This window comes from Cannabis sativa, chromosome 1 (genome assembly GCF_029168945.1).
Source record: "Cannabis sativa cultivar Pink pepper isolate KNU-18-1 chromosome 1, ASM2916894v1, whole genome shotgun sequence".
In the NCBI taxonomy this organism is placed as follows: Eukaryota; Viridiplantae; Streptophyta; class Magnoliopsida; order Rosales; family Cannabaceae; genus Cannabis; species Cannabis sativa.
The window spans coordinates 997,222-1,069,310 of record NC_083601.1 but is presented as its reverse complement, the minus strand read 5'-3'; the positions used below and the strand labels follow the sequence as shown (position 1 = coordinate 1,069,310).

Below are 72,089 nucleotides of genomic sequence, written 5' to 3'. Positions count from 1 at the left end.
TGAGCTCGTCAAATGTATTTATAGGAGAATCAAAGTAAAAAAAACTACAAAAATAGCCATAGAGAAGGAAGAGGAAATGTATTTATAGCTTTCATCTTCCACACCCACGGACCGAACCACTACAACAATATGAGAACACCCAATAATAACTATTAATTCCGGTGAGAGAGAGAGTAAGAACAGTGAAATCAGCGTCATATAAATAAATCATGACAAAATAACCGTAAAATAACACTTAAACAAATAAAAAACAAAAGAAAAGAAAAAAAAAGGATTAATAAAATAAATAATCTTCTGCACATACTCAACACCAAATGCAATAAAGGCTATATTTACAAGCCCGGTTTCAAAAAATTAGAAAGAAAAAAAAACTACACTCCTATCTTTCCCAAAAATGTGACTGAAAATTTTAAAAACTAAAAAAAATAAAAAGAAGATGGAAGAACTAAACAAAAAATAAAATAAAAAATATATATGTGTTATGGAGAGAAAGAACTTGAAGAATAAGAGAGTGAAAAAAAAAAAAAAAAACCTAAAGATTTTAAAATAAAAAAGAAAAAAAAACTCACAAAGAAGAAGATGAGCAGAGAAAGAGAATAATGAGAAGCAATGGAAAGTAAAATAATGGGAAGTAGTGTACATAATGGGTCTTATATATTTCATCTTCAAATTAAATTAAAAGAAGAAAAAAAAATACAATCACAAATGTGACAAACAAACATTACATCAAACTTTTACTAATTTTTTTATTTTAAAAAAATAACAGATCTTAAATAGGGCCTATTAAATATGAGACAAGTGTCAATATAAGATATTACAAATTTTATACTACTTACACAAAAAAAAGAGTATATAAAGTAATAATAAAAATATTAAAAAATACGTGTTACAATATAAAAGTAATTAATATATAAAAAGATAATATATGTAAAAACCCTCAATAATAAAGGGATTATTTTACAAATATATAAAAACAATAAAAAAAATTATAAAATACGGTTTCACGAAATTTTAAATATTTTTATGATTTTTAAAATTTTATTTACAGAAAATATAATCATTTAGAATAAATAGTTGTATTTTTGAGCTAAAATGTAAGTATGCTGGTGTAATTAGCAATGAGATCAAGTTGGCTGTTAAACTTAGAATCCTAAGTTGTAGCAGCAGGTGAAAAAGGGATTTAGACAATTATATAATTAATGTAATAAAAAGTTGGTAGTGTGGAGTGGCTGTGTGAGCTCGGGTTGTGTTTGTATTTGTTTTCTTGCTTGTTTTGAATAAAGATCTTTTTTCTTGTTCAAAAAAAAAAAAAAAATACAGTCATTTTATGTTGTACATTTATTAGTTTGTTGTTGTTTTGATGTTATTTAGATGTTATTTTCATGTTACTTTTATGTAGTTTTCTTATTGTTTCTATAAAAAAAAACTGTAAAAATATATATAAAAAATTCTTTAAATGTAAAAATGTAATTTTTTTACAAAAAAATAATACGTTATGTAATTATGCTAATAATAAAACCATTCATCAAACTGAGCGGGCTAAGCTTTTTCAAATGAGAATTTTTCATAAATAACACTATAGGTTTATGAGTTTTTTTTTTTTTTCATTTATATGGGTCTTTTTATGCTATATTTTTGTAAGAAAAAAAAAGTGGAAATCCTATATTTGTAAAACAACAATAAGTTTTGGCGAAAAAGTTGCCGGCACTGAAAAAGTTAGTGTCGCCAAAAAAGTTAACGGCGCCAGAAAAATCGTTATAAAAGTTACCATCGACGGAAAAATCACTATAAGTAAATATCTCAGATATAACTAAAAATATAACCGATTATATGAATAAAAATTAATAACTTAAATCGGATATAATTGAAATATTACCGGTTCTGTAACATAATAAATAAAAATAAATAACATAAAATAACTCAAATCAGTTATAATTAAAATAGACCCGGTTCTATAACAGTGTTATAATGAATAAAAACTAATAATACGAAATAACTTAAAACTGGTTATAACTAAAATAGAACCGGCCGGTTATATATATAACATAATGAATACAAACAAGTAACACCCAATAATTCAAACCGATTACAATTAAACAATAAAGGAAAAATCAGTTCCTAAAACACTGAAACATAAAAACAAAACTATTTCTACAATAAAAAATCTCATAACACATAATATCTCGTAAAATCGATTATAATTTTTTTTAAAAAAATAGAGATCGATTTCAAAAAATATTGACGCATAAATATGAAAAGAACTATTTCTATAACAAAATAAATAAATACAAATAATAACACACTATAACTCAAATATAATATAAAGAAACGAGTTATATTTATCAATTAGTTAAAAATTTAAGACAAAAAAATAGTTCCGTAAAGCAACTAATATAGAAACTCACACATAAAAACAGTTAACTAAAATAACTCAAACAAAAATATTCATTCAACATGCTCCAACCCACCAAATAATTACATCCATACCATATATATCTACCTCGAAAATACTCATTTATTATGTCATATAACCGGTTCTATTTTAGTTATAACCGGTTTGAGTTATTTCGTCATGTTATTTGTTTTTATTCATTATAACATTGTTATAGAACCAGTTCTAATTTAATTATAATTAGTTTGAGTTATTTTGTTTTATTTGTTTTTATTCATTTTGTTACAGAACCGGTTATATTTTAATTATAACTGATTTGAGTTACTTTGTGTTATTTATTTTCATTCATTATATTATAGAACCAGTTCTATTTTAGTTTATATTTGAGACATCTACTTCTTGTGACTTTTCCAGTAATTTTTTTCGGCGATGGTGACTTTTCCAGCAACACTAACTTTCTGGTGACTTTTCCGACACTGGTGGCTTTTCCAGTGACTAACCCGACGCCAGTGACTTTTCCGACGACTTTTTTGGCGCCAGTTTCTTTTCAGTAAAACTTATTATTGTTTACAAATATGGGATTTCCATATTTTTTTTTACAAAAATATGCATAAAAAAAAGCTTATATAAATGTAAAAAAATAAAAAATCACATAATTACTTAGCATTATATATGCCATAAAGTAAGCTCTTATAATTTTCCCATATAGTGTAATTTCTACTTTCCAAATAGACTTTATTTTCAATCTCAGTACGCACATTCTCAATGCGCCCAATACGTTGGAAAATGACATTTCTTTAGAAGTGTTGAAGATTAGTAGGTCCGAGTGGACTTTTTCTTTCAAGTACTAGCTACGTTACTGGCCTGTACTAATTAGGTCCCTTCCCACTTTTATTTCGCCAAACTCTCTTTATATTTTCTTTCTTTGGAAATATAAATTCTAACTTGCAAGAAAAAATCACTTCACGAGGACATAATGGTATATTAAAAAATTGTCAAAAATAAATTTATGAGAAATACCACAAATTTTATTTTTGGTCAAATATTGAATTTGTGAGCGAGAATGAAAATGAATTTGTGGCTTGAGCTTTTTAAACTGAGAAAAAAATCTAAACCTAAAATATGTAAAACATCCAGCTATTTTTGCGCCTGTAAAAGTAATTTTTACTGGTGCATTACACTAATATTGGTGAAAGTGATTTTTTTTTCCAAATTATTATATAAATGCACTGATAAAAGTTACTTTTACCAAGATACTTTTGTGCTGGTAAAAAATATCAAGGGAATGATGTTTACACGGCTTGCTATGCCAACGCAAATATGAGTTGTACTGGTAAAAATATGATTTCTAACGTAAATCTTTTTTATCAGTACAATTTGCAAGATGCGTTGAGAAAAATGACTTTTGCCAGTACAATTATGAATTGCGCTAATAAAAATAATATTTTTTGTAGTAAAATAAAAAATGCTAAGAGGCATTTATGGTGCTTAATACTGTTGTGATATATAATATATTGTTATTGGTGTAAACATAATGATAAACAAACTGAGGCTCTTGCCTATGCTCATCTTTTCTTCTTAATGTATAGAAAAAATTAAAATAAATATTAATTATATAGAATAAAATAAGTGTCTGTACTAAATAAACATATATAGTTACATTTATATATTGTATTATTTTAAAGTTTTATTCTGTCCCCACAAATCTTACATGAGTAAAAATTAATATTAGGTTTCACTTATTTCACATTAATAAAAATTATAAAAAAAAGGAAAAATATCAATCACATTATTAAGTCAATAACTTTTCTCAATGTAGTTTGGTTTGTAAACACTCAGGTCTACGAAGCTCGCTACTTGACCCCAACTAATTGCCAATCAAAATTTGGTCGCTAGTTAGTTCGGAGAAACTCATTGAGAACGCTATTAAATATTCATTGACGTTAAACTTGATTAGTAACAGTGAAAGTCTCCCATAGGTAGAACACCACTTTTGAAAAACAAATACATTGAAAGTGGCCTATTGGAATAAATACAAAAACCTATCTATCAAATTGATCTAGAAGAAAACAAGCACGTAATGCTCAGACACCAATTAATTAATCCAAGAGAATCTTGATGATGTTGTGGATGTAAAATGATGAGTAGACTAAAGACCCCATTAATAATGAACACACAAAAGATTGAAATAAGTGTGAATGGATCTCATGCACTGACTTGACTAATAACAGTTGTCCATTAAAAAACAAAATGAATGTTCCACTGAACTTTCCTATATAGCTATAGCTTACATTACTATATCTATATATATACTAAGCGAGTTGGCCAGAGTTAATATAGCCACTTACTTATATCTCTACTTAATAATATTGAAGTTTTGAGTAATATATATATTATTAAAGTTAGAAATTGAGATGATGATGATGAAGATTTCATCGGTAGTGTTGGTGGTGATGGTGGCATTATTGGTGGTTACAGCGCCAATGGTGAAAGCAGTGACTACAAATCAGTGCAAAAATGAGAGGACTCAGTTGGTGAACGAGTGCAGGCCAGTGATATTTGGGCAAGACCCCTCCAACAACTGCTGCCAACGTGTGAGGGTCATCCACGTGGAGTGCATCTGCCCCTATCTCACTCCAAAGTTTGCTAATCTCATTAATCTTGCACGAACAGCCAAACAAATCCGAAGTTGTGGAAGAAACATTCCTCACAACTTCAAATGTGGCAGTCAGTATATATACACTTATTAATTTTATTATATATATGTATTTATTCTACTCTTTATTCGATCGCTTGTCTTTATTTATATATTTAATTGATATATTAATGGTGTTTATATAATTTTTCCTGCTGCAGGTGCTACTTTTCCATGATGTGATCAGAGAAAATGCCCCAAATCGAACCTCTTAAGCTTTGCTTTCAAATTTATGTCTGATACCAATGATCATGTTATTGGGTTTTGTACGTCTGTACTCTGTTGTCATAAGAATTGGACAATTTCGCTCTCTTAATAGTATATTTATAAATTAAAGTGAGATATGCATGGTATATGTATGTTGCAAGACGGGAAACACCTGGTTGAGAATAAAAGAAAGAGCAATTTGCGGCGAAACCCCTTTATGTTTTGATTTTTATACACTTAACCCCCTTATCTTTATTTTTGGTGGCAAAACCCCCTTATGTTTTAATTTTTATACACTTAACCCCCTTATCTTTCTTTTTGGTGGCAAAACTACCGTATGTTTTAATTTTTATACACTTAACCCCTCTATCTTTTGTTTTGGTGGCAAAACCCTTCAGTTTACTTTTCTTTGCAAATTTAAAGTTTTAGTTAAATATTACCGTTAAATACTAACTGGATTACTACTGTATCGACTTCGAGGTTTTACCGTTACATATACAAAGGTGTATACAGTGGTCATCCAGTTGATATTTAACGGTAATATTTAACTGGCGTGTCAAATTTGCAAAAAAAAATAAACATAAGGGGGTTTTGCTACCAAAAAAAAAAGATAAGGGGGTTAAGTGTATAAAAATTAAAACATAAGGGGGTTTTGCCACAAAAAAAAAAAATAAGGGGGTTAAGTGTATAAAAATTAAAACATAAGGGGGTTTTGCCACCAAAAATAAAAATAAGGGGGTTAAGTGTATAAAAATCAAAACATAAGGGGGTTTCGCCGCAAATTGCTCTAAAAGAAAACACCAAAAGAGTTTGAGAAATTTCCAGAACAAAAATTTTACCAGTAATTTTTTCTAATAAGTTCTACATATAAGAACTTCAATCCCCAATATATATATATATGTAACTAAAACGAAATGCTTATATATATATTATATTTATATAGTGTCTGAGAGAGGTCTTCCAATATTGCCTAAATTATGGAGAAAGCCTTATAGCCCAATCAAAACACCAGTTCAAATCCTTTCACGCCTAGGATTTTCAAGTGGGAACACTCTTAAATCTAACAAATTAGAGAGAAAGATTAATGATATATCTAAAGACAGTGAGAGAGAGCCTATTACTATAGTACATATGATGACTAGCTAAAATACCAAATGTGCATACATACTTGACCATGTCATCTTTCTCCATGTTATCATTTTATTATTCAAAGATCTTCATAACTTCATTTTTTTTTTTTGAAATTAAACATTGTGGATTAGCATGAAAGTCCAATACAGAAGGGAAATTTGACATGATATGCTTAAAAATAATTGGTACACTAAAAATATGCTAGGATATTTTGCATCATGCAAAATATACTTATACCATTTTTGCATTCTAATTTTACCCCTAAACAAATAAAAACCGAAAATTCCCATCTCTCTCTCTCTCTCTCTCTCACTCTCTCTCTCTCTCTCTCTCTCTCTCTCTAGGATACTCACAACAGATACACACACATTGTACCAATCGGGCGTCCCACTAGAGATAGTGTTCGGCCGCCTTACGTAGAAGAAACTTGAAACCAACCAAACTCTAAGAAAGACATTCCTTTAGAAAATAATGGGTATGTAATTTCTTCAGTAAATATTGTTTAATTTAGTTGTATTTATGTTGATATTAATAGATCTACACATATCCTTGTTTTTATGTACCATTTTTGTCAATGAAACACGAAATGCAACAAGTTTGCATTTTTCTGGTTTTTTGCAATTTTAGCGATATTTTACGATTTGATTAGTGACATCTAGCGATTAAAGGGCTAGCGTAAGGTTAGGGATGAAATTTATCGATATGTATCGATATGTCGCGACACATTGCATTCTTGTGTTATGTTGACGATATTTTTTCAATTTTCTCGATAATTTTGCGACGTTTGTCGATATATGCTGTTATTGATCATTTCCACGATAATTTGCTATTACTTTCGCGATATTTTGCGACATATAAGTTTGTCATAATTTTTGGTAATTTTTGTTTACAGATTCAAATGTGTTTGTAGTTGTACTGTATGATGGGGCTTGGGCAGTTGAAGGTTTCAACTGGATATCCAATAACCCAAAAAGTAATTAGATGTTAATGTTTGAGGTTGACACAACTTTACAGAAGATGAATGAAATTTTGTATGAAGAGTTGGATATAGACCCTCTTGTGTATGAACTGAAAATAGAGGTGTGTTATATGTACATGAAAGACAATATGATACTGTCAGAAGTTTTAGTCAAAGATAGTCAAGTAAGATTATTCTTAAGAATGAAGGCAAAAATGAGTGTGGAGAACTTGCTGTCACTGTTTGTGACTAAGGTTAAAAGGCATGGGATTTTGGGGCTTACTCCGCCAACTGTCCCCCCAAGAAGTGTTGTTGGGAGTTTTGTCTCAAAAACAGATCCAGCCGTAGGGATGAATGAGCAGGCCCCTACTAATATAGATGAGGATAGGGTTGACAATGGATTTGACCAGTTTAATGAGTTTGATGGTACCTTTTACAATAATGATCCTATAGTAGATTTGAACGAGGATAGTGATGCGGAGTTGCAAGTTGATGAAGTTATAGAGGTACCTTCTTTGAGGTTAGAGCTACCTCTACCATCTCCACCACGTCCAAGGGAGTAGAGGAAAGACCAACAAAGAAGAACCCCTCGTAGTGAAAATCACCAAACACCAGGCACCAGTAGCAGCCGGCCAGGTCCTCCTCGTAGTACTGTACCATCTAATTTTGAAGTTTGTACAAAATTCAAACCTATTGTGTGGACAAGGGAAGACATAGAGGAAAATAATGTTTATACAACTTCTCTTACTGGTACACATTCAGGGGAAATACACGTTGGCAAGTTGTACACAAATAAGACTGAATTAAAAAATGTAGTGGGAAGGTTTGCATTGAAAATGAATTTTGAGTTCATGGTGAAAAAGTCTGGGACTGATGTCTTTTATGCAACTTTCAGAAATTCAAATTGCAAATGGAGAGTGAGGGGGAGGATCAGGGCACGTTGTGACATGTTTGAGGTGACTGTATTCCACAACGAACACACATATAGCTTGGATCCTAGACATGATGATAACCGTCAAGCAGCACCGTGGGTTGTTGGCCACCTTATTAAGAACAAGTTTATATCAGATGAAACTAAGTACAAAGCTAAAGACATACAAAGGGATATGTTTCAGGACTATGGGATCAAGATGAGTTATGAGAAGGCTTAGAGGTGCCGAGAGAAGGCGCTTATGTATGCGAGGGGTACGCTAGTAGCAGCTTATAGTCAGCTACCTGATTACTTTTACGTGCTTGAACAAAAGAATCTAGGTACTATTATAGACATCGTCATAGAGGACAACAGGTTCAAGTACTGTTTCAGGTCACTGGATGCTTGTAGGAGGGGATTTAAGTTTTGTCATCCTGTGATTAGTATCGACAGCATGTTCTTGAAGACAAGGTTTGGGGGCACAATGCTAGTTGTTGTAGCGTACGATGCAAATAACCAATTGTTTTCGATTGCCTTTGCAATTGTTGATAGTGAGAATCATGACTCTTGGAAGTATTTCTTGTAGAAGTTAAGGGAAGCGATTGGGGAGGCTGTAAACTTAGTGTTTATATCGGATAGGCATCAAAGCATTGAACATGTTGTCGAGGTTATTTTCCCCAAAGCATGTCACTGTGCATGCTACAAACATATTTCTATGATTGTCACCCACAAGTTCAAGAGTGATGTATGTAACACGCAAATATGGCCGGCCTCTTACGCATGGTCGAAGAGGGATTGTGATAGACATTTGCAGGTGCTTCGACATGGATCCTGCCATCGCTGCTTATGTTGAGAGTATATGATTAGAAAAGTGGGTTCGTCCTTATTATCTAGGAGACAGGTACAACATCATGACAAACAACGCTGCAGAAAGCCTCAAGAACGTGACAGAAGAATTTCGGGCATACCCACTACTCTAGTTGAGTTCATAAGGTTCACACTACAAAATTGGTCTGCTAACCGTCTCAAAAAGGCAAGTAAGTGCGTTACCCCTTTCGCAACTCATTTTGAGGAAGATTTGATAAAGCAACACGAGGATGGTAGACGTAGAAGTGTCCTACGTACGGTGCACAATTGTTTAACGTTGAAAGAGGTTATGACGGTTCTGACTTTGAGAAAGGTGGTGATGTAAACTTAGTTGAGAGAACATGCACATGCGGCATTATCAATATCTGAACCTGGATCTCTTTCTCTGAATCCTTGATGCTGAATCTCCTTTGCTGATGATCTTTCTTCACGATCTTCCTCACTATGATTGAGGTATCACTTGATGTGTGTGGGCACTACTCTAATCACTAAGAGAGGTTCGAAATATTGAGGAAGAAAAGAGAGAGAGAGTGGCGGCTAGAGAAGAGAGTGGAGGCTCAGGTTTTTCTGATTCAGAAAGTGTGTTTTTCCTGAAGCCTTCACTATCTATTTATAGCATTCCTCTAGGGCTTGATTTGAATTATATGGCATTAAAATAATGAAAAAATCATTTAAAAAAGATGACATAAGTGGCCGGCCCTAGGCTAGGTGGACTGGGCCTTATTTTTGCAATTTTGCAATTTTACCACTTTTTGTATCTGATTTTCTCAAAAATGCCAATTTCCTAATTCAATCATTTAAATGCCAATTCTAACTATTTAATAACTATAAATAATTATTAAATAATATTGTCATTTATCATATTTATTAATTGAACCATACAAAGTATCATAATTAACAAATATGCCCCTATAAACTCTTTCTTTACAATTTCGCCCTTACTTAGTGAAAATTTCACAAATAGACATAGTCTAATTCGTGAATTATAATTGATTAATCAAAACCAATTACATGAGTCTTACAAGCAATATTATCTCAACTAGTGGGGGGACCATGGGTCTATATAACCGAGCTTCCAATAAGTAGATCAAGAATTTAGCACTAAAATTCACTAACTTATTAATTCTTCGTTGAATCCACGCATAGAACTCAGAATTGCACTCTCAGTATATAGAATGCTCTATATGTTCCACCATATAGACACATCATTAGTTATCCATTGTTATAATCCTAATGTGATCAATGATCCTCTATATGAATGATCTACACTGTAAAGGGATTAAATTACCGTTACACCCTACAATGTATTTATTCCTTAAAACACTTGACCCCGTATAAATGATATTTCAACTTATGTGAAATGAGTACTCCACCATTTATATTCGTTTGGTCAAGCTCGAAGGAGATCATCCTTTGCTTACTATTTGCCAGATAGAAGCTATAGATTCCATGTTTATGCTAGCGCTCCCACTCAATTGCACTACCGTGTTCCCAAAATGTACGTATCACCCTGACCTAAAAGTAGGCTTAACTAACAAATCAAAGAACACGAATAGCCTTTCAAGATTGAGCCTAATCATATCAGGATTAAGATCATTTGATCTAGGATCAACTAGGCGATATTGACTTGAATAGATATTACGGTAAGTTTAATAAATCTAAGTCAAAGTTCAATATCGGTCCCTTCCGATGCATACTCCATGCATCCAACTCGAGCTTTACTTTAACCAATGTTACGGAAAGAACATAGTATTTCTCCAAATACAAGTAAACTCTGTTGTAGATTATCATATCAGTAAAACCCTGTGTCTGATAAATCTAGGAAACTTTATTCACATAGTCATGTTTACTTTCCAATGTGTTGACGGCACAATAAACAGGATCAAGTATGTGAAAAGGGTTTCAGATGAATTTATACATTATGTACATATAATCATGAAATAAATCATGTGAACCATGCAACATTAAATGTTATTTCTGATCTATATTAATAAGTAAATCTGATTATATTGAAATGAGTTTTATTTAGGGCATAAAACCCAACAAACTCCCACTTGCACTAATATAAAACAAAAAGTGCGTTTCAAATAATCTCAACACCTTGATATACAAATCAAGTGTAGTAGTAGTAAACTCCTCGTAATAGGATCTGAAAGGTTGAATTAACCACAACCTTTTCTCCACCATTACTCTTCCTTTAATCACAAAATCATTGATAATGTGAAATTCCTCTCTATATGTTTACTCTCTTGGGATACTGGATTCTATACCTTTGGCAACTACTTTTGGTTAATCGGGAAATTAACACTAGTAGTTTAAGGCAATTTGGAATGGTGCCAAAGATGTATAGAACTTTCCTTAGGCCGAATAAGTAACTTTCCTGCAGGCTTTAACATTCGGTCCCTTTCGGTAGACCTAGAGACTTCAGATAGGTTTTTACACTTCTCCAAAATCACTATTCCACCCCCATAGTAACCACCATCTTATCAGAAAGATTTACTAGCACATAGGCAAATTTCGAAATCTGATATGGTGTAGTCTAAGAGTTTTAAACACACCCTTATAGACTAACATATAGTTCCTCTTCTTTATCTTAAGATTTACTTGATTGTCTTCCAATGTTCTTCTCTGGATTAATGCGATACCTACTCATTACTCCCACTCAACGGCAGTGTCCGGTCTAAGGCATACAAAAGCATATCTAAGACCTCTCACTTTGTTGATATAAGAAATTTTTCCATGGCTTTATCTTTTACGGAATAGTTGAGACTTTTCCTTAGATAAATAAAATCTATGCCTAAGAAGTTGTGAAGCTTCTATAGATTGCCATTAGAAAGAAAATGCTTGACATCTTACTAAAGTAAGTTGCTTGCATTAGAGTAAGTAATTACCGGGTATACCACAAGCCATAGGTTTAGATAAACTCAAACCTATAATACTAGGAACAGGAAGTTTTGTTAAGTCCATTGAATGGACTTATAAACGAAAATTTCCTTTTATGTCCTTGTAATAGAAAACTTTAGGTTACTCCATGTGAATGGATTAAACCATAGTTCTATTGGCTTTCTTCTTAGTTTCTTATCTTGACAATCCATTACTTGTTTAAACTCACAATGGATTTTAATCACTAGTGTCTCCCAAGTCATAAGAAGGTGAGTTCCTAGAAACTCTCCCACTACGACAAGGTACCGTGAATTATGTCTAAGAAAACTAAATGGTATTGATCTCTTCGGTTGTGACAAGACAACAGAGGCAGTGGGATCATCATATGTCATATAAGATGATAGAACACTTTTGGAATCAAGAATTAAGTATCTCCTTTATTTGCTACTTGTTTTTCGGACTTAGTCATTTTCTTAGAAAAGTAGTATTTGTTTGAACAAACACTTTCTTATCTATTGACAATGGGATGGTCCACCCCTAATCACTTAGAATAGCTAAGAAAACATGGTTAACAGTTCTAGCTTTTCTTAAGATTTTGATTAGGTCATCCATGAATCTAGTAATGATTTACATTAAGTATACAACCATTACATCATTCTGAAATTGTATTACCATAGAAGGATTTAGGCAACGACTAGTAACTAATCATCAACATGCAACTCGAAATTTCTGGGGAGGTAAGTTTGGATATAATTCAAAAATCAATGTAATGATCTTTGAACTGCATATCTACTAACTATTTCTCCACCCCTATCAGTTCGCAAGATCTTTAACCACATACCTTAATGGTGTTTAACCATTGCTAGAAATTAATGAAATATTTAAACATTTCAAATTTCTTTGCATAAGGTATAATCTAGAGTTATCGTTTTAAGAATGCAACGAAAAACTCATATCCATCCCTGAATGTACATCCATCTTCGAATGAGATGAACTACTTTCAGTGGATATAGGCATATTAACTCTTTGCAGAGATTGATCTTGTCAAAACCACTATGAACAAGATACAAATGCCATAGATTAAGAAAATGTGGTAGTGTCTATGATGACATAGGTTTAGTTACATCAAAGAGTTCTTAGAATACTTCAAGTGGATCCTGGTCACAGAATACTTAACTCACATTCCATACAGTTTTAATCCATTAATAGAAGATGGATATTAAACACTTGAAAAAGTGTAACTGTATTGTATTCTGGAATTAGAAATATAAGAAAATTTCTATTTGGAATCTAAAATTAAAGTCAAAGACTTAAATTTATACCAAATATTATGAGTAATTCTATCTTGGACCAGCACTACTAATACAAACTCTAAGTCAGATTTGCCCATACAAGTAGGAGATTTCTAAGATTGAGGATTTATATCAATTGGGAATAGAATTTCGGGATTATAATCATATGCGTCATATAAAATGACATGAAATGATTTATAGACCATTCATCCAATGATATGTTTTGAAAGCTAATTCGAAATGAATAAGCTAAGAGGAATTAGGATAATTTCGTTTAAAATAAGAATCCAACGATGCTTCGATTAGCGAAAGTCAAAGTAATCTTATTTATATAATCTTCTTGTTTCATATCATAAAAATACTAGTCTAAGGTGTCATCAATGGATGAACAGCTAGATGTCGCATATACAATATTTATCTTTCGAGATCTAACACTATTATGTATGTCTAATGGTGAAAATCCACTAGGGATTTATCTCATTAGATAAACAAGCCAAGTTAGACCAACAATGAAGATTCGAAATTAAACTACAACTTAATAACAGAAAATAACATGGTTCAATATAAATTCATACACAATTCAGAAATTATAAACATATAGTAAGTAGGAATGACAAGTGAAAATACTAAAACTTACAATCCTAAATAATTTCCAAGGTTTTCAACAAACTGATACAGTGTCCCGGTAGGCGAGAGTCAAAGCATCATTTATTGAATAGAGTTGTCAGCTCATCTAAAATAGAAACCATTCTAGCAACCTTTTATTCGATCAAGATTGGAATTCAGCGTTGTCCCGTTTAGGCGAGAGTCAAGGCAATTCTATCTTATGAGCTTCCACCATTGTTTCATAATTTGCAAGTCAAGTATGGTCGCCACCATTAGGGTGATCCATACCATACAAAACACTTACAAACTACTTATCATGCGAGGTTAAACGGTGCGAAATTGCTAATGAACGTTCCTCCATTAGGGAGGATTACTCACTAAAACAAACGCGGTGTAAAACCCACAATGGAGATCGAATGTCTCTATAATAAAGCTCAATATTTGAAAAGAGTTGTATTTTCTTTTATTCTCTTTATTTATTCTATTTATTTTAAATATATATTTATTTAATTAAAATTTCCAATTTAGAATGAAAAATTCTAAATATAAATTTTAATTTAATATTTATAAATTTTACTTAGATGGATATGAAAATAACATGAATTATTTCCATCTTAGTAATAATTTCCAATAAATATTTAGAAAAAAAATATTTAAGTTGTTACAAAATTAATTTAAATTAATTTACAACTCAAATTTAATTTTTCTATAAATATATATTGCATTTCGAAAAATTAAAGTATATAAGAATACAATTTTCGAAAAATGCATATTAAAATAAAAAATAAATCCTGGAAAAAATTATTCTAATTTAATGTTGGCCCAAAATTAATTAATAAAATTAATTTATAACAAAAAATATAATTTTCCTATTTAATTAAATATATAAGAAAAATTACAAATATTTAAGTATGATGATGAAAATCAACTTAAATATTAATTTTCTATTTAATTAAATACACTAGAAAAATACTTCAAGCAAAAATATCACCTATCTAGATTTTCCTTTGACTAATTAATTCTATTTCTAATAATATACTTTAATTCAATTTATTTTAAATTAATCAATAAATGAAAAAATCATTGATTTAAGTTGATCCAAGAATTAATTAAAATAATTAATTTACAACTTAATCTATTTTTCAAGATAAAATTCGAAATTCTAGCATTTAAGAAATGCAATTTCGAAAATTGATTAATAAAATAAAGAAAAAATATATTTTGAAAATTATTTAAATTTAGTTGAAAAAATAAATTTCAACTAAAAATAATTTTCTATTTAATTAAATGTCATGAAAAAGAAATATTTAAGTATGATGATAAAAATCAACTTAGATATTTAATTTTCAAATTAATTAAATGTATTAAATTCAAGAAATAAATAATTAAGTGTAGAGAAGGCTTAATTATTAATCTCTAGTTTAATACTAGGAAAAAATATACTTAAAATAAATTGTACCAAAATTAATTATTTAAATAATTAATTTCACAATGTATAATATTTTCCTATTTAATATTAGAAATAATAAGTAGTCTAGAAATAACTATCTAGAAAATATCTTATTTGACTAAGTATCTTTTCCACAAAATTTGAAAAAATATCTAATTTAAGTTGTATTAGAAAAAAATCTAGAACTTAAATATTTTTCAAATTTAAATTTAATTAAATATCAAAAATTAAGTTGTAACCACTTAATTTGAAAATATTCCATTTTAAGTTAATATTCGAAAAGATATTAACTTAAAAAATATCTAAAGAATCTTAATAACCAATGCCTAAAATTCCTCAACTTAATTTTGAAATTTTGAATTCAAAAGATATTCAGATTTAAGTTGGTTAGTTGAAGATAACTAAATATCAACTTAAATAGGAATATTTAATGAAAAATTTAAATTAAGTTCCAGAAAGAATCTAGATGGTTATAATTCTATATTTAATTAAATACAAGAAAATACATATAGTTTAGCTTAGAATATAAAATTCCTTAAACTATATTTTTCTTAAATTAATTTCAAAATAAATGAAATTAATTATGTTGCTAATCAATTTTATTAGGTTAAACTAGTTTAATTAACCTAGTACGATCATTCAAATCGAGCAAATGGGCCTTCACAATTGGGGTGGTTTGTGTGAGGGGGAGTCTTTGGGTTCAGTATGTCGTACCCACTTCTATGGCTCCCAACTCTCACACAAGGCCCAAAAGAGAGGAATTTAACCTTAATAAGAACAACTGTTATTAATTGAATAGGCCCAAAAACTAAATGGGCCTAAATAAATCCTATCAAGAACTATGATATTTTATTTAGCAACATTAACCTATATGCATCTATAATAAAATTAAACACATAGGCTCACACAGGCACACTTTGGATGGGTCCTATCATGTTCTTTAGGTCATACACGGATGAAAGAAGATTGTAAATATACCATTTACAAATTATTATCTTGACCAAGGGAGCCATCGTATCATTAGATACGGCAAAAAGTAACCATGGCTATTTGCAATCAAGTAATAATAGGTTTTAAAAACTTACACATAAGCTAAAACACATACTCCTGCAACAAGGTTAGTTGGATAGTTGGATGTAGGATTTATTTAATTTTAAATTAAATATTTAATTTCGAAAATAATTAATTAAATAAAAAAAAATAATTATTGAAAAAATAATTATTAAATATTTATTAAATTTTTCGAAAAATTTAAAAAAAATTTGAAAAATTCGAAATTTTTAAAAAAAATCTAAATTTAAAATTAAACCTACAATTTTTGAAAAATTAGGTTTCAACCAACCTAAATATCATTTCAAAAAAAATTGCTAACTACTTTTAAATTTTAAATGTTATTTTATAAATAAAAATTAAATAAAAAATTAGAAAAGATAAATAAATATCTTTTTCAAATTTTAAATGTAATTTAAATAAATAAAATAACAAAATTTAAAAAAAATAGCAAAATATCTTATATCATTTAAAAATTACATGATTATTAATATCTTATTTTTAAATTTAAAATAAGATAAGATATAATCAAATTTTAAAATAAGATAGATTTTTTAAGCAAAAAGATAAATACTAATTCTATTCAAATTCAAATTACACTAATATCTTGAATTAAATTAAAAAAAATTTAAATTAATTCAAAATGATAATTAGAATTGAATTAGGAATAGTAATAGTATATATACAAAACCATACAAAAAATTGGAAGTTAATTCCATGAAAAAGTATGAAAAATTGAAGAAAAAGGAAAAAATCCGAAACTGTACGGACAGTTCTGCGATCGCAGGAAACTATCAATGTCCGATTTTGTTAAATCTTCAAAAAATCATAACTAATTCAAATAAAATCCAAATTGAGTTCTGTAAAAGGCTAACTTGCTTAATTTTTTCCATACTATCCAATAAAAATAATTCCAGAACCGAAATAACAATTATTTTTCACGAAAATTTCACAATCATCAATCAATCATCAAATAACACTCAATACAACATGATACCATCCAAAGAACATACAAACAATCGTTTTAAAGTCCAAATTACATGTAAGTAAATCAATTACCATGGCTCTGAGGCCAGTTGTTGGAAATTATTTTACCAGGATCTTAGATCTACTCACAAGTATGTTTATTAACATCCTAAATATGAACTTTCTAAAACGATAAATTAAACACATATAAAGTTTAAGAAACCTTACATTGGGTGCAGCGGAATATAATGACTCCTTCCGTTCAGATATCTAGCCCTTGATTCCTTTACGTAGCGAGCATTATCAATATACGAACCTGGATCTCTTTCTCTGAATCCTTGATGCTGAATCTCCTTTGCTGATGATCTTTCTTCACGATCTTCCTCACTATGATTGAGGTATCACTTGATGTGTGTGGGCACTACTCTAATCACTAAGAGAGGTTCGAAATATTGAGGAAGAAAAGAGAGAGAGAGTGGCGGCTAGAGAAGAGAGTGGAGGCTCAGGTTTTTCTGATTCAGAAAGTGTGTTTTTCCTGAAGCCTTCACTATCTATTTATAGCATTCCTCTAGGGCTTGATTTGAATTATATGGCATTAAAATAATGAAAAAATCATTTAAAAAAGATGACATAAGTGGCCGGCCCTAGGCTAGGTGGAATTTGGGCCTTATTTTTGCAATTTTGCAATTTTACCACTTTTTGTATACGATTTTCTCAAAAATGCCAATTTCCTAATTCAATCATTTAAATGCCAATTCTAACTATTTAATAACTATAAATAATTATTAAATAATATTGTCATTTATCATATTTATTAATTGAACCATACAAAGTATCATAATTAACAAATATGCCCCTATAAACTCTTTCTTTACAATTTCGCCCTTACTTAGTGAAAATTTCACAAATAGACATAGTCTAATTCGTGAATTATAATTGATTAATCAAAACCAATTACATGAGTCTTACAAGCAATATTATCTCAACTAGTGGGGGGACCATGGGTCTATATAACCGAGCTTCCAATAAGTAGATCAAGAATTTAGCACTAAAATTCACTAACTTATTAATTCTTCGTTGAATCCACGCATAGAACTCAGAATTGCACTCTCAGTATATAGAATGCTCTATATGTTCCACCATATAGACACATCATTAGTTATCCATTGTTATAATCCTAATGTGATCAATGATCCTCTATATGAATGATCTACACTGTAAAGGGATTAAATTACCGTTACACCCTACAATGTATTTATTCCTTAAAACACTTGACCCCGTATAAATGATATTTCAACTTATGTGAAATGAGTACTCCACCATTTATATTCGTTTGGTCAAGCTCGAAGGAGATCATCCTTTGCTTACTATTTGCCAGATAGAAGCTATAGATTCCATGTTTATGCTAGCGCTCCCACTCGGTGCACTACCGTGTTCCCAAAATGTACGTATCACCCTGACCTAAAAGTAGGCTTAACTAACAAATCAAAGAACACGAATAGCCTTTCAAGATTGAGCCTAATCATATCAGGATTAAGATCATTTGATCTAGGATCAACTAGGCGATATTGACTTGAATAGATATTACGGTAAGTTTAATAAATCTAAGTCAAAGTTCAATATCGGTCCCTTCCGATGCATACTCCATGCATCCAACCTGAGCTTTACTTTAACCAATGTTCTGGAAAGAACATAGTATTTCTCCAAATACAAGTAAACTCTGTTGTAGATTATCATATCAGTAAAACCCTGTGTCTGATAAATCTAGGAAACTTTATTCACATAGTCATGTTTACTTTCCAATGTGTTGACGGCACAATAAACAGGATCAAGTATGTGAAAAGGGTTTCAGATGAATTTATACATTATGTACATATAATCATGAAATAAATCATGTGAACCATGCAACATTAAATGTTATTTCTGATCTATATTAATAAGTAAATCTGATTATATTGAAATGAGTTTTATTTAGGGCATAAAACCCAACAGCATGTGCCGCGACACTTACTCAGAATGTCAATCTGTACGCTCGGTCCTCCCCCTATTACACAAAAGAGACGTGGAAGAATACTTACGATGCAACGATTAATCTTGTCAGGGAGGAGGATGAATGGGTGCTTCCAGAACATATGCAGAACATGAGAATCAGCGTACTGGTGGAGAAGAAACCTGTAGGTCGTCCAAGAAAGAGCAATGCAAGAAGAACACCGACTAACTGATTTCCATCGAACGGTCAAAAAGTGAAGGAACCTCGCAAATGTTCAAACGGTGGCGCATTGGGACACAACAAAGCTACATGCAAGGTCAGGGTTTGAGCATCATTTTGGTTTTTTAATTGCATGCATTATTAGTATGGTTTATGAAATCTATTTTGTAGTTTTTTGTGTCTGTGTATGTTTTAACGACATTTTTCTCCAATTTTCAATATTTTTCGATATATATGGATGACTTTATCGACATGCCCATAACAAGAGTAACGAAGCACTGTATGTGGTTGTTTAACGGTATCTCTCGATATATATTGATGACATGGCAACAAGAAGAATAATAATTCTCTGTCTATGTTTAACGATATTTTCACGATTTATATCAATGATCTTGTCGACATGGCAAGAACAAGAAAAACTATTTTTTTAGATTTTTTATAATGGTGATATTTCACGACATTTAGTGATATGTAGCGATGTGAAATTCGAGATGGATGGAACATTTATTTTATTTTGGAAAAATGTCGATATATTATGACATTTAACAATTACATTTGCGACATTTTGCGATTACAGAAATTAAAATTAACATTCTTTGCCTTTTGGGTGAGACTTGCAATACTTGCATAAAGATCCAGTCTTCACCAGTTTACCATTAAAATAACCTAATTTGCAACGAGGCACCCTTCGGGGAGCCCTGTGTTGGGTTTTATACCCTAAATAAAACTCATTTCAATATAATTAGATTTACTTATTAATAAAGATCAAAAATAACATTTTATGTTGCATGGTTCACATGATTTATTTCATGATTATATATATAATGTATGAATTCTATTTAAGTCCAGAACATATGAATTTGTTAATGATTGTTGTCAGCACAGTGGAATATAATCTTGATTATATGTTCGAAAGTTTATTCCCTGATTTGTCAGTTCACTGGATTTAGACTGACATGATAGTCATCGATAGGTATTCTTACACCTTGGATAAGTGTTATGTCCTTTCCAGGACATTGGCATAGTTTACCAGCATCGGATGTATGGAGTATACATCGGAAGGGACCGATATTGAACTTTGATTATATATATTAAAATTTACCGTAATATCTATTCAATTCAATATCACCCGTTGATCCTAGATCAAATGATCTTAATCCTGATATGGTTAAGTTCGATCTCAAGAGTATTATACATGTTCTTTGATTTGTTAGTTAAGCCTACTTTTGGGTCAGGGTGATACGTACATTTTGGGAACATGATAGTATAATTGAGTGGGAGCGCTACCATAAATATGGAATCTATAACTTCTATAGGAATTTAGAAGTGAAACGATGATATCCTTCGAGCTTGGCTAAACAGAGATAAATGGTGGAGATCTCATTTCACTTTGCTGAAATATCATTTATACGGAGCTAAGTGTTTTAAGGATAAAATACATTGAAGGTGTAACGGTAACTTAGTGCCTTTTCAATGTAGATCATCTATTAGAGGGTCATTGATCACATTAGGATTATAACAATGGATAACTAATGACGTATCTATATCGTGGAACATATAGAGCATTCTATATACTGAGAGTGCAATTCTAAGTTCTATGCGTGGATTCAACGAAGAATTAATAAGTCAGTGAATTTAAGATATAAATTCTTGATCTGCTTATTGGAAGCTCAGATATATAGACCCATGGTCCCCATACTAGTTGAGACCATACTGCTTGTAAGACTCAGTTAATTGATTTTAATTAATCAATTATTATTCTAAAGTTAGACTGTGTCTACTTTGTGAATTTTCACTAAGCAAGGGCGAAATTGTAAAGAAAAGAGATTCTAGGTTTATTTATTAATTAAGAGACTTTATATGTCTAATTAATAAATATATTAAATGACAATATTATTTAATAATTAATTTTTAGTTATTAAATAATTAGAATTGGCATTTAAATGGTTAAATTAGAAAATTAGCGTTTTTGAGAAAATGGGATGGAAAAATGACAAAATGGCAAAATTGCAAAGTGGGCCCAATCCACAATCCATGGCCGGCCACACTTAGTGTATTTTACCATTTATTTTTTCATTATTTTAATGCCAAATAATTCTAACTTAAACCTAGGTGGTTACCTATAAATAGATAGTGATGGCTCTCATTCACACTTAACTTTGTGAATTCTGTCAGATGAAAGTTGAGCCTCCTATTCTATACATAGCCGCCACTTCCCTTCTCTCTTCTTTTCCTCTTCAATTTCGAACCTTGAGTGAATGAGTGAGTGCCCACACACATCAAGTGGTATCTCAATTATAGTGTGTAAGACTGTAGGAGAATTCCAAACAACAAGAAGGAGATTCAGCATCAAAGGAAGGAGAGAAAGAGATCCAGGTTCAGATCTTGGTGATGCTCTGCTACAGAAAGGAATCAAGGGCTAGAGATCTGAACGGAAGGAGTCATTATATTCCGCTGCACCCAATGTAAAGTTTTCTTAAACTCTTATGTGTTTATTTCATTGTTTTAGAATTCATATTAGGATGTTAATGAAACATACTTGTTAGTAAATCTAGATCCTGGTAAAATATTTTCAACACCCTGGTGGTGGAGCCGGCCATACATTTGTTTTGTGAAATTGTTTTTCAAGTTGTAGGTACCTCCACTCGTTCAAAACCCGTTCAGTTTCAAAATGTTTCATGTTGTCTAGAACTTTTTGCATTTGAGGCATAATTTCGCCACAATCAGGCTCCTGCTTGATCTCTTCAGGAGTTAGAATTAGGTATTTGTCCTTGTTCCTTCTAGTAGACATTTAGAACTTCTAAGAGAATTACCTTCTAGGGTTAAATAATAAGAAAAATATGTAACTCATGAAGTAGAAAATTGCTTTTATAAAGACACAACTAGTAGTTGGGAAGGTGGGATAATAAATGTAAAAAATGAATTACACAATTCTACACGTGTTTGTCATGCACAGAGCAATCTGGGCAACAATTTGCGACAACTAACAACATCATGCGACATGTTCTCGATTAACATTTCGTATTACCGACATGTTAGCGACATTATTATCGACATATGTAAGTAGTTGGTTAGGCGGGGATAATAAATGTCAAAAATTAATTACCAATAAATGTCAAAACATGATTTGTTATCCATATTTCACGACATTTTAGAGACATTTTATCGACATAACACTTAACAAATAGAAACATGATTTGTTATCGATATTTCAAGACAATTTAGCGATATTTTCTCGACATGACACTTAACAGATGGAAACATGATTTGTTATCGACATTTCATGATATTTTAGTGACATTTATCGATATGAAGCTTAACAAATAGAAACATGATTCGTTATCGATATTTAGCGACATTTTAGCGACACTTTATCGACATGACACTTAACAAATAGAAACAATAAAAACATGATTTGTTAGCGACATTTTCGCGATGCTATCGATTACAATTCACGATTACTTGCCATATACAACTATGTCTGTACAATTGTAATTAAAGAGTTCAAAAAATACAAAAAAAAAAAAAAACAACCCTCTATAATTGTAATTATTTACCAAGTCAAGTTTTGGTAAAATAAGTCTACACACCACCCATCTCTGTACATCCTCATGTTATCATCAATAATCTTCTCAATGACCGATTCATCATGAGGTGTTCGATGTACTCAATGGCATATACCCCGCAATCACCATTGAAAAATATAAAATAATACATTTAGAGACTAATGGCAAGGGAAATATTAATATACTATATTAATAAAAATTACCTTGCTTTACTTTGGGGAACCACCTCACTTGGCATGCGTTTAGCATGCATTGATCTGAGTTGACCACGCTCCCCTAACACTACATTGAGAATGTAACTGTTGACATCGTAATAGCCAGTTGACCTCAGCAGATGTGGAAACAACTCAATTGAAGGTAGCATAATGGCTTCAAATTCTTCGTTGCTGGTACACGACATATCATTATCGTACACCCGAATCTGCCAATTATCAATATCTACCTCAACAGACACCCAATATTTTTGTCTTTCGAAGTGCAGGACGAAGTATAAGTAGCCTTGATCCTTCCAACATGGCATGTAATGACCCTCCATACCCAAATAGTACTGGATCACTGCTTCTAGCCATTCAAAGGTACTTCTCTCACCGTTGTGACACCCCCAAATGCCAGTGAGGAATTGTGGAAGTGTTGTGTCCAAAATCACACCTGGTTGAGGGTACGATTCTGGAAAATGAAAGCGTCTCTTCCTCATCAAGTGTGATATAGCATCTATGTGCTGTATGAAAATCAGAGAAAAATTAATCAAAGTCGCAAATTAAGTCGCATAATGTCGCGAACAAAGTCGCATAATGTCGCCAATTTTTCACAAAAATATTAATAAACAACACTTGCTTTGTGTTACCGACAGTGTCGTGACAATGTCATGACATGTCGATAATAACAACAGAGACAAATATTAATAAACATGATTTGTTATGTGTTAGCGACAGTGTCGCGACATGTCGATAATAATAGCAGAGACAAATAAAACATCAAAATAGTATAAAATAATACAATAATTAAATACTTACATCATCGTCCAACCAATCCCCCACTAGCAACAATTTTGTGAAGAACTTCACATCAGCAACGCCAGTGTGAACATTCTTAGGTCGGGTATTGGGAATGTCTCCAATCAACCATTTCTTGAACATAAGTAACAATCTACACTCTGCTAGTTTTTCCGGATCTACGTTACCTGGAAGAAGTCACCTCTTCTTCTTTTCCTCAGGGTAGTCCTTCAAGTACGTAGGCGACTTCCTCTTCCTCACAAACGGCACATCTTCGTGGGGTCCAAGTAAAAGTAGGACATCGTTGTAACACCCTAACTAGCATAGGCGTATTACGTGATTTTTAAACGTATACTCGTTGCTAATCAACGAGGTTTATGGAAATCGTGATTAATTAAATTTTTTTGCTTTTTAATTAAACTTATAAAATATTTATACAAAAATACTCGGGATCCTGATTACAAAACACTTTACAAAAGTTTACTGACTAATACAAAATACTTGTCGCATAGAGACTAATTACGAAAAGCACTGTTGTCCCGAGGATCGTACGCTCCAGGCCTAACCGCCCCGACATGTACAATCTTCATCGGCTCGTCCTCACGGTTCCTTAGCTTTGGCCTTGCCCTTACCTACACATAAACATAGCACTGTGAGTCGACAAACTCAGTAAGAAAAGCATAAATCATAATCATACATAAATCTCAGGTTATGATCAGACGCCCATACTCCTGACCATAACCCTAACTGCCGTGTCCCACACGATACTGAGTCCCGAATGTTCGTACGACGGTACTATTGACAAAGTAACAGCCTATACTCAGTACACTGGTCATACTCCAGCTGCTAGTCATACTCTAGCCTAACCGATGTGTTACAGTATCAGCCTATACTCGGTTCACTGGTCATACTCCAGCTGCTAGTCATACTCTAGCCTAACCGATGTGATACGGTCAAACAGTACAGTACCACCAACCCTAGTATCAGCCTATACTCGGTTCACTGGTCATACTCCAGCTGCTAGTCATACTCTAGCCTAACCGATGTGATATGGTCGGATGGTACGAAGCCAACATACATATCTAATGTAATCTAACAGGCTTCCTAACATGCACGCTAAACATGTAATACATATGCATACTGTTATACTAATCTTACCTCAATTCCGAATTCAGGTGTGCCGGTCAACCTGATTGGAACGAACTGCACGGCAGTTTACAGGCTCCTAAACCATAACAATCACAACACTAATAAGTGATACGCTAAATCACTTCCCGGGGACTTAAACTAGAAACTAAAAGTTTCCCTATCGATAAAAAGCATGGCCATACCCTAAACCACATAAAAACGAGAAAATCTAGGGTTCCTAAAAATTTCCCAACCGGTAGACCGGTTGCACAACCGGAATTCTGGTTCTGGGAATTCCTGAACCCCATCCGGAATTCCGGTTGCAAAACCGGAATTCCGGTTCCTCGCAGGAAGCACCCAAAATTCCATAACTCATTCAATTCAAACCCAAAGCATATCAAACCTTCCAGACCTGTTCTAAATACCCCTAAGAACAAATCCAAAGCAAAAGAACCAAGCTTCAACCACAGAAACTCATTTCACCATTGGAGGTTCAAGATTGAGTTCAAAAACTCAAAACTTGATTAACCCTCCAAACAGCCACTAAATCATGCATATCTCAACCTATTTCAACATAATATAACACCAGAAACAACATTTTCATAGCAACAACAACCACAGTAACAAGATTCATCATTTTTCTTTGAAAACTATAGTTTTGAGTAAAAATTCACAAACTTGAGCAAGGATAACTAGCATGCATCAAAACCTATCTCAACTCACTTAATTAAACATTTTTAATCCATAGAAAACAATAACAACAACTAACAGCAGCTACAACCACAAAACACAAGCATGCAATACTCAACTTTTTTCCAAAATTTCAAGAAACTAAAAGAGAAGCTAGAACAAGGATTACCTCCACTAGAATTACTCTAAACTTGATGGAAATCACTTGAATTAAGCAAAGAAATACAGCCCTAGCAGCTCCCAAGCATGGCCGAATGAAAGAGAGAGAGATAGAGAGCTCTTGAATGAAAAAGATGCAATTTTGTTTTTCTTTGATTTTTGATAAAATGAAGAAATATTAAAGCTACAACTAATAATCAGCATATTAATTACATAGAAACAACTTATTAACTTAAAATAAAGTTCACTAAAGGACAAAACATCATTGGGGCAAAATGACTATTTTGCCCCTCCACACTAAAATAACATAAAGGGTACTAAAAGGGTATTTTTGGGAAATTCTAAATTCCCGACTACTCCCGACATTCCCAATGTCTAATAAACTGTCCTGATATACTAACATACTAAGTTGTGATTTAATTGAGCCAAAAACCGAGTTCCATGTTACTGGGCACCGGAAATGCAAAATTATGAAATTCACTATATGACATAAAATGCATTTCAGAATTCAATAATAACAGCATAAATAATTATTTAAATATCTATAAATAATTTTTATAATTAAACATAATTAACTGCTAATTTCCAAATTAAACTAAGCGGTCTTTACAATCGTCCTGTGATTGTGTATCACCAATGGTCGTGATAATTTCTTCTAATGGAGTTGACGGTGCCTCATTATCATCTGGTTCCCAATCTTCTGGGAACACATCTTCGTTATCACTCTCCATTGGTCTGCCATTTTGTGTTGTCGGGGTGGACTGTGGTTCCCCCTCATTCGGTTTTAACATTGCCATCAATAGGTCCATCTTAATTAGCCAATATTCTCCTTCAGATCTTTCTGACTCTCCGTGAAGGACCGCCTCATACTGATATGGCTATTTACTAACCCCGTCTGTGCCAACATGATGACTTCCTGCTGGACCTCAAGTTTATCCAACCGGGCCTGAATGCTATCCAACCTATTTGACAGGTCACATTCACAGTTGTATTGGTTGGACCAGATGGAGCGGCTGAAGTAGCGGCGAGCTGCCCGTCGGTAATAGTATTTGTTTTTTTTTAAAAAATAAACCGTCCAATTAGCGGCGGACATTGGGTTTGCCGCTAATACCACCATTATTAGCGATGGATTTTGTCCGTCGCTAATTAGCAGATTTGTTGTAGTGAATTAAAAGAAGAAAAAATGAAATACTTTCACAAATATGATAACCAAACATCACATCAAACATTTACTAATCTTTTTTATTTTAAAAAATTAAGAGATCTTAAATAGGGCCTATTAAATATGACACAAAATATAAAGTAACAATAAAATTATTAAAATATGCCTGTTACAGTATAAAAGTAATAAATATAAAAAAAATAATATACTATGTAAAAACTTCAATAATAAAGAGATTATTTTACAAATATACAAAAACAACAAAAAAAAATTATAAAAATACGGTTTCATTGAATTTTAAATATTTTTACGATTTTTAAATTTTATTTACAGAAAATACGGTAATTTTATGTTGTACTCTTGTTAATTTGCTGTTGATTTTTTGTTCTTTGTATGTTATTTTTTGTTGTTCTTTTGATGTTATTTAAATATTATTTTCATGTAATGTTTTTGTTGTTTTTATAAAAAACCATAAAAAAATAACAAAAATGTAAAAATATAATTTTTTTTACAAAAGAATAACGCTTTTCCCAATAATAAAACCAATCAAACTGGGCGGGCTAACCCTGTTTTCAATCTCAGTACACACATTCTCAAAGCGGCCAATACGTTAGAAAATGACATTTATTTAGAGGGATATTTGCGGTAAAACCTCTTAAAGTTGGTAGGTTTTTGCAACTAACCCCCTAATCTAAAATTTTGGTGGTAAAACTACCTAAACCAATAGTCCGTTAGCAGTTAGCCTTTTCCATCCATTTTTGACTGTTAACTGCCATGGTGGAATGTCCACGTGTACACAGTGTACACGTGGCACAATTTGATTTGTCCACGTAAATAAATATTTTAAAAAATTAAAATTAATTATTTTAAACATAAAAAATAAAAAAAATTTCTTTTTCTTTAAAATTTAAAATTTAAAAAATTAAAAATTAAAAAAATAATTTTAATAAAATAAAAATAAAAAATCTAATACCCTCTTTCTCTTCTTCACATATCGTTCTCCCTCCCTCTCTCTCTCTCTCTCTCTCTCTCTCTCTCTCTCTCACACACACACATTGCCCTACCCAAAACCCCAAGAAGCAACCTCAGATCGGACCTCTTATAGGTGGAGCAAGAGACTGAATCTTCACCGTCCGTTCGACGACAAGGCCTCGGCAGGCCTCAAGCTCCCAGATCTCGAGATCAACGGGTCCGGTGGGGCCGCGTGGTGGTTCTTCCTCCGTCTAAGCAAACCCGACATTGGGGAAGCACTCCTCGCCGGACTCTTCGCCCTCGACCTACTCAGCGACAATCCCCTCACCATTTCCTCTTTTAATGCTGTGAAAAAACTCAGTTTTCTCTCCATTTTTACAGCTCTGCTAGTGAAAACTTCTGAGCATGAAGAAGAAGAAGGAGGAGGAGGAGGAGTAGGGGGCGGCGGGAAGAGAAGAAGAGAAAGAGGGATTAGGGTTACAAAAATCCACAACTCCCCTAGCTGCCTTTCTAGACTCTTGCCCATTTTTTTTTCTTTATGAAAAAAATATAATTTATTGAAAATACATATTATATATCAATAACATAATAATATATACCGTTTCTATTAATTCTTTTTTTTTTAGTGTTTTTAGTTTTTGAAGACGAAGAAGTTGAAGAAGACGACCACCAACACCACCACCGGAAGAAAAGGGAATTACTTTGGTTGAATTTTGTAATTAATTCTGTTTCCATTTCTCTTTTTTTTTTTTAATTTTTATTTTCTTAAAATTATTTTTTTAATTTTTAATTTTTTAAATTGTACAATGCCACGTAATATGGATTTTGGTGACTGGGCACTTGGGCTACCCTGCCACATAAGCAGAAAACGGGGTCAGTTAGACGGGGGAGTGTATTTGCTAACGGACTAGTGGTTTAGGTAGTTTTACCACTAAAATTTTAGATTAGGGGGTTCGTTGCAAAAACATGCCCACTTTAGGAGGTTTTGCCGCAAATAACCCTTATTTAGAAATTGTGAAGATTAGTAGGTCTGAGTGGATTTTTTCTCTCGAGAGAGCTACGTTAGTGGCCTATACTAGCTAGGTCCCTTCCCACTTTTACTTCTTAGGCCAAACTCTCTTTATAATTTCTTTCTTTGGAAATATAAATTCCAACTTGCAAAAAAAAAAAAGAAAATCACTTCACGAGAACATAATGGTATTTTAAAAAAAAATTCAGAAATATCACAATTTTTTTTAGTCAAATATTTAATTTGTGAGCGAGAATGAAAATGAATTTGTGGTTTGAGCTTTTTAAACTGAGAAAAAAATCTAAACCTAAAAAAAGTAAAACATCCAGCTACTTTTGCGCGTGTAAAAGTAATTTTATCGGTGCATTACACTCATACTGTGAAAGTGATCTTTTCTGGTCCATTTTATTAATGCACTAACAAAAGTCACTTTTACTAGCGCTCTTTTGTGCTGGTAAAAAATATTAAGAAACTGGTATTTACACGGTCTGCTTGCTATGCCAACACAAATATGAGTTGTACTGGTAAAAATATGTTTTGCCAACGTAAATCTCTTTTATCAGCACTGTTCACAAGATGCATTGAGAAAAATAAATTTTACCAATGCAATTATAAGTTGTAATGACAAAAGTGATATTTTTTATAGTGAAAAAAAATGGTAAAAAGCATTTATAGGACTTAATACTTTTGTGAGATATATAAACAAGATGAGGTTCTTGCCTATGCTCATCTTTTCTTCCTAATGTATAAAAAAATAAAAATAAAAATTAATTATATAAAATAAAATAGGAATTAAACATTTAATAGGACGCCACTATAATGGCTGTAGCAATTTATGCTCCGTTAAAAAAAAAATATAATTATGTCGACAAAGATCGAGTACTTAAATTTGAAACGTCAAAGTCAATTAGTTTTCTCAATGTAGTTTGGTTTGTAAACACTCAGGTCTACGAAGATAGCTACTTGACTCCAACTAATTGCCAATCAAAATTTGGTCGCTAGTTCGGAGAAACTCATTGAGAACACCACTTTTGAAAAACAAATACATTGAAAGTGGCCTCTTAGAATAAATACAAAAACCTATCTATATCTAATTGATTGAGAAGAAAACAATAGTCTAAGAGAATCTTGATGATGTTGTGGATGTAAAATAATGAGTAGACTAAAGACCCCATTAATAATGAACACACAAAAGATTGAAATAAGTGTGAATGGATCTCATGCACTGACTTGACTAATAACAGTTGTCCATTAAAAAACAAAATGAATGTTCCACTGAACTTTCCTATATAGCTATAGCTTACATTACTATATCTATATATATACTAAGCGAGTTGGCCAGAGTTAATATAGCCACTTACTTATATCTCTACTTAATAATATTGAAGTTTTGAGTAATATATATATTATTAAAGTTAGAAATTGAGATGATGATGATGAAGATTTCATCGGTAGTGTTGGTGGTGATGGTGGCATTATTGGTGGTTACAGCGCCAATGGTGAAAGCAGTGACTACAAATCAGTGCAAAAATGAGAGGACTCAGTTGGTGAACGAGTGCAGGCCAGTGATATTTGGGCAAGACCCCTCCAACAACTGCTGCCAACGTGTGAGGGTCATCCACGTGGAGTGCATCTGCCCCTATCTCACTCCAAAGTTTGCTAATCTCATTAATCTTGCACGAACAGCCAAACAAATCCGAAGTTGTGGAAGAAACATTCCCCACAACTTCAAATGTGGCAGTGAGTATATACACTTAATTTTATTATATGTATTTATTCTACTCTTTATTCGCTTGTCTTTATTTATATATTTAATTGATATATTAATGGTGTTTATATAATTTTTCCTGCTGCAGGTGCCACTTTTCCATGATGTGATCAGAGAAAATGCCCCAGATCGTACCTTTTAAGCTTTGCTTTCAAATTTATGTCTGATACCAATCATGTTATTGGGTCTTGTACGTCTGTACTCTGTTGTAATAAGAATTGGACAATTTCGCTCTCTTAATAGTATATTTATAAATTCAAGTAAAATATGCATAATATTTTACTTCATTTATCTTTTTCACTGGTCTTTTATTATTAAATTATTAATATTATAGGGCATGGTATATATATGTATGTTGCAAGGGGGTCTCTCCATGTTATCATTTTATTATTCAAAGATCTACATTAATTGATTTTTGTTTTAGATTAAACATCATGAATTTCATTAATAAGGCATGAAAGTCAAATACAGAATAAAACAAGCAAATATCATCACTATTCACTTAACGGGCATAAACATATATGTTGGTAAGTGGTAACCCATGCCACCATGACCTTGGCTGAAGAGCCAATTTGGCCAAGGGGAACCATTCCATCACACTCCTGTGAATGATTTCCGCCTATAATCATTGCTATTGATACATTTTAATACTCAAGCTGACTTTTTATTTAATTGAAATTATTAAACTACACACTTAGAGCTATGTTGAATGACAGTCTACTTACAATCACCTACTATTTATAAATTATAAAACATAAAGAATTCGTTTGTTACGCTGTATTATATCCTATTATATTGTATAGTATTATATTAGATTGTATTTTATGCAATATTTTTATGTAAAACTATATGCGGTATTAACTTTTATGGACACATTAAAATATATAATATTTTAGTATAAATTAAAGTTTAACATAGTATTATATAAAAATATGATATATAATCTAATTCAATATAATACAATACAATACGATCTAATACTACATTCCTAACAAGCCCAAAACCTCATAAATTATTTCAATCCTCACGTGACAAGTTTAGATTTGGTCATAAAGGATTTTTTTTGGGATAATTATACAAGACACTATTTTTTATTAAAAAAAAATTACATTTGTACCTATAAAGATTTTTTTTTATATTTTTAAGTTTTTCATAGAAATAACACAAAAGTAATAAGAAAACTACATAAAAATAAGGGATACTGGCGGCTAAACCACCTGAACTTTACGGTCTGTAACACTTAACCACAAAAATCGAATTTTTGGCGGCTAAACTACCTAAACCCTGGTTCCGTTTTGCTCTGCACACCTCCATCTAAAAATCACAGTTAAGTGCCACGGTGGACGGTCCACGTGTACACACTTGTACACGTGGTAAATTTTTAGTGGTCCACGTAATATCAATTTTAAAAAATAATTATAAATATTTAAAAAAAAAAATTAAAAATCAGATTTTTTTTCTTTTTTAATTTTTTTAATATAAAAAAATTAATTTTACTTTTTTCCTTCTTCTTCTTCTTTCTTCTTTCTTCTTTTTTTCATGCCGACCCTCAGCTCCCCACCATCAAAATCCACCACCCACCTTCTCCTCATCACCACTCCTTCGGAGGTCCAGATGCCACCCCAACTCCCACCGCTAGCGTTGCTATTGATCTCTCTGACGAGAGCGCTGATTCGACGACTGTCGGAGTAGGAAAATGGGCTTAACGTCAGATTTGCTGGGGGAAGCAAATTGCTCTCAATTGGGCTTTTCTTATCTGAGCAATTGAAGAAATTGATGGGGTTTTCTGTCAGCAGCATTTAAATTCTCATTTTGAGGCACTACTCCATATTTTTTAAATTCCTTAGCAATAAAAGATCCAATGGCACCGAATCTGTTGGATTTCTTTCTTGGATTAATTTTAGGATGCTCAAGGGACAAGACTTTATTTAATTAACCTTCTTGCACATTTTTTTTTTCAAGTTTGCTCCACTTTTCTTCAATACTAAACTTGCAAAATATTAACAACCAAAAGCGTAAAATTACATAAAACACTACTAAAACTATTTAAAAATAAAATGTACCTAAAAATAGTACTAATAAAGTCCTAACAAACTCCCCCAAACGTGACCTTTACTCACCCTCGACTAAAGAACTAAACAACTAAACATGACACAACATAACTGAATCACGTCAATCAAACAAAATATGAGTCCCAATCTTTCAATTAAGCCAAGTAACATGGTTTTTAAGAAAATTTTAATAATAGGCTCGAAACTAGAATTTTAACTAAATCACATCCTTAATTCACCTCATTTCTTCCTTTCGGCTCATAAAACCGTAATCATTACTCAACTAACATTTGAGACAATTTATACATGTCGAATACAACCATCAATCCACTAACAGAATTTATTCCATATGCTTACAATGCTCACTATTCTCCACTAATATAAATAATTACATAATCAAGAATCAGAGTGTCTTTTTAGACTTGTAATAGAAGGTTTAAGTACAGGTAGATAAAGTAGTCATTTAAGCTCACATATACCATAAGCATATAAATTCAAAACCAATCTTGATATTAACATCTAATTTAACATACCATATAATTTAACATACCCCAAGCTCCTCTTTATTTCCAAAGATTGAGAAAAATTGACACTAGAGCATTTTTTTTTTCATTCTTGTGTTTCTTTTTTATTCTTTCACTTTTATATATTTTTCTTTTCTCAATCCTTACTTGAACTTTTCAATTGCCAACACCACTCTACAAAGAATAACACCCAATATAATTCAATCCTTATTTTTTTTTTCTTTTTATATGCTCATGATACTAATATAGGAAATGAAAAATAATAAAGTGTTCAATTGCGCTCAAAATAAGTGTAACAATAAAAAGTATATCTTTAGGCTCAAAAAGGGTAACTAAGGTGAGATTTAAACAAGGTCGGCTTGAAAGGCACAATCGGTCAAAAAATTACCTAAATTACTTTCTTAATCATGCGTCTTCTATCATTTCACTTCAAATAGTAAGCAAGCAAATGTAAAAAATTTCTCAACTAACTTTCCACAATCCACATTTATCATGCATAAACTACTTCAATTGTTAGAAATTTACCAATTATGATTATATGTTCATTAACGCAAAAAATTGAAGCTAATTGAGAATGCAATCTCACTAAGCACAGAGATTTTGAGAAAAAAATTAATCAAAATTTTTCTCAAACCATGCTACATACTCAATTCAACATTGACTCATATTCAATATTCAAGAGTTTGACTCAAAATAACATAACATAGACAAACAAACACACTAAAAAAACTTAAAAATTAAGTTCACCCCAAACTTGAATGGCACATTATCCCCAAAGTGACACTAAGGACTAGGAAAGAGAACTTACCTGAGTGCCACATTAGTATGACAGTGTAGGAGGTGGTGGTTGGTACGGACGCCACCATGTGGTGGGGCCGAAAAATGGTCAGGCACCTCAGGATTTATTTTTCACATCGACAAGTGGTTGATGCCCATAATAAGTATCATGCACGATAGCTTGAAAGTTGTCATTGTAAATGCCCTCTAGCTTGGCATGACATGAGTTTTTTCTAAAAGTAGCACCAACAACACTAGAATTTGGATGATATGCTTGGGGAGAAACCTTCGATAGCTCGTAGAGGATGTAATATGGTGCAGTTGACATTAATTAAAAATAAGGATCCACTAGTGGTTCGTAATATAATAGAGTTAACGAACTCAAATTAACAACTACAAGTGATTTAGCCTCCAATGACACATCTTTCTTACTTTGCTCATGACCATCCACAACCTTGACTGGGATTTGATCTTCAATAACTTCTTCACTGAGGATGGTTGTTGCTTTAGTCACCAAATCAAAATCATCACTTGTTGAGAAAGCATCCAATGTACCTAAATTTTTAATTAAAACCAGTTCAAATGGGTCTTGCTCTTCAATTATAGGTTAAATTTCCACTGTGTATTCAACTAATGGTACTTCTACATTATTCAAAAAACTCTCATAACTTTTGTTATTTGAGTTATTTTCCTTAGAACACTATGAATTATACACCCTTAAATTTCCTCTGCAAGTGATAGTGTATTCTCCTCTTTCTCAAATGGTTGGGGTGAGTTTGGACAATAAGGAGGGTACTGGTGACTCCAAGCCTTAAGGGAGGGATCCCAATGCCATTGGTAATTAAAATCTGTCATGTCAGTCAACAAATTCATCATATCATGGCTTCTCCTTAACAAAGGCTCTATAGTTACCTCTGCTTCATAATCTACCTAACTTTTTATTTCATCATCAAGTCTGTTATAATAGAATAGAGTAAAACATCCACTTGAGAAATTGGGATAACATCTCTATCCGAGTACCTTAAATCTCCCCCCACCCAAGCAGAATAGAATGACTCATTATATTGTTGGAAAAAATTCACAAAGTACTGATCTTGATATAACATTTGGATTTACCTTGCAAGTCAAACTCATTCAGTAAAACATTAGTAAAATTAAATTAAAAGAAACTAAATTAGAATAGAATTCAACTATATTAATATTAACGAAAATAATCCCCAGCAACAGCACTAAAAACTTGTTATGGATTTTTCTATGCAAGTGTACGCAATCGATTTCAAGTAATATAATGTTAAGTAGAGTATCATTCCCTCAAAATTGTAGTTAAGTACTAATAAATTAAATTCCTAATTCTATTTGGTAATAAAAAATTAAAGGACGAATATTATAATCTAGTGAAAATAAAAACAACTAATTTAGGATGAAAATTAACAATGGTTAGAGTTTAGGGTTATTAACTTCAATTGAATCTATTTTATATGGATTTATATAACAATTTTGAAATACCAATTTCTACGGAATAACGTGCTTACTGGAGTAACCTATATTTGGACTAGGATATATAAATCTCAACTTATTTATAAATTTTTTACTCTCGTAATAAATTTAAATATATAAGAGGTATTAAGTAATGAAACCCTTAATGCTATCCAAACTACATAGGTGCTCTCATCCTATGTCAAAAGTTTTTCTTATTTAATTATAGCATAATCTATACTCACTTCTCAGATTTTGTATGAAAATTATAAACAATTAATTAATGGCTAGCCAATTAAAAGAAATTAAGAACGAATGAAATAGATGCACATAGAAAATTAGGGAAAGAATTAAATCATATTAGAACAATAATAAGATGTCAAATAATCTCCATTACCCTAAATAAAAATCTAGCTACTCCTGTTCATTGTAAGTGATTAACACAAATTAAATAAGAACATAAGAAGATAGAAGAACAAAAGGAATCGTCGAAAAAAAACGTTGTTGAAAAGACTTCTGTAGGTTGCTTCTGCTCTCTAATTGCGTCTTCCAAAGTTCCGAAAAAGATCACTTAAATAGCTCTAGAGAAGTTAAAACCCCTAATTTTCACAGCTTAAAACAGGCGAGCCACGATATTACTTATTGAGTGTCATAGCTCGTGTCTTTTAAGCATGCTTAGGAATTTTAGGACTTTTAGGAACACCGCTACACTACAAGGTAGTGTCGCGACGCTTGAAGCAAAATTTTTAGCAGAGAAGAATTAATAGTTTTAATGCCTCAACATTGGATCCCAATGTTGAGGCGCGCCTATAAACTTGTCAAATATGACCTTGCTGCCAAATTTTGTTTTTTAGCGCCATGACATTGAATTCTCATGTTGAGGCGCTACTCCATATTTTTCAATTCCTTAGCATTAGAAGGTCCAATCGCACTAGATCTGTTAGATTTCTTTCTTAGATTAATTTCATGATACTTTAGCGACAAGACTTTATTTAATTAACCTTCTTGTTTCTCATGTTTGATCCATTTTTCTTCAATACTAAACTTGCAAAATATTAATAAGTAAAAGCATAAAATTGCATAAAACACAACTAAAACTATTGAAAAACGCTTTAAAAATATAAAATAGTACTAATAAAGTCCTAATAGGGATCACAATACCCATTTTTTCCATACTTCTACCAGATTCTGAAGGAAGCAAAATCATTTTTGGAGTATCTCGGAAGATGATCAAGTTTTGATTCGTAGTCGTGCTGATATTAGAAAATACTTTACAGATCGATTTTCTCAAATATTTTCTTCCTCTAATCCCCCTATGCCTTTGGGATTGGAAAATCTAATTCAGTCATCTATTTTGGATGAGTTAATGTCAATCTCGTTAAAATCCCCTTGGCTCAGGAGAATAGATCAGTAGTGTGGAGTATGTCTCCCCTTAATGCTCCAAGACTAGATGGTATGCCCGATAAATTTAACAAGGATCACTGGGAGGTTGTTGGTAGTGACGAGGTTAATTTTGTCCATGATTTCTTTTGTATAGGAAAGTTTATTAAGGGAGTTAACCACTTTTTTGTGGTTATTATTCTTAAGAAAGAAAATACCTAGAAATTTGATAGTTTTAGGCCAATCAGCCTTTGCAATGTTGTGTACAAAGTGGTGTCTAAAGTATATTGGCAAACCAACTGAGGGGTGCTCTCTCTAATTTGATTTCTCCTCATTGATTGGCCTTTGCCCCAGGCCGATGGATTGTGAAAAACACAATCATAGCCTAAGAGATTGTTGACACTATGTCTAGAGATTAGAGAAGGAAACATTTTACGGGTATAAAGCTTGATATGTGAAAAGCATACGATAGGATCGAATGGTTATTTTTTGATAGTGTGTTGAATTGGTTTTGGTTTTGCTGAACACTTCAGGAAACTCATCGCTCAATGTATATCCTTAGTATCGTATTTGATGCTCTTGAATGGCGGGCCATTGAAATCATGTCAATTGAAGCGTAGTTTCTGCCAAGGCGACCCCATTTCTCCTTATTTGTTCATATGGGTTAGTGAAGTTCTCTCTAGAATGCTTTCCAAGGTTGGGACTAGTGGAGAGTTGATGGGATTCAAAGTGAACTGACGTAGTCCATCTATTTTCCACTTATGTCCGTAGATGATACGATAACTTTTTGCGAGGCTAATGTTAACAATGCTGTAAAAGTGAAGGCTCTCCTAGATTTGTATTGTAAGTGGTCTGGCTAATTGATTAATGAGCATATGACCAATCTTTTTTTCTCTAAGGAAACAAATAATCAATTGCAAGAGGAAATCATTGATACTTTGGGTTTTGGCAAGATGGTAGGAAGGGGAAAATTCCTTAGAAACCTTTTTTTTCTTTCAAATAGCAAGGTTGCTAACTTTTGATATGTTCTTGACAAAGTTAACTAGTGTTTTCATATGGTTGGAGTTCAAATCTGCTTTCCCAAGCAAGGCGTGCGACCTTAATTCACAGTGTGGTTCAAACTAGGGGTGGGCATCCGATCCAATCCAACATTTTTTTCCTCATCCGATCCAATCCAATTAGTAATTGGATTTGGAAAATTATCATCCGATCCAATCCAATCCAATTAGACCTCAAAATCCAACCCAATCCAATCCAATTACTAATTGGATTAGATCGGTTTTTTAATTGGATATCCAATTACACACCTAAATTTCAATATTAACTTAAAAATATAAAGAAAAATACGTAAAAAACTGAGTATCACTTTTTATTTAAGTTTAATACTTCATAAACATACTATTCTTACAAGTGTATTGTAGCTAAAAGTTTTAAATAATTAAAATAACAATATATTTAAGTAATAAAATAGAACAAAACATTATGAAAATAAATATACTAAACACTTAAGTGTTACAAATTCAACATACAAAAAAATATAATAAATATTTATTATATTTTTCAATATTTTTTATTATATAAATAATTTTTTAATATATATAAATGTAATTGGATTGGATCGGTTTTTAATTGGATTTTGAGATTGACATCCAATAACCAATCCAATCCAATTAGAATCCAACTTTTAGCATCCAATCCAATCCAATTGTAATTGGATATCCAACTTTTTGTAATTGGATTGGATTGGATCGGTTCGGTTCAATTGGATTGGATTGGATGATGCCCACCCCTAGTTCAAACTATCCCCATCTACTCAATGTCATCCTTTCTGATGCCCAAAGCTATTTGTAATGAGATTGACAAGGTTACTAGAATGTTTTGGTGGGTTGGTTATGAGAACAAGCATCATTACTTTGCTCTTTGTTGCTTGGGTATGCTTTGTAAGTCGAAAACGTGTGGTGGTCTTGGTTTTAGAAGATGCAAAGATTTTAATAAAACCCTTATAACTAAGCTTGGATGGAATTTGATTTTTGGCTCTAAGCCTCTTTGGTGCAAGATTTTTAAGTGCAAATATCTTCACAACAAAAACTTTTGGAATGTCTCCATTCCTAGGAATTGTTCTTTTGTGGCAAGGGGAATCTTCGAAATGGAAGGTTTCTTGCAAAAGGAGAGATGTTACTTGATGGGTTGGGTCACAATGCGGATGTTTTGCATGACCTGTTGTTGCAGTGGGATAATTGGGATAATAACAAGAGCGGCCTTCAATCCAATGTCTATCGAGTCCACTCCTAAAGTGTGTGAGCTTTTAATTGATACTGGGTCGTGGTGTCATATGATAAAATTTCCTCCTGGTTCCTTCCGGAGGCTGTGGAGCATATTCTGACAAGTTAGAAACTTTCATGCTAATTTGTCAATTTATTATTATGGAGGGGATCAAAAAATGTATAACTTAGCACTAAATCTGCTTATTGGGCTTTGAACAATCATAGGTTCACCATCATCTCTTCTTTGTGGTCAAAAATTTGGCAAGTCCCTATCCCCGAGAGGTTAAGGCTCCGTGGAAAGTGGCAGCGAGCGGGCTGTCCTTCCTACAAGTGATCATAAATTTAGCATGTTCTCGAGTTCGTCGTTTAGTTCATTGTGGTTTTCAAGCAAATGGGGTATTCGTACTACTTCGATTGATCAGTTCATTTCGGATTATGATTTGGTTGAGTGGATGTTCAATGCTATTTTCCTTTCCTCCGTAGAGACAGAGATCAAATATCAATTTATTGTTTTTACTGCTATATTGTGTGAGTGTGTTTGGTGAGCAAGGAATAAGAAATTCTATGATAATTTAGTCTTACCTCTTTCTCTACTAAGGAATTAAACCAAAGAGTTCGAGAGGTGAACTCCAGTACTAGACCTGTGTTATGCCAGGCAATTTCTACTAACAGTAGAGTGTACTTTGGTTAAGACTAGAGTGTTCTTTATTGCCTCTTTTGTCTCGGGTTCTTCCACTGCAGGTGTTGTTATTATTATTGACGAACATGGGAGAGTGTCTTCGATTAAGACGGAAGTATTCACGACATGAGTTTCAGCCCTTGAAGTTGCGACTCGTGCATGGATTTTAGCCGTGAATCTAATCATATTCCAACTCGGTGTGACAAATCTTGTGTTTAATTCTGATTGTAATGAGCTTTGTCATCCAACTGAAAGTCGTAAAAGGCCCTATTGGGAGTTGGATGCCCTGTTCATGTTTTTATTTGATGGTCTTGATGTTCTTGATTATAATTTCCTCTAGATTCCCAAAGATGAAAATGGCATAGCTGATTCTATAGCTTCTTGGGCAAGACATTTTTAATTTTAATTGTTTTCCTGGGAGTTAACACCTGCTGTTGTTAACAGACTTTGAGGATTTGGTGTTTCAATCAATTTTCCCATTTAGCAAAAAAGAAATATATAATTATGTCGACAAAGAATATTTAAATTTGAAAATTCAATCACATTATTATAAGTCAATTACGTACTTTTCCCTATATGTACTTTAGTTTGTTAACATTAATCCAACTAATGCCAATCAAAATATTGTCGCTAGTTTGGAGAAACTCACCGTTAACGCTATTAAAGATCCATTGACATTAATAAACTTAATAACAGAATATCAAATTTTATCTAATTTAATTAAATAAATAATATAAGAAACTAATTAACGGAAAATAATAAACTTACCAATAATTTTTGATCATCTAATTAGACTAATTTCCTTATGTGTCTTGTCTTTTTGACATGTTGTGAAAGTTCTCTGTTTTTGTTTGGTCTTTTGTTTTGGTGATTGGTTAGTGTCCTAGCAGTTTGTTTTTGTGGTTCTTGGTGTCTATTGCGGTGTACTATGGCTTCCAGTAGTCACTATGCCAGTAGGCTTGCAGACCAATACGCAGAAGTTCACATTGAGGGAGAGGAAGAAGGAATATTGCTTGAGGGTGAGGCCGAAGGGGAAGAATTGGTTTTTGATGACAGGTGGTGTCTGGTAGGGAAGTTCTTAACGGGAAGATCGCTTGATTTTGATGCGATGAGACACTTGATGGCATCTCTTTGGCAACCTGGAAAAGGGGTGTATATCAAGGAATTGGAAACTAATCTATATCTTTTCCAATTCTATCATGAGTTGGATATACAAAGTGTAATTGATGGAAGCCCATGGACCTTTAATAAGGTTCCTCTCGTCTTTCATAGATTGAAAAGTGGTGAGAACCCAAGGGAGATACATATACATAAACTGGATTTATGGGTGCAGATTCACGATCTTCGTTCTGGGTTCATGATGGATAAAGTTGTGCGAAGTGCAGGAGCCTATATTGGCTCGTTTGTCAAGGCTGACCCAAAGAATTTCAACGGTATTTGGCGGGATTATTTACGTGTTCGAGCCACTATTGATATTGAGAAGCCTCTGAAGAGACGTATGAAACTGTGTAAGGAGAATGGTGACTGGATTTGGGCGAATTTCAAGTATGAGCATCTTCCGTTGTTCTGCTTCATTTGTGGGATTATTGGTCACTCGGAAAGACTATGTCCGAAGCGTTTTTACCAAGACTTTGATCCGAATGTGAAACCTTATGGTATCAGTATGAAAGCTCAAATGCGGAGGAGGAATTACCAGATTGGAGCACAATGGTTAAGGACAGGTAATGATGAGCCTGTGCCGGCAAGTGGTGGCGATGTTCGTCGGAATGAGGCTGAAGAACAGTCAACCGATATCACTAAAATCATGGATGTTGATCCCATGTTATCAGGGAGTAATGGGAGGGGTATAGTTAATGTAGAAGGAAATCAAGGGAATAAAGGAGCTGATCGGGTAGCTGGTACTTTAATGGGGAATATTACTAAAAATATTCATGGAGACATAGTCAACCCCAACAATCAAGAGTTGATTCTTGTTTTGGAAAATAAAAAGAGACGTATGGATATGGGAGGAATAGGTGGAAGTGTAGATGTGGCAGCTGATGTGGAGATTAATGTGGAAATGGAAAAGGAAACTGGTGCTAGTGTTGGGCCAAAAAACTTATTGAAGGTGGGTCTTGGTTCCCAAGCCCACCAAGCATTATGAGTCTTTTATCTTGGAATTGCCATGGGCTTGGGAACCCATGGGCTTTTCAATTCATTAAAGACCTTGTGGTCCAAAAGAAACCCAATATTGTGTTTTTGTGTGAAACTTTATCAAAAAAAGATGTTATTGAGAGGCTTCGTGTGTCTATGGGCTTTGAGGGTGCGTTTGGTGTTGATGCTCAGGGGAGAAGTGGGGGGGTTGCTATGTTGTGGAGAGATGCTGAAGAGGTTCAAGTGCTTGGTTATGGCGTGAATTACATTGATGTGTGTGTGAAAAGTAGTGACTATGGGGATTGGAGACTCACAGGCTTGTATGGCGAGCCAAACCGTAGCCTTAGACAGAGAACTTGGGAGTTAATAAAAAGCTTAAAGAAGGAGCAGGAGGAACCGTGGTGCATAATAGGAGACCTCAACAATGTTACTTCTCAACAAGATAAGCGTGGTGGAAATGCTTACCCAAATTGGCTCATCAATGGGTTTTGTGGGATGCTTGATGACTGTGGACTTCATGACTTGGATTTAGAAGGTTATCCATACACTTGGGAGCGGGGTCGAGGCACTGACGACTGGATTGAAGTTCGTATTGATCGAGCTATTGTTACACAACAATGGCTTGATATTTTTCCAACGGGCAAATTGCTTAACTTAGAGGTATCCACTTCTGACCATTGTCCTCTTCTTTTAGCTACTGTAAATGCTACTGCTACTGCTGGAAAAAAAGTGTTTAAATTCGAAAATTCGTGGCTAAAAGAACCTCTTTGCCATAAGATTGTGGAGGATTCTTGGGATCAATCTTTGGGTATTCCGATTATGGAGAAAATAAAGAAATGTTCCACTGTATTGTTTGAATGGGGTAAGGATTACACTGGTAATTTTAAGAAGCGTATCCAAGAGTGTAAGGCTGAAATTCGTTTATGGAAGAGAGGAAGGGATGCCGTGGCTGTTAGTAATTACAAAGAAGCTCAGGTTAAACTCCATAACATTCTGCTGCAGCGTGAAGTCTTCTGGAAACAAAGAAGTAAACAACTTTGGCTTCGGGAAGGAGATCAAAATTCCAAATATTTTCATGCTAAAGCAACATCAAGAAGGCGTAACAACTTAATCCAGAAACTCAAGGATTCGAATGGTAGTTGGGTTGGCTGGGAAGATGAGTTGCCGAGAGTAGTCATTGACTATTTTAAGCAGTTATTTAGTAATGAGAGTGTTGATTGTGGAGAGGTTTTGGATTGTGTTCAAGCTCGAATTTCAGAGGAGCAGAATGGAAAGCTATTGGAATTTGTAACAGCCGAAGAGATAAAACATGCGCTTTTTCAGATGCATCCAGAGAAATCACCAGGTCCTGATGGTATGACCCCCGGATTCTACCAAAAATTCTGGCATATTGTAGGCGATGACGTGGTTAGTTTGGTAAGGAATTTTTTCATTACTGGAATGTTCCCTACTAATCTTAATGAAACTAATATTGTGTTGATTCCTAAAAAGAAGTCGCCTGAGTTTATGAGTGATCTTCGTCCTATTTCTCTTTGCAATGTTCTTTATAAAGTTATTTCAAAGGTCATTGCTAATAGGTTGAAAACTGCTCTTCCGGATGTCATTTCCAATAATCAAAGTGCTTTTCTTCCGGGGCGGTTAATTTCTGATAACATCATGGTCTCTTATGAGATTATGCATTACTTAAAGAGGAAAAGGATGGGAAAGGAAGGATTTATGGCTCTTAAACTTGACATGAGTAAAGCTTATGATCGAGTTGGTTGGGAATTTTTAGAGATTATGTTGGGCCGAATGGGGTTTAGTGGTCATTTTGTATCGCTTATCATGAGATGTGTTACTTCTGTTGAGTATAAAGTGACTTATGGAGGGACAGTTATGGGGCCTATTATCCCTGGTAGAGGAATAAGACAGGGAGATCCACTATCTCCTTATCTTTTTCTAGTTTGTGCTGAGGGGTTTAGTGCTTTGTTAAGACACTATGAGGGGAAAAAATGGTTGACGGGATGTCAAGTTGCAAGAGGAGCTCCTCGTGTTTCACATATGCTATTTGCTGACGATAGCTATATTTACTGCAAGGCGAATGAACACGAAGCTACTAGAGTGCTGCAATTGCTTCAGGTATACCAAAGAGCAACGGGTCAACAGGTTAATAATGCGAAGTCATCAATTTTTTTCAGCAACAATACTAGTGAGGCGGTTCGGCAAAGGATGTGTGGGATGTTGGGAATGGAAAAAGCCTTGGAAAATAGCTTCTATTTGGGATTACCATGTACAATGGGAAGAAACAAGAATGCTATTCTTGGCTTCCTTAAAGATAAAATGCAGAAAAAGATTTTCTCTTGGGAGAGCCGTTTCTTGTCTAAAGCGGGAAAAGAAATTTTGATTAAATCGGTTGCTCAAGCGCTTCCAAGCTATGCCATGAGTGTTTTTCTTCTAACCAAGGAAATTTGCTCAAGCTTAGAAGGGATGATGTCTAAATTTTGGTGGAAATCCCAAACGAACTCTTCTAAAGGTGTGAGTTGGATGAGTTGGAAGAGACTTTGCAAGCATAAAAATGAAGGGGGCATTGGTTTTCGTGATCTTCGGGATTACAATTTGGCTTTTCTTGGTAAACAAGGTTGGAGGTTATTGACCAATGAAAACTCATTGGTAAGTAGAATCTATAAGGCAAGGTATTTCCCTAAAGGTAGTTTTCTCACTGCTACCTTAGGACAAAACCCAAGCTTTATTTGGAGGAGCTTATTTGAAGCCAAAGAGTTGGTTCGGTCTGGTGCAAGGAGATCAATTGGTGGAGGAAATTTGGTCAATATTCTTGCTGATCCGTGGCTACCTGATGATCAGAATCCCTATGTTAGTTCCAGCCACCCTGCGCTAGAAGGCCATCTGGTGTCTAATCTGTTCTCGGTGGGGCAGAAACAATGGGATCTTGAAGTGTTGGATGATCTATTTAATACTAGGGATAAAGACCTAATTCTTTCTATTCAACTGAGCGACTCTGTGGACATGGATTCCTGGTATTGGAATAAATCTCCTTCTGGTTTTTATACTGTCAAGTCTGCTTACAAAGCATTGCAGCAACATGACAGCAACATGCTTATTGATCAAGACAGGGAGGGTTATAAAAGGCTTTGGCAGATTGCAATTCCACCTAAGGTGCAACATTTCCTGTGGCGTGCGATATCAGGGTGTCTTCCAACAAAGATCCAGTTGAATACAAAGCATGTGAACTGTGAGACTCGCTGCCCGTTCTGCAACATAGCCGAGGAAACCATTTCACATATTCTGCTTGGATGTCGATTTAGTCAAGCTTGCTGGAACTTATCTTGTGTGAATTTTGCTGCAACTCAGGTTGTTGATTTCAGATCTTGGTTCTTTAGCTTGCTGGAGTTACAACCGATTAATGTCATCCATGAAGCAGCAATGGTCTGCTGGAAAATCTGGGCAGTAAGGAATGATGTCGTTTGGAATAGTAAAACTTGCTCTGCTATCGAAGTGGTGCGATCAGCTAGGATTAATCTTAACCAATGGAGTAGTGCTCAATCACAAAAAATGGGGGCATTGTTAGTAGATAATATTAGCAATGTTAGTTAGCGCTGGAAGAAACCAATGTTACATACGGTTAAGGTCAATGTTGATGGTGCTATTTTTCAGTCAGACAACAAGTTTGGATTTGGTTGTGTAGCCCGAGATTCAAATGGTACTCTTGTTGAAGCTATTTCGGGAAGTCGAGTTGGTATGGTTCGTCCTGAACTAGCTGAGATAATTGGTATCAAAGAGGCCTTAAGTTGGATTAAGAGAAAGCAATGGCCGAATGTGGTGCTTGAAACTGATTCCTTGATGGTTGTACAAGCTATTAAAAGTTCAATTGCTATGCCATCCCAGTTTGGAATGCTTGTTTGTGATTGTCAAGGATTGCTATCTTCATTAAATAATGTTTTTATAAATTTTGTTAAACGATCTGCTAATAAGGCCGCTCATTGTGTTGCGCGTGGTTCTTATTTGAAGTCAGATTGTACTTTCAGTGAGCAGGATGCTCCTCTCGATTTACATAATATTGTAATTGCTGAAAGGTTTTAAATAAAATCATCTTTGATTCAAAAAAAAAAAATAAACTTAATAACAGTGAAAGTCTCCCATATGTAGAACACCACTTTTGAAAAACAAATACATAGAAAGTGGCCTCCTGGAATGAATACAAAAACCTATCTATCTAATCGATCGATCGAGAAGAAAACAAGTAATGCTATGTTCAGACACCAATTAATTAATCCAAGAGAATCTTGAAGTTGTGGATGTAAAATGATGAGTAGACTAAAGACCCCATTAATGAACACACAAAAGATTGAAATAAGTGTGAATGGATCTCATGCACTGACTTGACTAATAACAATTAATTGCCCATTAAAAAATAAAATGAACGTTCCACTGAACTTTCCTATATAGCTATAGGTTACTTTATTACTATGTATATATACTAAGGGAGTTGGCCAAAGTTTATATAGTTATATCTCTACTTAATAATATTTAACTTATCAGTAATATTGTTAAAGTTCTAAATTGAGATGATGAGGAAGATTTTATCGGTAGTGTTGGTTGTGATGGTGACATTATTGGTGGTTATAGCGCCAATACCAATGGTGAAAGCAATGAGTGCAAAGCAGTGCAAAGAGGAGAGGACTCAGTTGGTGAACGAGTGCAGGCCAGTGATATATGGGCAAGACCCCTCCAACAACTGTTGTCAACGTGTGAGGGTTCTCCACGTGGAGTGTATGTGCCCCTATGTCACTCCAAAGTTTGCCAAACTCATTAATCTTGCACGAACAGCAAAACAAATCCGAAGTTGTGGAAGAAACATTCCCCACAACTTCAAATGTGGCAGTGAGTATATTTAATCTTATTATATCTATTTATTATACTCTTTCGGTTGTCTTTGTACCTTAATTAGCTTATATATACATTTAATTGATTAATGGAGTTTATAATTTTTCCTGCTGCAGGTGCTACTTTGCCATGATCATCAGAAAAAATGCCCCACATCGAACACCTTAAGTTTGCTTTCAATTTATCTCTGACCAATCATGTTATTGGGTTATATGTATGTGTTGTAATAACAGAGAGAATTGTGTTCTCTAAATTATTGGTTATAATTAAGCATATGAATAAAATTTAAGGACTTTTATCTAATTTTATTTAATTTTACTGTTTCAGTGATTGTTTATGTACTAAACTATGCTCCCCAGATTTTGATATCAACCAAATCATGCTCCTTAAACTTTGATATGTACTAAATCATGCCCCTTGTACTTTTTTTTTTTTTTGAGAAAGATTTGTTATTATTAATGTGAAGAATCAGTAACAACAACAGAGATGATTGGGGATGGAATTTCACCCAACTAAAACATATCTTCGTCCAATCGAAGATCAAACTTAGCTAAATCATGGGCCGCTTGGTTAGCATCTCTTTAACATGAGATACCTTTATTCTAGGAAAAAAGGACGTAAGATAATTAATATCCTCTACCAAATCATGAAAAAGAGTTATACACTTAGTAGAAGATGGACAATTTAGAGCATTAATCAATAAGAGAGAATCGGATTCAATGAAATGAAGTGGAAATTGATGCATCAATGCCCATTGCAAGCTGTAAAACATGGCCAAGGCTTCCATTTCCTTTGGTGAGCAGCAGCCTTTGAGAGCTTTGGAGAGGCCTGCAACAACAACACCTTCATCTGTTCGAATAAGAGTGCCCACACCGATGATAGCACCATTTGAATCAATAGCAGCATCTATATTCAACTTGTACATGTCTTTTCCTGGTGGCTGCCATTTCGAAATGGTTTGTTTGAAGGAAGAAGAAGTCGACTGATTATTGCAATTTATTGCAGCAGTTGTTTGGGACGGTATGGTAGCAGCAGTAGCTTTGCGATATTGAGCAAGATATGAGTCTAAATAGCTACAAATCACCTCCGCAATCTTAGGCTTAGAACCATGAATCTCCTTATTTCTTTCAGACCAAATACACCACATAATACATATAATTCTCTCCAAATCAGCATCTTTGTTGACAGTAGCAAGATAGGAAAAAATATCATACCCTTTAAGGTTACCTATGTTGGGCATCAAAACTTGGCACTTTGATATCTTCCATACAGCTTTAGCACGAGTACAGCAAAAAAGAGCATGTCACACACACTCCCAAGCACATAAACAGAGTGAACAAGCTGATGATGTCGAGATCTTACGATGCATCAAATTGGCAGTCGTTGGGAGAGCATCATTAATAAAACGCCATGCAAAAATCTTGACTTTCTTAGTTAATTTTAGAGACCAGAAACGATTCCACCATTGACGATTAGATGATGAAGGGGAATCAGCCTCCATAGATTCCAAACTTGCCGCTAAGTGGTAGCCCGATTTCATTGTGTAATAGCTTGTGTCTGAGTGGCGCCAGATGAGCGTGTCCTCTCTAGGAGTGGGAGCAAGCGGTATGGAAAGAATGCGTTCAATATCATTAATATTCCCAAAATGATCTTCCAGAATCCTTAAATCCCATTGTCTATCATTGGTAATGTAATGAGCCACCGTGAAAAGGGGATCCCCTCCATAGTGGTAAGGAGTAAAAGTAGTGTTTCCCAGAAGCCAAGGATCTGTAGCACATCTAACGCTTTGCCCCATTCCCTATTTTCCATCTCAGACTTTTTAACAAAAGTTCTTTTCCATCACAGATGCTCTGCCAAGTAAGAGAAGGCAACACTCCTTTTTTTGCCGAAAGGAAATTACCATCTTTAAAGTACCTCGCTTGAAGAACTCAAGCTAAAAGAGAAGAAGGATCCTCAAAAATTCTCCAAGCCTGCTTAGCGAGGAGAGCTTGGTTGAAATGGAGGAAGGAACGAAAACCCATACCGCCATCTACTTTAGAAGAACATAAGAACTTCCACTTCTTCCAATGAATTTTCGAATGGTTTGCATGAGAACCCCACCAAAAGTTTGCCATCATCGCCTCTAATTGATTACAGAACTTCTTGGGGAGACTAAAACAACTCATTGCATATGTGGGAATAGATTGAACCACCGCTTTTAAAAGAACTTCCCGTCCTCCAATAGAAAAAAGCTTGGCATGCCATGTATTCATTAATTTCCAAATACGGTCTTTGATACCACTAAAAAGTTCCTTTTTATCTTTACTGGCATATGATGGAAGACCCAGATATTTTTCATGCAAAGCACAGATGGGCATACCCAAGACATGGTTAAAACGATCTTTAGTAGCTTGACTTGTGTTAGGTGAAAAGGACATGACCGTTTTCTCCGTGTTTAGAAGTTGTCCCGATGCCCGGTGATAAAGATCAAGGACCCTTCGAATAGCTTGACAAGATGCTTCCGTGGCATGACAAAATAACAAACTATCATCCGCAAATAGAAGATGAGACACTGCAGGAGCACGCCGAGCAATTGATAATCCCTTTAGATGACCCAAACTTTCCTCATTCTTCAACAAAGATGAAAGACTTTCTGAACAAATCAAGAATAAATAAGGTGATAGAGGGTCACCTTGCCTAAGACCTCTCTGTGGTACCACTGAACCTTTAATAGCCCCATTTATGTTGAAAGAAAGCGAAGCTGTCGTTACACATTTCATAACAAGATTCACCCAATTGGTATCAAACCCCATCTTCATCATAACCTCACGAAGAAAAAACCACTCTACTCTGTCAAAGGCCTTACTCATATCCAATTTGAGTGCCGAATACCCCAATCGGCCTCGCTTTTTATTCTTCAAGCAATGGACAAGTTCAAAAGCCAGCAACACATTGTCTGTTATTAAGCAGTTGGGAAGGAAAGCACTTTGATGCTGAGATATAACAAAGGGCAGCGCTTCTTTAAATCTGACCGCAATAGCTTTCGAGACCAACTTGTAAATCACAATACACAAACTAATAGGTCTGAATTCACTCACAAACTTAGGCTGGTCAATTTTCAAAATTAATGTAATCAGAGCTGAATTAATACATGTCATATCCGCACCCTCATTAAGAATTTGAAGTACACTTTGAGTCACAAGCAAGCCAACAATATCCCAATGTTTTTGGAAAAACATAGCAGACATACCATCCACTCCTGGGGATTTATCAGGCGCCATCGAATGAGGAGCATTTTCAACATCTGTAGCAGTACATGGTATTGCAACAGAAGAGCATTTATTTCAGGAGTTATAGCCGAATGGATAGTGGACAAAACCAAATTCAGAGCTTCAAAATCAACACCATTAGAATTGAACAATTGTGAAAAATAGGAAGTGACTTCATTAGCAATTTCCTCATCTCCATGTACAACCCCACTAGCAACAGTGTTTAAAGTTTTAATTTTATTGGTGGCATTCCTTGACTTAGCACGAGCATGAAAAAATTGTGTATTAGAATCTACACTTTGCAACCAATCAACTCTAGCTCTTTGATGCCAATAAAGCTCCTCTTTCTCTAACAAGTCATCCAATATTTTATCAGCATCTTCAACATTTTTGAAATGTTGTATAGACCGGTCATTACTGTTGTGCAAATGAGATGGATTTTTTTGTGCTGCTGCTATGTCTCGGCCCATTTGGCCATATTTGGAGACGTGCCAATCCTGGAGAGCGGAGGAGCAGTCTGCAATATTTTGCAGCAATGAAGGAATAGGATGAATATCGTTACAGGATTTCTAAGAGGCTTGGATGATGTCACGGCAATCTGAATCTTTGAGCCAAAATTGCTCGAAGCGAAATCTGTGATGTCTTTTAGTAGAAATGGACAATTGTTGTGGTAGAGAAACATTGTATGCAATTGCACGGTGGTCTGAATGATAGAAATCCAGATGAGAAAGAGTAGCATCAACAAAAAAATCAGTCCAAACACCATTATGAAAACCTCTATCAAGCCTCTCTTTTACTAAAGTCCCACTGTAGTGTTTGTTTGTCCATGTAAACTGGTCCCCAGTGTAAGGAATTGCAATAAGATTACAAAAATCAATAGCTTGCCTAAAATCATTCATAAGCTTATCACTTCTCAGTGGACCCCCATATTTGTCTTCATTTGACAACAACTCATTAAAATCACCAAGAACTAGCCAAGGAATATTGTTTGAAGGTGTAGCAAAACTTCTCAAAAGATTCCAAGTATTAATTTGTAAGTGAGATTTCGGAGCACCATAGAAAGCGGTAAAGTGGAAACGACAACCATTCTCATACAACACAAAAGCATCAAAATGATTCATTGAATAGGAGTTCAAGGTTACATCAATATTTGTCATCCATAACAACAATAAACCCCCTTTTAGTCCAACCCTTGGGACTTCAAGTCCATTGCTAAGTTTCAAAGAGTGACGAACATGATCTAAAGAATTACATTTAAGCTTAGTTTCCATAATAAAAAACAAATCAGGACGCTGCTATTTAACCAGCAGCTTTAGATGCCTGAATGCCGAAGGGTTTCCCAAGCCCCTGGCATTCCAACTTATTATTTTCATGGCTGAGCGCGGGGCTGCTGATGTGCAACTGTTGGAAGTTATTTTACCAGGAACTTAGATCTACTCACAAGTATGTTGATTTAACAACCTAAATATGAACTTCTAAAACGATAGAAAATTAAACACATAAGAGTATCAGAAATATTACATTGGGTGCAGCGGAATATATGTCTCCTCCCACTCAGATCTCTAACCCTTGATTCCTTTCTGTAGCAGAGTATAATCAAGATCTGAGCCCGATAGTCCTTCTTTGTTATTTCTGAATTTTACACAGCCTTCCTCACTATGATTGAGGTATTACTTGATGTGTGTGGGCACTACTCTAGCACTTATAGATTTCGAAACAGTGAAGGAATAGAGAGAGAGGGTGGCGGCTCAGAGAGAATTTTCAGAGAGAAAATTATGTCAGAATAATGTTGTGTATCAGTTATGTTGAAATCTGAAGCCTTTGCCTTCTATTTATAGAAAACCACCCAGGGCTATGATTGAATTAATTGACATATAATATTGAAAAAATCAAAGGGAAAAGGGAACTTAAGTGGCCGGCCTAGGCATTGTGGAAACAAGGCTTGCCACTTTTCCAACTTTCCTTTTCCTATACTGATAGTTTCCTGTTTTGTCAAAAGCTGTCAATTCCTTTATTCAACCACATAAATGTCAAATCTAATTATTTAATAATTAAAATTAATTATCAAATAATATATTGTCATTTATTTTATTAATAATGAAACTAATTAAAGTTTCCTAATTAATAAATATGCCCTTCAAAATCTCTATTTACTGTTTTGCCCTTAATAAGTGATAAATTCTCAAATAGACACAGTCTATCTTGAGAATTTTAATTGATTAATTAAAATCAATTAAATGAGTCTTACAAGTAATATTATCTCAACTAGTGGGGGGAACATGGGTCTATATATCCGAGCTTCCAATAAGCAGATTTAGAATTTACCACTTAAATTCACTGACTTATTAATTCTTCGTTGAATCCACACATAGAACTCAGAATTGCAATCTCAGTATATAGAATGCTCTATATGTTCCACCATATAGACACATCATTAGTTATCCATTGTTATAATCCTAATGTGATCAATGATCCTCTATATGGATGATTTACACTGTAAAGGGACTAAATTACCGTAACACCCTACAATGTATTTTATCCTTAAAACACTTAACCCTGTATAAATGATATTTCAACTAAGTGAAATGAGTACTCAATCATTTATCTCGTTTGGTTAAGCTCGAAGGAAATGACCCTTTGCTTACTATTCGCCAGATAGAAGCTATAGATTCCATATTTATGTTAGTGCTCCCACTCAATCGCACTACCGTGTTCCCAAAACGTATGTATTTCCCTGACCAAAAATTAGGCTTAACTAACAAATCAAAGAAAACGAATAACACTCTTGAAATTGAGCCTAACCATATTAGGATTTTGATCATGTGATCTAGGATCATGTATTCTGATAAATCTAGGAATACTTTATTCACATAGTCATGTTTACTTTCCACTGTGTTGACAACACAATAAACATGATCAAGTATGTGAAAAGGGGTTTGGATGAATTTATAAATCAAATAGACAAACAATTGATTAAGTGAACCAAAACATACACAAATGAATAAAAAATACTTCTATTACTTTATTGATATTGAATAATCTGGATTACATTGAAATAGAGTTTTATTTAGGGCATAAAACCCAACAGCAACCTCCGCTGAAACCGTGGGATTATCTTCAGCTGAATCCTTTGAGGAATGAGAAACATGTTGAATAGGTATCTCCTCCGTATCAAGGTTATGTTGGGTTTTATGCCCTAAATAAAACACTTTACAATCTGATTAGTTATCAATATAAGAAATTTGAAGGGATTTATGTTTGCATGAATTTTACATGCTAATGGTTTAATATGTTTATTACATTTTCACACAAAATCAGTTAAATCCAGATCATATGTTTATTCACAATTACAGTATCGAAACACAGTGGAATGTGATTGTGATCATATGAATCTAAAGACTAAGTCCCTGTTTCATCAGTGTTATTGGATTTACACTAATGTGATAATCAGCGATGATGTGTACTTACGCTTGGAGTAAGTGTTATGTTCTTTCCAGGACATTAGTAAAGTATACTATTTTCGAATGTATGGAGTATACATTGGACTAGACCGATATTGCAACTAAGTTAAGATATTACAAACTTACCGTTATATATCTTTCCAAGTCAATATCAGTAGTTGATCTTAAGATTAAAAGAATCTAAATCCTGATATGCTTAGGCTCAACTCAGGAGTACTATTCATGTTCTTTGATTTATTAGTTAAGTCTACTTTTGGGTCAGGGTGATACGTATATTTTGGGAACATGATAGTATGATTGAGTGGGAGTGCTGAACATAAATATGGAATCTATAGCTTCTACTGGTGTATAGAAGTCAAGTGATGATTCCCTTCGAGCTTAGCAAATAGAAGTAAATGGATGAGCTCTTGTTTAAGTGACTAATTCTTAGATCACTAAACACCATTTACAGGTAGCTAAGTGTTTTAAGGGGCAAAAAACATTGAGGGGTGAGAATGGTAAAATTATCCCATCTCGATGTAAATCATCTATATAGAGGATCTTTGATCACTATAAGATTATAACAATGGTTAAATGAGATAGCATATCTATATCGTGGAACATATAATATGCTCTATATAAGTCTGAGAGTGCAATTCTAAGTTCTAAGAGTGGATTCAACGAAGAATTAATAAGTAGGAATTTACTTAGTAAATTCGGTTCACTTATTGGAAGCTCAGCATATAGATCCATGGTCCCCATTCTAGTTGAGAACATACTGCTTGTAAGACTCAATAATTGATTTGTGATTGGTCAATTATAATTCTAAAGTTAGACTATGTCTAATTTGCAAATTTTCACTAAGCAGGATCGAAATTGTAAAGAAAAGAGATTCTAGGTTTATTTATTTATTAATGGACTTTATATGTCTAGTTAATAATTAAATTAAATGACAATATTATTTAATAATCTATTTTAGTTATTAAATAATTAGTTTTGGCATTTAAAAGGTTAGAATTGGAAAATTAGCGTTTTTGAGAAAATAGAAATAAAATTTGTTATATATAGTGTATATACATTGTATGTTATGTGTTGTAACATTTCTTTAATCTCTTTGTTGGTCCTTGTATTATATTGCAATAAATTTGTAGAATATTATATAACATATATATAATATGAAGAAGAAAAGGATCACTCACTCACAACCTTGAGTGTAGAATAGTGGGGATCACCATGACTTGAACAAGGTATTACACCTTTGTCCAAAAGCTTATTTCTGTTATCTCTAAGCACTAAGGGAACTCTCTAGGAAATAGCTTTGGGAATTATCAAGCATTTTTAGGGTTTTCTAGCAAAGTGCTTTCTTGATAGAAAACTTCATCTCTCTCAAATGAGCACCAAAGACCTCCTTTTATAATGTTTAGGTGATCACACATAGAATTCAAAATACACACATCATTTCTCTCCCATAAATGAGTATTAATCCATTTTGTAACAACTATGTCATAATAATTTTGAATTCTATCATCAATTTTGTGTAACATCTCTTTTATTACACAAAACTATGATCAATCAAAAGAAGTTACAAAAATAATTAATCTTGTAACTCCTCTCCATATTGCAAAGTGTAGGTTACAATATTAGGTTAAATAAATCATATGTTACACAATTTATTTACCAAATACTTAATATATAATATTCACATAATAACATATATTACCACATTTTAATCTACTTATTATTATATTAAATAATATAACAAAAAATAGTATTTTTTTAAAGCAATAAAATAGTACTTTTATAATATTATATATAAGTCTATTAATATAAATATATACTATATATTCATAATACACATAATATATGTGATATTTATTTATTGGGATCTTTAAATTTATAGTTAAATTTTTTGATTAATTAATCAATTAATATTTATAAATTTAATAAAAAAATTAAAAAAAAAAAACTAGAAAAATTAATGAGAGAATAGATAGAGTAGAATAAAGTCAATTTAGAATGACATGTCATTACTTTATACTTTAACTTTATAAATATATATATATATACATACTAGATTAATTTCACGTATAATTAATTTTTTTTTTAATTAGATTCAATTAGATGATGTTAAGTATAATATATGTATGTTTATTTTTTTTTTTAAATTAGGTAATGTATTTTTTTAAAAAAAAAATTGAAATGGGATTTGGGATTTTGATCTTTGAGGATTTTTTTTTTAGCTTTTGTCGATACTTTGGTGTGCCATTTGGATGTGATTATATATGTACAATAAAATCCAAGTGAGATATCATGGTAAATCATTGTGTGCCTGATTAAGCGGAATTGTCTCTTAATATCTACATAATTTTTTTTTATTTTAATTCAAAGTTAAACCAATAAAATTAAAAATAGGGAATATACTCATTTAGTACCCTATTTTTTCTCTTTAAACACATTTGGTACCTTGTGTTTTCAATAATACTTATTTAGTACCTTATATTTTGAAATAATACATATTTGGTACCCTAAAGTAAAATTTAATCAATATAATTTTATTAATTTGGCCAAACGGTTCTCAGTTATATGTAATTAAATAATTAAATTTGAATCTAGAATTTGTAAAATTGAAGATAATTTAATTATATTAATAAAATTTTATCAAAAAATTTTGAGTTTAGGGTACCAAATATGTATGCTTTTAAAATACAGGGTACCAAATAAGTATTATTGAAAATACAGGGTACTAAATTTATATTTAAATAAAACAAAGGGTACCAAATGTGTATACATACACCCTTAAAAATATGATTAAAAATATCTCAATATTTTAAATTTAAATTTTCCTTAAAAATACAAAGTAAATACAAAATATTCAATATAAGAAGATCACATATTTATTTAACTAATTCACCTTTTTTAAAAGACTTTTCACACCAAGAAAAGACAAGCTATTTTTCAAAATAATAATAAAAATTATATAATCAATTTTGAAAAGGATTGGAAGTTTTTCATTTTTACTTTTTATACATTTATAAAAAAGGAAACAACATAATCTTGAAATGGAAACAGCATAACCTCGAAATGGAAATAATTTTTATAAAATCGAAACAGTATAACCTCGAAATTAAAATAGCATAACTTCAAAATGGAAACACTTTTATAAAAATGAAAAATGTAAAAAAAAAAAAAACATAACAGTAAAAAAAAATAAAAAATACAGTATATATGGTACTTTCCCAAAAAAAATTTACCAATTGATACTTCACGTTTCATATTTAAGAATCATTAATTTGTTAATAAAAATTTAATTTATAATAATGATTTAATCATAAAAGTTAATAAGTTATTATTGTAACGAATGCTATTGCTAATACATACATTGACACTTGGACGGTTTATTTATATATTTATTTTTGAAATAACCCTAAACACCTAATAAATATATATAATTTTTATTAATTAAATTTTAGATGAAACAAATATTTACAGTTTTCTTTTATTTACATTAAAATTAATATTTTATTGATTTTTATTATGCATAATTTTTTTTTTATTTTAATTCAAAGTTAAAGAATATTCAATTAAGTAATAGTATATATTTTATTAAAGTTAACGTAAAAATTAAAAAAAAAAAAACATTATAATTAACATGAATATAGATATAGATATAGATTAATAATTAAATAAAATATCAATGAAAAGAAAGTGGGATAAAATATCAATAAATTAAAAGTTGAATTAACTACAAAGCATTTTGATAAAGCCTCTGAGATAATCTCGTGAAAAAGTTAAGAGGTACATGAAAAAGTTGAAAAATTATGTTAGGAACAAAGCAAGGCCGGAAGGATCTATTGCTAAAGGATACGTTATAGATAAGGCTTTGACATTTTGTTCCATGTACTTCAAAGGTGTGCATACAAAATTCAACTGTCCTTAGCGCAATGAAGATGCTTCTAGTCTATCTCGATACTTAACAGTTTTTAAATCTCAATGCCGTCCACTTGGTAAGCAAACAATAACAACTCTCAATGAGAAGACTCGCAAAAGAACCGAGTGGTACATATGATAGAATTGTATCGAGATCGACCCTTATATGACGTAAGTTAATCAAATTATTAATGCTTAATGAATAGCATTGTATTATTCTATTTAGCTAAATTTGTAATAGTTTTTTTTTTAATAGAGAGCACCTAGAAGTAATCGCACAAAGGGACCCGAATGCTAACCATAATCTTTTACACAAAAAAGAATTTCCTTCGTGGTTTCATAAGAAGGTGTGCAAGTATTCCGTTTCATAATATTTACTTAATCTAAATTATCAAATCTCTCAAATCTTGATTGTTATGCGTGTTTTTTCAAATTTTCAATTTGTATAAGCTCAAGTCATTAGAACATAGTGATGAACTGCTAACTTTAGCATTTGGCTTTGATCTTGTTTTGTATTTATATCTGACATGTATAGTTAATGGAGTTTGATTTGTTGTACATAGCCGAGATAAAGATCGCAATACTCAAAACAATACTGGGGTGTCCGTTGCAGGGACAGAAGGTTTTGACTATTTTGGGGAACTTGAAAAAATATTGCATTTGTCCCTTAGTAGGGCATATTCAGTAATATTATTTTGATATAAGTGGTTCAACACAGATCCGAGAAAGAAAAAAATTATTATCGAAAATATTTTTTTTTTTTGTTTATTTATATTAGAGTCCTAACTAAATATAAAGATTAAGGTGGAAAAATTAATGATCCAAAAAATATTGGTACATTAAATGAATTATTACTAAAATCTTTAGCTAGACAGATATGATAAGAGATCTTATTAGTGATCATTTTAATTATTGTGTTATTATTTGTTTTTATTTTTTTGACTTTCTATTTCTATTAAAAATTAGGGTTTTTTTTTTAGAATTTTATTGGTTCTTATATTTTTAAACCATGTAGATAGGGGTGTTCGCGGTGCGGGTGGTGCGGTTTTTAACTATTTTTTCAAACCAATCCGCACATGCGGTTTTTCCAATTTCTGAAACCGCACCCGCACCGCGAAACTAAAAAAATGCAGAAATCGCACCGCAAAAAATGGTGCAGTGCGGTGCGGTTTTTGTAGTTTCTGCGGTTTGGACTATCACCAAATAATTAAACTATCACAAATACAACATAGCTTGGCAACACTTGTCAAAAATATCATAAGGCTTGAAAATAAATACAAAAAAAAACTTTTAAGTTTCAACAATACAATAATTAGTGGGCTTTGGGTTGGACATTCACATATTGAACCTAAATAAATATAAAAATTAGTATTTTTATAATATGCGGTGCGGTACGGTTTGAACCGCATATTAACAATTCAAAACCGCAAACCGCACCGCACCACGCGGTTTAGAAAAAATTCAAACCGCGATCGCACATCAAAAAATTTCAAACTCTATTTTTTTACGGTGTAGTGTGATGCGAGCGGTTTTAGTAGTTTGATGAACACATGTACATGTAGATATATTAAATAATATAATTTTTTTAAAGGCTAGTCCAGCAGTGTTATTCTTTATTTGACTAGACACCAAAATTTGAGACGAGATTTAAATTCAATATGTAGTTGGTTATAGTTCTCAAACCACCTACCATAAATTGACACGTCATCTTAATTAAACAAACAGTTGAAATTAAAGAGTCAACACAGGCTGGTTAGTTAATGAAATTATATTAAAAAAAGTACGTAGTATATAGCAAGATCGATAATTAGTAAGTAATAAAGAGTTAGGTTTCTATCATTTCATTTATTTATTTATTTATTTTATTTTTTCTCTTTTTTGGTGTGGGTTGAAACTTAAAACACGGATCGTTATGGGAAATCTCTCCCATTCCTTTCCGGTACAATAGGCTCATTATACGCATGTCCATACTTATCCAATGTCATTTTTTTCCAACACATAAAATCACACACACACCATTTATGTCCTCACATCCTTATTTTCCCTTCTTTCTTACCACATCAAATTAGTTGATGAGGTAGATAATAAGAATAATATATTGGTAAGAATTTCCCAACCCCCAGAAAAACCACACCAAATCTTAACTACAAAATCACTACTATATATAAATATTTTCTTATCAATGTGAACCAAATAGAAATATACATTAATATCACGAGTAGTAATAATAATTAAACTAGAAAGAAAAGAATGGCTCTACTCTCAGTCTCGGCCTTATCAGTATCGTTACTCATCATTGCCGCCGTGGTGGTGGTGGTATCGGCGGACGACAATGTGCCGGTACCGGAAAACAAGGCAGACATAAACAAATGGTTTAACGCAAACATAAAGCCATTCTCGGAGAGAAAATCGACGCTGGACCCAGAGTTGGTGAAGGCTGAAGAAGCATCTAGGACCATTAAAGTTAGAAAAGACGGTAGTGGAGACTTCAAAACCATATCTGAGGCCGTTAAAACGGTACCGGCGGACAACACGAAAAGGGTGATCATCGAGATTGGACCAGGTGAGTACAATGAGAAGGTGAAGATCGACTTCACTCAACACTTCGTTACATTAATTGGTTCTTCCCAAACGGACAGACCCGTTATCAGCCACGGTGATACGGCCAAGGTGTACGGTACTGTGGATAGCGCCACCGTCATTGTCTTGGCCAAATACTTCGTTGGTGCTAATCTCATTATTAAGGTAATATATACATGTAATTTGTCTCCCATGCATGCATTGTAGTATATATATGGGTAAATACTATTGGTGATTTTGATAAAAAAAAATCAATTTAGGGTCCTATTTGTACTATTTTAGAAAATACAGGGTTCATTTTGTCATTTAACAAAACACAGGGTCTAATTGGTAACTTTTGTAAAACAGAGGGTCCAAAATAGTATTTACCCTATATATAATGAACGGTTTTTTATATTATTTATTAAGGGTGCTTTTGGAAAGCCACAATGTAATTGGATTTGTGTGTAATTAGAGGTAATTACACAATTTTACATGTTTGTCTGACTATGTAATTACACTGTAACTGTGTAATTAGAAGTACTATGTAATTACACTGTGTAATTACTAAAAACTTTCCATATTAAATATTAACTATTAAAAAATATTATTTTCCCATGTAATTACTAACTATTTTGCCAAACAAGATATTAGGAATTTATATGTAATTACCACCTCATATCCAAACACACATTGCATTTCAAAATATAGTGTAATTACTAAATTGTGTAATTACCACCCTAGTAATTACCCTACCTAGTAATTACACAGTTACTTCCAAACACACCCTAAAATTAAAATAATATTTGGAATTTCTAATATTTATATATGTTGATCGTGCAGAATTCTGCGCCGAGACCGGATCCGTACAAGAAAGATGGTCAAGCTCTGGCAATGAGAATTAATGGAGATAAAGGAGCCTTTTATAACTGCAAATTCCTTGGATATCAAGATACGCTTTGTGATGACAGAGGAAATCACTTTTTTAAGAACTGTTATATTGAGGGTACCGTTGATTTCATCTTCGGCAGAGGAACATCTTTGTATTTGGTATATATATGTATATATATATATAATTAATTAACCTAATTAATTATATAATTAAATTAACCAATATTAAGGATATAATAATTGTTTAATTGGCAGAACGCGGACCTATTTGTGTACGGTGAAAAAGGACTAACAGTGGTAACAGCACAAGGAAGAAATGCTGAATCAGAGAACACAGGATATTCATTTGTGCACAGTGTTATTCGTGGCTCTGGGAAAGGCACTACCTATTTGGGGAGACCTTGGGGTGGCATGCCTCGAGTCATTTATGCCTACACTGAAATGACCAAGGTTGTCCACCCCGGTGGATGGACCATCAAGGACCCTAAAGACGCCGGGTATATGCATGTCTTTAATTATAAACAATAATTAAAAATTAACTAATTAATTAATTGAATACTCCTAACTTATTATTTTCATATAATCATATTAATGCAGTAAACTTTACTACGGAGAATATAAGAGTACGGGAGAAGGGTCAAACGTAGCTAAAAGAGAAAAATTCGCTAAGCACTTAACGGCTAATGAAGTTAAACCTTTTATTACACTGGGCTACATTCAAGCTTCCAAGTGGTTGCTCCCTCCTCCAAAATTGGCTGGTTCTACTAAGATTTCCAGGGGTCTAAGAACAAATTTTAAAACAGATTCTTATTATTTAAATTAATAGATGAAATATGTAATGTATTCAATTATATTTAGTATGGAATTCCAACTGTACCTTACCTCCCACACAACTCAAACATCCATCTTCCAAGTTCCAACTACGTAAGTTAGCCTGTTCAACTGTTGACCATAAATATATAAACGTAATTTTTTCATTTTTGTCCCATAATTTACATTTCCGTTTTTTTTTTTTTAAAAAAAAAAAGAAATTTTTAGGTTCTCTGGAAATTAAAAACAATTTTTTAGTTAAGCAGTAACATTTATTATTATTTTGTTTTAATGATCATAATTACTTCGATATAATTAAATCTCATCAATAGTAGTCCTACACGTGGTCCTAACTCCTATGTCATGGAAATTTGCAGATATGCATTGCATGATGCATGGCTGATATGGCGACTCTGCTTAATTCTGTAACTTTTAACCAAAAATAATTAATTCTTTTGTCTTTAATTCATGGTTATATATATATATGGGTGACTATTCAATGGTTACATTTTTATTGTAACCATATGGTTACATTTTTTTTTAACCTGTAATAGCAGGTTACTAATAGGTAAACTTTCCTTTTTTAGATTTAATTAATTATAATTAACTATTTTCTTAAAATAATTAATTAAATAGACATTCCTTTTTTAGAATTATTTAATTATAATTAACTATTTTCTTAAAATAATTAATTAAATATTTAACAAGACCTCTTTTAGCAATTAATATTTATATTTAAATCCTTACTTGACTTATTTTAATAATTAAACCATTTAATTATAATATTTACAATAAAATTTATTTTTTTTTTACAAAAATTAAACTTCTTTTGACACAAATTAAAATTCTCTTCTTATAATAAATTTTCAAATAATTAATTATTTTTAAATGATATTTAATTATTTTGTTATAATTATATGAACTAAGTATGAGGCCTCAAGCTAATCAATCGATAACAAGTGCAACTATTTTTTTTCTAAAAAATCCTTCAACTTATTTCATTTTTTACTTTTTAAATATTTAAATAAAAAAATTAAATAATTAAGTGTAATAATTTAAAATTAAGATTACAAGTATAATAAAATTTAAATCATGAAATTATATGTGTATAATTTTAAATTATAAAAAGTTTTGCTATAAAATTTTAAATAATTTAAGTATAAAAAAATAAATTGCTAAAAGATCCTTATATAGTAATGAATTGCAAAAAATTTATTAATAATTATAATTAATTTAATTTTAAAATATAATTAATCTTAATTAAAGTTTTATAAGGAAATAAATGATTAGGTTACTTTCAGGTTACAAGTTATTTATTATTTATTTTTATTTAATTTCCAAAATAATCGCAACCATTTAATAGTAATCCAATGGCTTAAAAAAATGTAACCATGATGGTTACAATAAAAATGTAACCATTGAAACCTCTTCCATATATATATATATGTATTTGTTCTTATTAGTTATAATATTCATTTTTATATACGTGTTTTATTTTTTTAATCAGGAATTAATGGATGACTTGAGTCATTTTATTAGACCAAACTTGAGTTAGTTATTAACTACCAGTCTACCATATGATCCAAAGCTTGGTTAGTTAATTAATAATAATTGGGGCAGGGATCATAAAAAAGTTCTATATATTTAATGCTAATAATATGCATTCATCAATAATCCTGAACCATATTTTATTTATTAAATATGAATTGGTTGTTAGTTTGGCTTTTCAGGGTGAATTAATACCGATCTATACATGCTTGATCCGAATTTTGACCAGTATAAACTTTTAGGAAGACGAATTAGATTTGTGAGAGACAAGATATATAAAATAATGATTATAATAGAATGATGATGGGTAATTTATGAGTATTATGTGTACTTATTAGAATATGCACTCAAATTTTAGAGATTGATGTGTTTGTTTTTTCAGCTATCATACTTAAAACGACACCTATAAAAACGAAAAAAAAAACAATATGACATCACTATATATACTTAATGTTTAGGTGCATCATTACTCATAATTAATTGGGGTATATATGATTCATACGTTAATGAACAAGAGCTAATACTCTTTCTCTCTACATGTGTAGACCTCAAGGCAATGTCTTTTGCGTATTATGTCCAAGATTCTGAATAATTCAGTAGCTTACACTCTTTCAAAATTAGATTAATTTAATAGCCTTAACTCTAATTAATTTGGTTTTGCTTGGTTTTATTTGTATCTATATATTTTGACTTAATTAGTACTATCTTTCTTAATGAAGTATCTCTTTTTCACTTAAAAAATTAATATCGGACTAGGGAATAGGATCGAATGGAGAACTTTTACTTAATGAGAGAATTATGAATTAGCAAAAACTTAAGAGAGATTAGTTTATTGAGAATTATTTTTGCTGATATATATTTTTTAATGCACATCGGCCCTCCTTTTAACTATAAAAACAAAAATATATGTAAAATAAAGTAAATAAAAGATTGCAATTATCTCACACTAACTTTTTTTTTTGAACACTAGTTTGAAAGAAGATTGCCATTATGATTCCTACTCAAATTATAAAATTTTATTTAAACCAAGGGCCCTAAAGACCCAATATGCAGGCTGGATGAGTTAGTGAAATTATATAAAAAAGTACGTATAGCAGAGTGCATATCTTTTATTTTATTTTGTTAGTTATTAATGAGATATGGTTAGATTTTTTTTTCTTAGATGAATGGATCATTGAATATTAATAAGTAATTATATGAAGAGTGCATATTATATTATTTTATTAGGTTAAGTCTCGGTTGAAACTCAAGGCACGGATTCGTTATGCCGAATCTCACCCATTCCTTTCTTTCCAGTACAATAGGGTCAGTATAGTGCATGTCCATACTTAGCCAATGTCATTTTTTTCTACACATCAAATCATATATCACTACCCAAAAAAAAAAAAACCAAAAAAACTATTTTAGTGACAACACCAAATTATATATAGTAATTTGCGGCGTAAATACCTAAGTTTATCTCAAAGTTGCAGATAAATACCTAAGTAAAAATTTTGGCAGGAAAAATACATTCAGTTAGGATTTTGAAACTTCCGTAAGTACCTTTCCGTTAAGTGACATGTAAGTGTCCACGTGTCATTTTCACATTGGTCAACATCATTTAATTATTATTTTTATTAATTAAAATTCATTAAAATATTTGAAAATCATTTTAAAATTAAATTAAATAAAAATTAAAATTAGACCTAATTATAAATTTAAATATACAAAATAATAATTATAAATTAACATTAAAAATTATAAACAGAATAAAAAATCAAAAGAAACCTGAAACTAAACCTCCGTCTCATCTCTCTCTTCTCACAGGTTTCATATCTGGGGCACCTCCGCCCGACCTCGGTGAGGCATTCTACCACAATCGATGGACGAGATTCCCACCACCAGGATCGCAAGCATCAGAGCACACCGAAGCTTGTTCTCCATCTCGATCTCGCTTGAGTTCTCTCCACTCTCTCAGTCCCTCTCTTTCTCGATTTCTCCCTACTCAGAACCGGACGGAGAAACTCCGACCGTCCATGGCCCAAACAAACTTTTACCACACCTAACGGAGATACAGGTGAGGCGCCGACAAGAAACTTGGTCTTGGTTGAGATCTATGCATCAACGGGATCTATTGTTTGTTTAAATCTGGTTGCTTAGGTGTTTTTTACGAGATCTATATATCTTTGTCCACGATGAAGATTTTTTTTTAGAAATTTTTGTAAATAAAGTGTTACTGTAACCTGGTGTCGCCGGTGTTGTGGTTGCAATCGCACAAGAGGACGACGATGATGTTTCTAGGAAGACTGTTTAAGGAGTGTAGAAGAGAAGGCTTCTAGGTATTTTTTTTTATCTTTTTTTTTATTGCATCCCAATTTGAGTCACCTAAATTCTTTTTCAAGATATTATAGATGAGGATTTTTGTGGGAGAAATTTACTGGGTTTTTTTTTTCAATTTTGGGATATTTGAGTAGAGCTTTGTTTGTTGGATTGGTTAGATCAGTTTTCTCTTAGTGGGAATATTTTTGAGCTTTAAGTGGGTGAATGGTGTTGGGTGAGAAATTTTTTTGAGATTTTTGGTTGAAATTTTTTTTTAGGTTTGGGATGCCTCTGTTAAGAACACGATGGTGAGTGAGATGAAGATTTAAGTTTTTAATTAATATTATTATTATTATGTATATTTAAATTTATAATAAGGCTTAATTTAAATTTTTACTTAGTTTAATTTTTTTTAATTTTAAAATGATTTTCAAATATTTTGATGAATTTTAATTAATAAAAATAATAATTAAATGATGTGGACCAATGCGAAGATGACATGTGGATACTTACATGTCACTTAACGTAAAGGTACCTACGGAAGTTCCAGAATCCTAACATAATGTATATTTACCACCAAAAATTTTACTTGGGTATTTCTCTGCAACTTTGAGATAAACTTAGGTATTAACACCGCAAATTATTCAATTAAATATATCACTAAAATATATTATTTAGATACAAATTTTAGTTTTTATTTTAGTCACAATAAATATTGTGATTAAAAATAAATTTAATCACAACAAATTGTAATTTTTGTGACTAGTTAATACCTTAAGTCATGAATCTTTTAGTCACAATATAGAAATGATAATTTATAATTAGTCGTAACTTTTTCACTTTTAATCACAAATATTATTATGACTAAACATAAAAAAAATGAGGAGGTTCCAATGATTACATTTTTATTGTAACCATCATGGTTACATTTTTATTGTAACCATCATGGTTACATTTTTTTTTCCATTGGATCACTATTAAATGGTTGTGATTAATTTGGAAATTAATTAAAAAAAAAATAAAAAATGACTTGTAATCTGATATTAACTTGTTAATTTATTTCTTTTTAAAACTTTAATTAAGATTAATTATATTTTAAAATTAAATTAAGTATAATTATTAATTAAATTTTTGCAATTTATTATTAAATAAGGATTTTTTAGCAATTTATTTTTTTACACTTAAATTATTTTAATTTTTCTAACAAAACTCTTAATAATTTAAAATTATACACATATAATTTCATAATTAAAATTTTATAATTAAATAGCTTAATTGTTAAAATAATTAAACGAAGGGATTTATATATAGATAAAAAAAAATATTTATAAATTTTAATTGCTAAAAAAGATTTTCTTAAATAGTTAATTATAATTAATTAATTCTAAAAATAGAATTTTTACTTATTGGTAACCTGTAACCATATAGTTACAATAAAAATTTAACTATTGAATAGTCACCCTAAAAAAAATTATAGTATATATATACACTTATACCATTTGGAAAATTTGGATTGTTATTGCTTAATGACACAAACTAATTTAAAAAAAAAAAAAAAAAAAAAAAAAAAAACCGTACTTGTATTATACCAAAAATATGTATGCTTTTTTCCTAAATACCCTTATCATTTTTCCATTTAATTCTAATCTCCCTATCTCTCTTTCTCTCTCATCCTATCTCTCTCTCCCACACAAACAAAAAATACTTCTATGTATCCTACCACCCATAATTTCTTCCGCCCCAAACCCTTCGCCAACCACCCATACTTCTACATATTTCTTAGATATAATCAACCCTAGTAGCACCATTTCCCCTATTACTCATTCTCTTACATAATTTTTGAGTTTTTGGAGGAAAAAGATAATTTATTTCTTCAAAATCTATGGTTTTTTTTCTACATTTATGTTACCGTTTTGAGTAGATCTACGAATATCTTGTGTTTTTGTTAAATAAATTCACAATAAACTCAAGATCTATTTGTATATAATATAGAACACGATAACAATATATAATAATTAAGTATATGCGTACATGATTGATCTATAGTAATTACCGCAATTTGATAGTGCAATACTATCAACTAAGTCTTCCTTCCTAGATCTCTAAATCAGAAGAAATTTATTTATCTGATTATAAAAAAGGTATACAGTAATGAGACAATATGTATTTATAGAGTTAGAGAGGGGATTTAGCTACATAACCCTAGTTGGACTGGGCCTGCTCATCAAAGGCTTCAGTTAACTAGAAAAGCCCACACTTCTGCTTCACTTAGACTTTACACACAGATGCTAAGTCCATTAACTATTGATCACCAACAATATGGGCTAACACAGCAAAGAACTATCCAATCAACCTAAATTTAATAAAACCAATAAAATTTAATGTAAGCCCAAATAAAAAGTTTAACATTCTCCCACTTGGGATACATATATATTTCTTTACTTGGTCAAATAAGCAACATGGGGATGATCGAATCTTTTCGAAGATAGATAGAATTATGGCCAATCAGTCTTGGATTAATAAATATGAGCTTGCTGAAGCGTTATTCCTTAACGAAGGTTTATTTGATCACACACCAGCAATTCTGACTCTTTATCCTAATATGGTTAGTGGGAAGAAGCCTTTTAAATACTTCAAGATGTGGAAATCCCATCCGAAGTATGAAATTGAGTTAAAGGAAGTGTGGAAACAGCTAGGGGAAGGATCAAAAATGTACAGAGTAGTGTCTAAGATGACACAGTTCAAAATGAGACTTAGACTGATCAACAAGGAGGGTTTCTCTGACCTCCAAGTCGCGGTTTTCAGAGCCAAGGCAGATCTGGATTTGCTTCAAAACCAGTTGCAGATACATCCTATGGATAGTGATTTACACACTCAAGAGAAGGAAGCTCGGGGAAAACTGCTCAGAATACAAGGTGATTACACCTCCTTCCTGCAACAGAAGTCTAAAGCTGATTGGATTCAGCATGGGGATTGTAACACTGCACTTTTCCATGCGTGCATTAAGCAAAGGCAGAGACAAAACCGTATTCTATCCATTGAAAGATTGGATGGTAACAGAGTACATGAACCAGAGCTAATCATGGAGGCATTCTTGGAGTACTATAAAGGATTGCTGGGGTCAAAAATGAAACAGAGAAGAAAAGTAGATCCTAGAATAATTGCAAGGGGTCCTGTTCTTACGAAGGAGCAGACATCTGGCCTTATTCAAAGATTTACTAGTGAAGAAGTAAAGAAGGCAGCCTTCAGTATACCTGGAAACAAATTTCCTGGTCCGGATGGGTTCTCAAGTAGCTTCTTTCAAGATAATTGGGAGCTCATTGGTGGGGAAATCAGTGAAGCAGTGATTGAATTTTTTGAATCAGGTAATATTCTTAAAGATATTAATTCTACGATCATTACTCTGGTTCCTAAATGCAAAAGTCCTAACTCTGTTAAAGATTTTAGGCCAATTGCTTGTTGCAATGTTATCTATAAGATTGCAACAAAGATTTTGAGCTCTAGAATTAGCAACATCCTTCCTGAAATAATTTCCCAGTCACAAGGGGGATTTATTAAAGGAAGATTCATAGGACACAATATCATGATTTGCCAAGATTTGGTGAGACATTATTGCAGGAAAGCCAATAAGCCAAGTTGTATGATCAAACTTGACCTCCAAAAAGCCTATGACACAGTTGAGTGGGAATTCCTAGGGGAGGTTCTGATTGGACTCAACTTCCCCAGCACCTTTATTCAACTCATAATGAATTGTGTCTTTACCCCAAAGTTCTCTCTTATGTTCAATGGGACCCTTCATGGTTTCTTTGAATCTAGGAGAGGACTTCGACAAGGAGATCCCATGTCTCCTTTGTTGTTTGTACTGGGTATGGAATACTTTTCTAGACTGATGGGGAAGATTGGAGAGAAGGAAGACTTTCACTTCCATGACAGATGTTCGAGCCTCAAATTAAACCATCTGGCTTTTGCAGATGACGTTCTATTATTCAACCATGGTGATCTCAAGAGTGTATTATACATGCTACAAGCCTTAAAGCTCTTTTCACTAACATCAGGTTTGCAACCTAATGCCTCTAAAACTGCTGTATATTGTTGTAACATGCAACATGAATATGTGGATAGAATTTTACAACTCTCAGGCTTTCAGAGACATGAGCTTCCTTTCACATACTTGGGAGTCCCAATTTGTGGTAAGAAGATATCCAGGAAAGAAAGTGAGGTTTTAGTGGAGAAAATGACAGCAAGAATCAAAACCTGGAGCTCAAGGAACCTATCTTTTGCTGGGAGAACAACACTTATCAACTCAGTTTTGATTACCATTCAGGCATACTGGAGTCAAATCATAATCATGCCCAAAAGAATCCTGAATTCCATAGAAGCTATCTGTAGAGCTTTCTTATGGAAAGGCCAAGCAATGTTTCATGGAGCAGGTGCTGTGGCCTGGGACAATGTATGTCAACCTAAAGCTACTGGGGGTTTTAGGCATTACTAAACTTGAAACTTGGAACAAGGCTGCTATGTCCAAGTATATTTGGGCAATTTCAAACAAACAAGAGAGCTTATGGCTGAGGTGGGTGAATAGTGTATACATCAAAGGTCAAAGCTGGTGGAGATACAATGCCTCTATCCATTCGAGTTGGTATTTGAAGAGACTTGTAGCTCTTAAAAACCAGATCTTATCTTTGAATGTTATTGCTGATTTTCACAGGGATAAATATGCTATCAAGGCATGCTACAAGATGTTCAGCACCCCAAAACCGAAAATACATTAGAGCAAAGAAGTATGGTCAAGACTGAATACACCCAAGCACTCTAAGATACTTTGGCTTGTGATGTTGAATAAGCTAAAGACCAAAGACCGACTACTCAGAATGGGTATAAAGATTCAAGAGACATGTAATTTGTGTGCTGACTGTAATGAGAGTATACACCATCTATTTTTTGAATGCAGGATAACCAACCAATGCTTGATAGAGATCAAGTCATGGCTGAATTGGAATGCTGTCACTTACAATATTTAGCATCTAGTTAAGTGGATTGGGAGGGCAAAAGTATCAAGATTCAAGATAGCTGTCTACAGTGCTGCGGTTGCAACAATGGTATATGCTGCCTGGAAAATGAGAAATGTCGTGTTGTGGCAGGGGGTGCAAGCTGACACCAATCGGTTGATTGAAGAGGTGAAATGGAGTCTAAAGACTTGGGTTCAAAGTTTCTTGCCAAAGAAACTTTCAAGTGTAGATAGAGAGTAGTTTTGTGCTCTATAGACATCATAGAAATCTGGTGTAAGCAAATTGAAAAAAAAAAAAAAAAAAAAAACAAAGAAGAAAAGAATTGTATAGATTGAGGCCTCTTTTTTGGGGTGCTCTTAGCTTGTAAATTTAGTTTGTGCAATACATCTCATTGATTTATCAAAAAAAAATAATAATAATTTTGTTTGAAAAATGACTCATGGGTTGAACAATAGGAAAACATTTTGTGACCACTTTAAAAATGATAGTTCTCTGATAGCATCTCAACATACCGGTCCAATTTAACCTTTGATAATGAACTATGACAGTCATATTGTTTTTTAATTCAACGAAAAATATTCATAATCACAAATACCAAAGTATTAAATCGACATGGTCAATAAGTCTAGTAGTATGGTAAGGAATTATGTTCAACATGTGATCAATTTAAAATAACATAATATTCTTATTAGTACTCAATTTCACTAATACCGTGATGCTTAATAAATAAGCCAATAAAATTAATCATACACTACTTAAAATAAGTTAGTGTCACTGAATATGCTTAAAAATTAAGCCAACAAAATACAATTGTCATTAAGCAATTAAATTTAAAAAGACAATGATCACAACAGTATGAACCACATGCTTTCAATTCAATCATTCTCGAGAATATAACAAAACATAATTAAAAACATATTCATTCAATAATAAAATATTGAAACATAAAATGTAGTTCATAGATTTATTTAAAAAATTATAAATAATCATAATTTATAAAAACAAACAGAAAAAAAAAACTCCCACTAACCCAAAAGATCAAAAGATTCTAAAATGCTCATATTAACAACATGTTTATTAAACAACACGACACTTAACCCTTTGGTTAGAGGATCAGCTAAAATTGATTTGG

At 32.5% G+C, this 72,089-nt stretch overlaps 6 protein-coding genes across 6 annotated transcripts; 5 read left to right on the top strand and 1 right to left on the bottom strand.

Moving 5' to 3' along the window:
* The first annotated feature begins 4,699 nt into the window (after window positions 1-4,699).
* On the top strand, window positions 4,700-5,431 carry LOC115704648 (uncharacterized). Its single transcript, XM_030631849.2, has 2 exons — window positions 4,700-5,119; window positions 5,249-5,431. Exons 1-2 carry the CDS (start codon window positions 4,807-4,809, stop codon window positions 5,263-5,265), a joined length of 330 nt encoding a protein of 109 aa, XP_030487709.2. The 5' UTR covers window positions 4,700-4,806; the 3' UTR covers window positions 5,266-5,431.
* Window positions 5,432-30,497: 25,066 nt separating this feature from the next.
* On the top strand, window positions 30,498-31,360 carry LOC115704343 (uncharacterized). The gene is made up of 2 exons (XM_030631553.2): window positions 30,498-31,034; window positions 31,151-31,360. The coding sequence occupies exons 1-2, from the start codon at window positions 30,722-30,724 to the stop codon at window positions 31,165-31,167; spliced, it is 330 nt and encodes a 109-aa protein (XP_030487413.2). The 5' UTR covers window positions 30,498-30,721; the 3' UTR covers window positions 31,168-31,360.
* Window positions 31,361-41,141: 9,781 nt separating this feature from the next.
* Window positions 41,142-42,356, top strand: LOC115704356 (uncharacterized). Its single transcript, XM_030631566.2, has one exon. The coding sequence runs from the start codon at window positions 41,142-41,144 to the stop codon at window positions 42,354-42,356; it is 1,215 nt and encodes a 404-aa protein (XP_030487426.2).
* A 4,479-nt stretch (window positions 42,357-46,835) lies between these two features.
* On the top strand, window positions 46,836-47,516 carry LOC115708114 (uncharacterized). The gene is made up of 2 exons (XM_030636310.2): window positions 46,836-47,224; window positions 47,344-47,516. Exons 1-2 carry the CDS (start codon window positions 46,909-46,911, stop codon window positions 47,358-47,360), a joined length of 333 nt encoding a protein of 110 aa, XP_030492170.2. The 5' UTR covers window positions 46,836-46,908; the 3' UTR covers window positions 47,361-47,516.
* Window positions 47,517-47,777: 261 nt separating this feature from the next.
* Window positions 47,778-49,022, bottom strand: LOC133033633 (uncharacterized). Its single transcript, XM_061108625.1, has 2 exons — window positions 48,590-49,022; window positions 47,778-48,499 (listed from the first exon to the last, which is right to left on the bottom strand). Exons 1-2 carry the CDS (start codon window positions 49,020-49,022, stop codon window positions 47,778-47,780), a joined length of 1,155 nt encoding a protein of 384 aa, XP_060964608.1.
* Window positions 49,023-59,569: 10,547 nt separating this feature from the next.
* Window positions 59,570-62,269, top strand: LOC115704833 (probable pectinesterase 50). Its single transcript, XM_030632044.2, has 4 exons — window positions 59,570-60,587; window positions 61,245-61,451; window positions 61,548-61,789; window positions 61,890-62,269. Exons 1-4 carry the CDS (start codon window positions 60,093-60,095, stop codon window positions 62,113-62,115), a joined length of 1,170 nt encoding a protein of 389 aa, XP_030487904.2. The 5' UTR covers window positions 59,570-60,092; the 3' UTR covers window positions 62,116-62,269.
* Window positions 62,270-72,089: the final 9,820 nt, after the last annotated feature.

Excerpts from the sequence above, each read along its gene's own strand:
- LOC115704648 (XM_030631849.2), top strand. The coding sequence starts at position 4,807 with ATGATGATGATGAAGATTTCATCGGTAGTGTTGGTGGTGATGGTGGCA.
- LOC115704343 (XM_030631553.2), top strand. The coding sequence starts at position 30,722 with ATGATGATGATGAAGATTTCATCGGTAGTGTTGGTGGTGATGGTGGCA.
- LOC115704356 (XM_030631566.2), top strand. The coding sequence starts at position 41,142 with ATGGCTTCCAGTAGTCACTATGCCAGTAGGCTTGCAGACCAATACGCA.
- LOC115708114 (XM_030636310.2), top strand. The coding sequence starts at position 46,909 with ATGATGAGGAAGATTTTATCGGTAGTGTTGGTTGTGATGGTGACATTA.
- LOC133033633 (XM_061108625.1), bottom strand. The coding sequence starts at position 49,022 with ATGGGGCAAAGCGTTAGATGTGCTACAGATCCTTGGCTTCTGGGAAAC. Across the intron at positions 48,500-48,589 it reads GACTGCCAATTTGATGCATC|CTGTATGGAAGATATCAAAG; the intron begins GTAAGATCTCGA and ends CTCGTGCTAAAG.
- LOC115704833 (XM_030632044.2), top strand. The coding sequence starts at position 60,093 with ATGGCTCTACTCTCAGTCTCGGCCTTATCAGTATCGTTACTCATCATT. Across the intron at positions 61,452-61,547 it reads GAGGAACATCTTTGTATTTG|AACGCGGACCTATTTGTGTA; the intron begins GTATATATATGT and ends TTTAATTGGCAG. Across the intron at positions 61,790-61,889 it reads AAGGACCCTAAAGACGCCGG|TAAACTTTACTACGGAGAAT; the intron begins GTATATGCATGT and ends ATATTAATGCAG.